This window comes from Lathyrus oleraceus, chromosome 1, assembly GCF_024323335.1.
Source record: "Lathyrus oleraceus cultivar Zhongwan6 chromosome 1, CAAS_Psat_ZW6_1.0, whole genome shotgun sequence".
Classification (NCBI taxonomy): Eukaryota; Viridiplantae; Streptophyta; class Magnoliopsida; order Fabales; family Fabaceae; genus Lathyrus; species Lathyrus oleraceus.
Window position 1 is genome coordinate 275140779 of NC_066579.1, and position 72089 is coordinate 275212867.

Below are 72089 nucleotides of genomic sequence, written 5' to 3' on the forward strand. Positions count from 1 at the left end.
TCTTCAGTTAGCTTGACCTTGTGTTCAAATTTCGAAAAGGAGAGCATCCCATTAAAGAATCAATCATATCATATCCCTCTCAAGAGGATTGAATCACAAATTCACAATAGTTATCCCTTACCAACAAAAGGAGTGAGACAGTCACGACCCTTACAATAAATCAAGTAAGCAAATGTCACAGGAATTGTTCAAACACAAAAAAAAATGAGAAATGAAAAAATCAAAAAGAAAAAGAAGAGACTGCTAAGTAAAAAGCTTGAAAACAAGTGACTTAAGCAAAAGTTAGGGCATCTTATTGGACTGCAAACCCAAAGGATCAGTCCAGGCAAAAATAAGGGAAAGCAAAAACAAAACAAAAGAAAAAAAGAGGATCAGTAGCAAAAAACCTCAACAAAGAGAAACTTTATGTGACTGCAGTAAAAAAACAAAAGAGAGGAACATCACGGAGAATGGGTGGGTTAAAATAGGTTCCGAGCTTTGTATCCTTTCTTTTTGAAAACATGAACCAGGCCACGTTACAACCCTCAAAAGACCTAATTGAAGCACGATTTATTTCGAAAGCATACAACGGTAAGAGCGCGTCAAAACTGACTCCTAAAAATTTGTGTATCATTTGTGTTGATATTGATATGGCATTCTAACTAGTGGTTCATTCACCATATGTCATAATCTTAGTGGACATACTTGAATTTCAAAACTCACCCGAGCATGACATTACAATTATCATTTTCAAAATGAGCATTTTTACTTGCAAACAACCACTTGACATCAACAAAGCTTACATTGAACTTTTCTTTTGATATCCCAAAGCACAAATCTCTTCAAGATTCAGTCAATCGGGGGCAATCACGTCGAGATTTGATAAATCTCTCTGAATCATCCGGACAGGGGCAAAGTTACTTCGAGGCTCATATTGGGGAAGTCCACCTCAAGAGCACGAGAAGTCAATCACTCCTAGTAATGGTTAATTAAGGGGATACGGTTTCAAGACATTGGGGCAAGCCAAATTGAGATCTTCCAATGACAAGTCTGCTTCATGCAAATACCCAATATATTAGGGCAGAGACAGGTTATGAAGGTACAAGTTCTCTCATTAAGTCAAGATGTGTGACAACAACTGAAGTAGGTGTTAGAGAATCACGTATTTATGACCCTTATCCTAGCCTTGATTTCCCACCGCCCGCAACATGAGCATTTGGTTTAACCATTACACAAATCATCATCATGTATTAATCATGTCGCTTCACTCATGCATATTATTCATCTAGCATATCATGAAGCCGTGTATGCAAATCAGAAAAATCAAAGCCCAATATTCTAAAGCCCAGTGTGTTTGGTATCCTTTTTTCAACCTTTATGGTTGATAATCTCTTTGTTTCCGACTTTCATGGTTGATGAGTCTTTTTCCAACCGTCATGATAGATAATCCTTTTGTTTCCAACCTTCATGGTTGACGAATCCTTTTTTTTTCGACCTTCATGGTCGATGATCCTTTTATTCCCAACCTTCAAAGTAGGTAAATCTTTTTCCAACCTTCATGGTTGATAATTCTTTTGTTTCCAACCTTCATGGTTGATGAATCTTTTTCCCACCGTCATCGTTGATGATCCTTTTGTTTCCAACCTTCATGGTTGATGAACCTTTTTTAAAATCTTCACGATTGATAATCCCTTGTTTCCAATATTCATGGTCGATCGTCCCTTTTTGTTCCCAACCTTCATGGTTGATAATCCTTTTTTAAACCTTTATGGTTGACTTTGTTTCCAATCTTTTGATTGATGGTTTATTTTTGACTTCCCTATCAGGGAAGATTCAGTTGAAACCTCTTGTCTGCAAGGGCGTTTTGGGACTTTCATGTTTAACTTATGGGCTCCTTGTCCCCATACCAGACCCAGAGCTTATATATGACGTTTTCTACAAAAGCATACATGGCTTCGTGCACCATAAAAAAATCATACATGTCGCACGCAAATCATGTTTCTCCTTTGCGATTGATTTATTTCGCCATATAATATTTCAATCAAACCCCCAACAGATGAATCTATAAAAGTCAACATGTCATTCCATATTCCATATACACTTACTTGTATCACATTAAAATCGTTATCCACTAGATTTGGTGTGGAGATTCTTGTATTTAATCCTCTTCTACCTCGAATACCCAAAAAGCTGTCACAATTCATGCATTCAGGTCCAAGATGATTAAATAGGGAAAATTGTCATACCCCAAAATTTACCCTACTTTTTTTATTCAATTCTCCTAGCTTATGGTTTTGTTCATTTGTATACTTTTTACTATTTGATCATGCATTTATCGACATTTGCATATGGTAACAAATTTAGGCCAAATGATCTGTGATAATGGATTTAATCGGTTTAAGTGGATTTTTGAGGTGGATATTATTTGATAACTATTCAGGTTTATTTCCGGTATTACTTGTGGTGCATATCAACTTTTTATTTGAGATTCATGGTTAGCTAGAGGATTAGAATGATTGTTACTGAATTCGGAAAAATTCCTTGAATTCAAAGAAAAGGAAAAAGTTGGAATAAAAAGTAGATTTCATTCACTTATTGGAAAATAATGGATTACAATAAAAAAGGATAAAAAAAACTACATCTTTTTGGAACTATTGACTTTTTGGTCAACTGTTGACTTTTTGGTCAATTGTTGACTTTTTGGTCAACTGTTGACTTTTGGTCGACTGTCGACCATTGACTCGATTTTGAATCCTGAATTTTCCTCGACCTATTCTACAAGCATTTGATCAAGGTATTCATCATCAATCATCACAAATTACTTGTGTCATGATTATGTCAAGTGCTAATTTCCAATAAATTCTACACTCGTTTTTCAACACTTTCCAACATTATTTCAAGTCCCAAAAATTCAGAATTTGATTCAAGAGTGCTCATTTTCAACACAAAATCATTTCTCAAAAGCACTAAAAGTCATGGATTAAGTCACTCAAAATTCAAGGGAAAAGTGGTGAAAAACCAAAGGCAAAGGCATTAAAATCCAAGTTATTTAATAGTGACCATTTGCCTTATATCATAACTTGGTACCTTTGCTAAACTCTAACACCAATGGTTTTTAACTACCTCATTCATCATAATTATTCAATTACCCAATTAACCCCTAACTACCATAACTTCCAAACAAACACAAAACTTTCAAACAAACACAAATCTCAACTTCCATTTTTTTTCATTCAGTCTTGGGCACTCTTAACAATTAATACTAAATTAACTTCCAACCATTTATAAAAATATTACATGGATCACAATGTAATGGTGTTCGTTCAGTTGCAAAGTCTATATAAACATGTTATTTCTCACAATTTGAGGGGTTAACTAAAATAACTAATTAAACCATATTTTTTCCCACTATTTTTTCTCAAATTCTCTCTCTCAATTCATCTTCTCCCCCACCATCACCAAATTTCATCTTCATCACCATTTAGAACTTACATTTAAGTTTTAAAATGGTGGAACCTAGCCACAATCCGATTTTCATAAATCATTAATCAACAATTTGTTCATTATCATCAACAATCATCATCTAAAGTTCATCAAGATTCAACCATAATTATCATGCAAAGTTCATCAATTCAAGTTTATTCATCAATATTATACATTCAAGATTCATATTCTACATTCATTTATCATACAAAATAATCATAAAGCTTGGAATTTAATTGAATTAAAGGAGCTTATTCTTGAAGTATTCCTGGTTTCTCTTTGATATTCCAATTTCCAACACTAACCGGAGCAAACCTCCGCTCAATCGGTAATCCTTCATCTTTTCCATAGTCTTGTCATGAATTATTGGATGTTTGTTTGTTTATTAATTTAAGCCACTTTTATGAAAAGCTTAATAGAATAATCACTTATTTGAAGCCAAAAAGAAAAGAAATATGGTTGAACTATTTTATCGAGCATCTTGCTTGAATAGCGAATTCCATATTTTTCTTCACCTTTATCGACAATCTTTCATCCAATATTCTTATTTGATGTGATGTTCTTATTTTATTTGTAATTTAAGTCAAAACATGTACCAAAACTGAGATATAATCAAACCATAACACAAACTGTAATTATGTGAAACTGCAAAAAATGTAGAAATAGAGTACTCTTTTTTCATAAACTTTATGGTTCTATTTATCATGGATTTTTTTTTCTATTTGTGTTTTTTCTTAATATCATCTTGTTGTACGCCATCATATATTTCCAACTCATATTTATTTGTCCATTTTCGTTAAGAAATGAACATTTTATGATGCTCTAAAGATGACTAGTTGGAAATGCAAAATGCAGAAAATGAAGAACACAATTTTTTTCGTAAACTTTATAACTCTGTTTAGCATGGATTTTGTTTTGTTTGAGTTTTTTCTTGATATCATCTTGTTGTATGCCATGATACCTTTCCAACTCATATTTATTTATCCATTTTTGTTATGAAATGAGCATTTTATGATGCTCTAAAGATGGCTAGTTCAAAATGTAAAATGCAGAAAATGAAGAACACCGTTTTTCCCGTAAATTTTATAGCTCTGTTTAGCATGGACTTTATTTCTATTTGAGTTTTTTTTATTGATATCATCTTGTTGTATTCCATGAGACCTTTCCAATACATATTTATTTGTCCATTTTCATTAAGAAATGTGCATTTTATGATACTTTGAACATGGTCGGTTGAGAATGTAAAATGAAGAAGATGAATACGCAGAATTTAATTAGACATATGTTGGTTTGTTTCTAATTTTCTTTTTTAATCTCTCTTTTTTCTAATATTAAAAATACACTTTTAAATATAAATTTTAAATGGATAAATTTCATTTTAATTGGATTTAGTTTTGGTAGAGTTTAATTAATTAGGATTAGCTTTTAATTAAGTTTAATTGCTAATTTGTTTTTAATTTTATTTCATGTTTACTTAGACATTAGAATTGACATGATTAAATTTCAATTTTTAATGCCATATTTCTTTTCCATAATTCCATGTTCACAATATGTTTTTAACATGATATTTGTCCATTAGTTAGTTGATCAAGTTCACCCTTATTATTTAATTACACTTAATATTGGACTTTGTTTTGACTTTGTCCTGGAAAATTTCCTGATCCTCTTAGGAATCATATTCAATTGATTGATCATGAGTCCCTTGATCACATGATTGAATTGAGACCTTTACACTTGCACCTGATTCTTGAAGTCATAGTCAAGTCAAGTTTCACATTCAAGACTATGAAGACTCTGGACATGGAGGCTGGAGCACTGTTCAAACACAACAAAGGTCAACACTTGTCAATCCTGATTCAAGTTGTGTGCAATGAGCCTTAAGAAATAGAGAAAGGGTGAGAGAGGAGAATTCGTATCCTCATTCTGAATATCTTTGGGTACGGGACGAATAACCCAATTGCTCATCGTATTCACCTTTATTCATAGACTTTAGCACAATTTGAATCAAATGATTGTCAAGTCGCCTCCCACAACGAGCAACACTGCACTATCTGAATCAATAATCAGAATCTTCTATCAACACTTGTCAATCACGATGAGAGTTACACGCCATGAGCCTTAGGCAACGAATAATGATGAGATGGATTTTCTGTTACCCTTGTCTACAATACCTTTGTGTATGGGGCGTAGGCCGTAACTATTCAAAGTATCCATCTTCGTTCATAGATTTTAGTGTAAGTCTAATCAAGTTATTAATAAGGTCTTCTTCAAGCGTATCAATCACTCTTTGAATCACTATTCATACTTTCATTGACATTCAGATATCCTTTGGATTAATTCCCTTGTGGTTAAATCTTTAAATCATAATCAATCAATCATTCATTGTTTGCCTTATAAGTCATCCTATGCTTTGGCAAATCCAATCATTGTTTGTCTTGTCAGACGTTGTACTTAGACAAACACCTATCTATCTTATTTGTCTTATTAGACCTTGTGCTTAGACAAACCTTTCTCTGTCTTGTTTGTTTTATCAGACCTTGTGCTTAGACAAAGCCATCTTTATCTTATTTGTGTTATCAGACCTTGTGCTTATACGGACCTTTCTCTACCTTGGTTGTCTTGTCAGACCTTGTGCTTAGACAAGCCTTTTCTTCTTGGTTGCCAAGTTAGACCTTACGCTTAGGCAAACCTCATTCTCATGCATTGTGTTCCTTGTCAGTCCTCATGCTTAGGAAAAAGCTTTCTTCTCGCATGGTTATCTTGTCAGACCTTGTGTAAAACCCCAATTTTGACCCTAAGATCGCTCATGTAATTTCATCATAAGCATTAGTATTGGGATCACACCTTGGCATACTGCTTACCCCTCTTTCATTGGGTTTGTTTTGGGAGGGATCACCAAGCACTTTGTGATTATATCATACTTGTATTTTATCATTTCACTAACCAAAATACCAAAAATATGTCTTTTCATTTGTCTAACTCTTTTGTAGGAAGAGCATGATTCCATTGATTCATCAATTTCACATCTAGGGTTTGAGACCCTCATGAACAAAGAGCGCAACCAAGAATTGATTCAAGATTGGTTATGAGCATCATATATGAGTCCCAATGTTCTCTACATGTTATATTCATCAAGTTTTCTTCAAGAGTTTGAGGGCGATTGGCCTTGGAAACCCTAGTTTGACTGGGTATCTTGAGTAACTTCTCCAACAAGCTATCTCACCAATTGATCAAATTTCTCAAGGGACACTTCAAAATTCATCATCTTATGCATATATGATCTACCATGAACCAAGAAAGTCAAGAGAATTGGAAGTTAGCAAGTTGGTTGATGGTGGTTTGCTAGATGGATTCATCTGATCAAAATTGGGTCTCCATACACCCTATGTCCTACAATTTTCACCATATGAAAATGATTCTAATATAAACTTACTCTAAATTACATTCCAAACAACTTTCATGTTGAGGCCTAGAGCTAGTTTATCTTTTAAAATCATTTTCTATGTTGAAACATTATAAATGACCAAATTTGGAAAGTGATTTCAAATGTGCAAATATCAATGATTTTAGCTATAAATAGAGCTCCATATGCTCAGAATTTCACACACATACACGCCAGCTTTGATCCCCCATCTCAAACCCTCACTTTGCAAAGCATAAACCTAAGAATTTCATTTGAATTTGAGGTTGAATTTCCACTGTTTTGAAATTCAAATCTCCAGGAATCCACAACCTTGTAAGCATCCAATCCTTCTTCTGCAATCATGTGGAGTGAGATCAAGCACAAGCAAGATCAAGATCAGTTGAATCCAGACCTCCATTGAAGGTATTTTCCAGAAATTTTGATCTCTTCGATTCTCTCAAATTCTTGCTCAGTTCTATTGATTCTTTGGTTGTCTGAAGTCCTACCAATGTAGGCAAGAAGATTAAGTTGCTTTGAAGCCAAATCGAAACAACTCAGTTCATGTACCTCAAATTTCAACTACGTGTATCTATCAATATACTCGGAGTTAGAGTGAATTGAGGCCATATTCGAGCTCAATGCCATTTTTACTTTGAAATCATGTCCTTGTTTTTAATTTTGGTGATGGTTGATGGTGGACCAGTCCGGTGAGGTCCACTGGAGAAGAAGACCGGAGCTACAGCTCCGGCCATGCGCTGGCATGTCTCCCAGCCATAGGATCCATCTCATTTGGTTTAATCTGGTTCGTTCCTTTTGAATATCATGCCTATTGCGCGTTGACTCATGTGCACGGTGGAACGTGTGTTTCTGGCCACTTGATCTGCCACCTCAATTAATGAGGGAGATCAAGTGGTCCATGTTTTTTCTGATATTTTAATTGCATTATTTTCAATAATTCATATTAAATTCAATATTGATCCAAAAAATATGGGACTTTCACCGAAAAATTTCAAATGTTTTTCTCTTTCATATACTGAATTAAAATTATTTTTTGGATCATTATTGATATTTTTCATGTATTAATTGATTTTGCATTTGTTTTTAATTGTTTAAAAACATTTTTAAATGTACAAAAATTATGAAATTTTTTCTCCAAGGTCCTTTGACCTTGTTTGACCTATGATAAATCTCATGGTCATTTCTTTGGTGTTTTGATGAGATTTTAGGAATTGGACAAACCATATTTAATTTTAAATGCACTATTTTAGTATTTTTAATTTAAATAAATGCCAAATAAATTGGTTGACCAATTGTGATGACTTGTTTATGTTTGACTCTTGTTGTTGGGCCTTGGTCAAGGTTGATTTGACTTTGTCAAATTAATATCATTGGATTTAGGGGATTGATGGAATATACATTCCATCTCCCAAAATGAATGGATGATATTAATTTGGTAAAAATCCTCCTTTGACTAATTTGTGTTTAGATCCATTCCCCTCCCACTTCATCTTATTCCCTTTCTTCATTCATTCATTCCATTTGGCTTATGACATCTCAAAGTCCTAATGCTAGTTGATTGAAAAATTGACATGAGTATGGATGAGATTAGGCCACACCTTTTGCATATTCCTTTTTTTGTGTGTGGTATGTTTCATGAGCATAGTCCATTATAATATGTCTCTAACATGCATTAACACCAAAATGCTATTGCCCGGCCTCAAGTAGTTGTGACTTCTACATAAGTCTAATTACGATTGCTTAACATAGCGCTAAATTTGTGACATAAAAGGCATAAGCATTCTAGTTAGTGAGATTGTAAGTCTCCCCTCTTTAATGGTATTATGTGGAAACTTGGCCTTCTTTCCTTCCTTTGGAAGATGTTTTGGTTCAATGATTCATGCTTGTGATAAGTGGGTTAAGTGTTCTCCAAGGAATGTCTTGAAATGAAAAAGCAAAAAGCAAAACAATACTAACTTCTAACCTATTAACTACTAACTTTTAATTTCAAGCTTTTACTTTAATGCAATTTATTTTTAGCACTCTATTTCATTTGTTATTGTTCATATCATTCTAATTATTTATGTTAATGCAATTTTCACTTTGTCCATTTGGACCATATTGTGTGATATATTTTGTTCGTGTATACTTTGCTTGTTTGTGTGGTCTTTTACCATCAATGTACATAATAACAACAAAAAACCCTAAAAAAATTTTGAGTGGATTGTTGGCTTTATCTTGGACAAATGGACTTAGAATCTAGGCAACCTTCCTAAGCTAAAGGACTTGGCCAATGCCAACTTGTTAAAGAACCAAGTTCTTGCAATTTGAACTTCATCTGATACATCTTTGAAGACCTCTCTAAGTTCATCTACAACATGATCATCGTGAAGCTGTTATTTTGAACCTGTGACTTGTGGAATTCATTTGTTACATGGGTTATTTTGGATAAGATCATGGAATGGATAAGCTTGGATGTGGCCATCTTTATTTGATGCCTTTCTCTTCAAGATAATATAATTGTGCATTTGTGTGTTGCTTGATTCTAAAAGTCCAAGGGAATTCTGGGTTTCTATTGACATTCTTGTCTATTGGATTGCTACCCATTTGGTCACATCTTTTCAACTCTAAACTTTTAATTTTGTACATAGAATAGTCTCTTCATCTTCTCCCCATTTCTTTAATTTCAAAATCTCTCCCTCCATTTTTCAAAATATTCTTTGTGTGAACTACTTTTATTCTAAACTTTGACCACTTTTTGCAAAAAGATAGAAACTTTGGCCTTATGCCATTGCATTTTCAAACTTCTTTTCTTAAATCAAACTTGTAAATAGACTTAACTATACTTGACTTAAACTTTCAAAAAGCCAAAAAGAACTAACTCATTCAAACCATTTTTAGGCCTTTGTGCCTTTCAAACTTAATTTTTATTAAAAGCAGTGCATCCACTTTGAAATTTGTATCATGAACTACGAGGTTTTGATCCCTCATTTTTATGTTGGTACGTAGGCACAAGACCGAAGGTCTTGTCAAACACAAAAATATAATTAATGAATTCTTTTCTCATCCCCCCATTCTATTTGTTTACATCACTTTATACCAAGTACATATGCATACAAAGAGGGCTCCCTAGGAGTACCTAGGGCACTTGGGGTGCTAACACCTTCCCTCTGTGTAACCAACCGCCTTACGTGTGATCTCTGACTTTTTATTAGTTTTGATTTGAAAACTTTATGCTTTTGGGTTTTGTTCGTACTTTTTCCCTTTTCCCTTGGAAACAATAAAAGCGCGGTGGCGACTCTTGTTATTTGGTCTCTAGCTTACCCATAACTTGATGATCATGAATTTACCGCTACAGAAATTAAGTGGCGACTCTGCTGGGGAGTAGTCTCTAGTGGGTTTAGCCTACTTTTTGTGTGTATATATTTGTATATATGTGATATTTGTATATATGTATGTGTGATATAATCTGTTTGTTGTGCATGGTGATCTTTGAGTGGTGAGATAAGTTCTAACCCAAACTTGAGTGCAATTAAGGTAGGAGGATGGTATAGTCATGTTCGACTTGTATGAAGTATTCCTTAACAAGTTGGTTTGAGATCCATCTGCTCAGTGGAGACTCCTTTGGATTTGGAAATGTCACACAAGTAGTTGTGGTTAGGCATTACTATTTCTAATTGGGTCTGAGAAGCTGAGGACCTTAGAACATTTAACCCATCTTGGCCTATTTAGGACGTAGTGCGGAAACTATTCAAGTGTAGACTTGATAACAGTTGTTACGCGATACTACACTCAGACGAGTTTCTCTTGAGAATATTATGGGTCGATGAGTCAGTCATCTTAACCTGTAATATCTGATAGATGGAATTAAGACTCTGGGGACTTTTTAGAACATGATCTACATGTTTTTATCCTTAGTTCACTCCTTTAGGATGGTTCTTACCCAGACTCCATGCTCGTGACTCACAACAAACCCTTGATTCTTGGTTGATCCAATCAAGTCTTGTCAATATTAATGGAACTTGGGTGTTGATACGGTGTAAACCATAATCCACCAAAATGGATGATTGATGGAACTTGTGATTGTTGCATTCATGCATTCATGCGCATCATAACATTCATTACACGAAAATTTCAAGGAACTAAGGTGTCATTTGCAAATATTTTCAGACCATGGATTATGGACGAAGGAACACTAAGAAGTACAGTTTCAGATGTCCCGACTTAAAAGAGTTAAGGAAGCTAGCATCTTTTGTATTAGATCCCTTGGACTTCAAACAACGCCATGAGAAGCTTCTGTCCATCTTGTTTGCTGATGTGGTTGAAGGAGTCTTGAGTGTGCTAGTGCAATTCTATGATCCTCTCTACCATTGTTTCACTTTCCCAGATTTTCAGCTTGTGCCTACATTGGAGGAGTATTCTCATCTTTTAGGGATACCTATTTCTAGTAGAGTGCCTTTTAGTGGATTGGAGGAGATTCCCCGATCTAGTATTATTGCTGAAGCTCTTCACTTGAAGAAGTCTGAGATAGAGGCTCATTGGGTGAAGAAAGGAGGGTTATTTGGGTTGCCATCTGTTTTCCTCATCAAGGAAGCTATTACTTTTGCTCATGCTGGTAGTGTGGACGCCTTTGAGGCTATCTTTGTGTTGCTCATCTATGGATTAGCTTTGTTCCCTAACATTGACGGTTTTGTTGATGTTAACGCCATTAGACTTTTCTTGATTGGGAATCTTGTGCCTACTTTGTTGGGTTATATGTATTTCTATTTGCATCTAAGGAATTCAAAGGGTGGTGGAATGATTGTCTGTTGCATTCCTCTTCTTTACAAGTGGTTTATTTCGCACTTGCCTCAGACACCTGCTTTTGTGGAGAACAAACAATGTCTAAGGTGGTCTCAGAGACTTATGTCTCTCACTAATGATGATATAGTTTGGTATGATCCTTCTTTTAGCAGTTTGGAGATTATTGATAGTTGCGGTGAATTCTCTAATGTGCCTCTCATTGGTACACAAGGAGGAATTAACTACAACCCTACTTTGGCTCATCGTCAACTTGGGTTCCCCTTGAGAGACAAACCTAATAACATGTTGTTAGAAGGTCTTTTCTATCTAGAGGGTAAAGATCCCCAACATTTGAAGCTGAAGATTATGCATGCTTGGCATGATGTGCATAGGAAAGGAAGATCCGAGCTTGGTCCGCGCAATTGTGTAGCTTTGGAAGCTTACACTCTTTGGGTGAAAAAGAGAGCTATGGAGTTGAAGATGCATTATCCTTGTGAAATACCTATGTCTATGGAGGTAGAGGAGTTGGAAGACGCACTCGCCAAGATGAAGCAAGAGAAGGATATGTGGGAAGAGCGTTTCCGTGCTTTGAGCAAGAAGCATGAAGAGTTGCAATTGGAGTCTAAGGACAAAGATGCACTGATTGAGCTACTTGAAGATCAAGTGACAAAGATACAGAGAGAGCCAAAGGTTTCATCTTCTAGCATGCCTTAGCCTTCCGTTGCTTGGAAGAAGATTATTGACCATCTTGTCCTCGAGAAGACTCAGATGAAGCCTTCTTTTGATACCGAGATCCGTCGCATTCGAAGGAAGTACGTGCCTTCAGCCAGATCTTCTGACATTGTTGTTAGGGATCCTTAGGATGACTAGTCTCCTTTTCTCTTGTATTTTTCATTTGGTTTCTGAAATTGTACTCAGTGTAATCCTTTCCAATTTTTCATTTGGTCATATCAAATTTTTGCAATTGCCATTTAAATATTATACATATTTGCAAATGATATATTAAGTTCCTTGAAAATAAAAATAATCAAGCATTGCATTTCATGCATCATTTGCATAAGCAGGTTTTCGCCAGATGTCTGATTTGTATTTCTTCCGTGCTTTAGTCAAGCTGACTCACCGGTATAATACCCGAGCCAATCATCAGAAAATCATGGAACATTTGGAGCAAGAGAACAGAAAGCTGAAGGACGAGATCGCCCGCCTGACTGCCATGATGGAGTCAGTTCTTGCTGCTCAGAATCAAGCTTCTTCAGCACATGCAACTCCTCCCGTGAGGACTGTTACTTTAGAAGTGGTTACCTCTACCGTGCATGCTGCTACCGCCCACTTTGAGCCGAATATGCCTGCCGGATTCCCGTGGGGAATGCCACCCAACTTTGTGCCAGAGAGCTTTGCGCCTACATTTGTTTCCAAGCCGGTATCTAGCCCGGTCATGTCCGTGCCACCTCCCATTGTGCATACTTTGCCACGCGTAGAGGATACCATTTATCATTCTGAGCCGTCTGAGGGTTCAGATGTGTATGAAAAGATGGACGAAATGAAATATCAGTTTCTTGAGCTGCACAAGGAATTGAAGACGCTGAGAGGTAAAGATCTGTTTGGGAAGAGTGTTGTCGAGTTGTGTTTGGTGCCCAATATCAAGATCCCGATGAAGTTCAAAGTGCATGACTTTGAAAAGTATAAGGGGGAATCTTGTCCGCTCAGTCATCTTGTGATGTATGCTCGCAAGATATCTACTCAGACCGACAATGATCAATTGCTTATTCACTACTTCCAAGATAGTTTAACTGGTGCTGGGCTCCGTTGGTACATAGGGTTGGATAGTGCAAGCATTCGTACTTTCAACGACTTGGGAGAGGCTTTTGTGAAGCAATACAAGTATAATATGGACATGTCGCCGGATAGACACCAGCTGAGGTCTATGTCTCAGAAGGACAAGGAGACATTTAAAGAATACGCGCAGAATGGAGGGAGTTGGCTGCCCAGATCACTCCTCCTTTAGAGGAGAAAGAGATGACAAAGATCTTCTTGAAAACTATGAGTTCATTTTATTATGATTGCATGATCGCTAGTGCCCCAAGTGATTTTACCGAAATGTTAAATATGGGGATGAGACTTCAGGAAGGAGTCCGTGAAGGACGGTTGTCAAGAGATGAGGCGTCAACAAGCAAGAGATATGGTATAAACTTTGGTAAGAAGAAGGATAGTGAGACCAACGCAGTCATCAGTGGGAGGCAGAGGAGGCCTCAGATCAGAAGAAATCCACTACCCCGTCAACATCATCATCATCAAGTTTCATCAATAATTCCGGTATTTTCTAATCAACAAACAACACCAATTAAACAACAACAACATCAACGTCAACAACAACAACCGCAACAAAGAACGAACACCTACAACAACAACAATACCAACAATAATCATCATCAGCAGAACTTTGAGAGGAAGAAGGCTTCTTTTGACCCGATTCCTATGTCGTATGCATAGTTGTATCCCTCGCTAGTTCTCAAGAACTTAATTCAACCGAGGAACCCACCGCAGATCCCAGAACCACTTCCCCGGTGGTATAAACCTGAGCTTCGTTGTGCTTTTCATTAAGGAGCACCCGAACATGATATTGAAAATTGCTATCCATTGAAGTATGAGGTTCAAAAGCTTATGAAGAGTGGTATGGTGTACTTTGAGGACCGCGCGCCAAATGTAAAAGCAAACCCTTTGCCCGCTCATGGGAACTCTTCAGTGAATATGGTGGACAGTTGTCCTGGAGAATTCAAAGTTTTTGATGTCCGGTTTATCCAAAGATCCTTGGTGCAGATGCATAAGGATATCTGTATGGTGAGTGACTGTGAACATGACCATGATGGTTGTGTTGTTTGTAGTGTGAACCCAAGAGGGTGTGATGTAGTGAAAAGGGACATCCAACGTCTGATGGATGAAGGCATGATCCAAATTGTCCAATCTCGTCATGCAGATGACGACGTCAATGTCATAGTGCCCATTTTCAAACAACAAGAGCGATGGTAATTCAATATGATAACAGTAACAATAAGAATGTCAGTCAAAGATCAGTATCATTGTTGGTAATACGGTTAGCGAGCCTAATCCCGTATTCATCTGATAAGGCTGTACCGTACCAGTGCAATTCTACAATGATAGAGAATGGTCAAGAGGTCCCGTTACCTACGACTAGTTCAGTAGTGAGCATTGCTGATCTGACGAAGGTGACCCGCAGTGGTGGAGTGTTTTGGCCGGTGTTCCCAAAAAACAAAGAGGAAACGATTGTTGGTATGAAAGTGGAGGTTCCTAATATAGATCCGACTGGTTGTTCAAAAGATAAGTCTGGTGAATCCAGCAACTTGAAATCCAATGATGATGATGAGGTACTCCGATTAATAAAGAGGAGCGAATTTAATGTGGTTGAGCAGTTGCTCCAAACCCCCTCAAGAATCTCAGTGTTGTCTCTGCTGATGAATTACGAAGCGTACAGAGAAGCATTACAAAGAGTTCTTGAAAAAGCATATGTAGAGCATGATGTTACTAGGGATCAGTTTGATCACATCGTGGCTAACATCACTTCATGCAATAATTTGAGCTTCTGCGATGAAGAACTCCCTGAGGAGGGAAAAAATCATAACCTGGCTTTACATATTTCAATGAACTGTAAGGAAGATGCTTTGTCAAATGTGCTTGTTGACACCGGTTCATCACTCCATGTTCTTCCGAAGTCAACTTTGTCAAAGCTATCGTACCAAGGAGTGCCTATGAGGTATAACGGTGTAATCGTCAAAGCCTTTGATGGTTCGCGCAAGATAGTTATTGATGAAGTGGACCTTCCAGTCAAGATAGGTCAGAGTGATTTTCAGATTACTTTTCAAGTAATGGATATCCACCCGGCCGACAACTATTTATTGGGAAGGCCATGGATTCATGAGGCAGGAGCTGTTACCTCCACTCTGCATCAGAAACTGAAATTTGTCAAGAATGGCAAGCTTGTGATTGTTGGAGGAGAGAAAGCGCTATTGGTTAGCCATCTGTCATCTTTCTGGTATGTTGAAGTTTAGGATGAGGTTGGAAATCCGTTCCAAGCCTTGTCTATTGCTGGTGAGAAGAGAGTTGGGGCACCTATGTCCTCGTTGAAAGATGCTCAGAAGATTGTAGAAGAAGGTACTGTTGACCTGTGGGGGCGCATGGTAGAGGTCTCCAACAACAAAGGCACATCAATTGCAATATCTGAAGATATGCAACTCAGCTTCCGTAGCGGCGGGTTCATTCATGGCGATGAACAACACTTAGCTGTTGTGCTAGAGGATAGCAAAGAGGAAGACTGCACCAACTTTGTGACGCATGGAAAGACATGCAACAATTGGACTGCTGTTGATATTCCTATTATTTTGCATCGATCTAAGTAATTTCTTTTATATTTCAAAATCCTTCTCCTATGCCTAAGGGAGAAGTGAACATTGTTTGGGCATTTCCAAATTGATCATCAATAAAATTAATTCTATTCATCCACATCTATGATGTTTTATTTTTACTTTTTGCTTTATTCTGAAAATGGAAATCCCAAAAAACATAAAAAAATAATATAATTGTCCATCTACATTATATTTGATCACAAGTTCACTTCTCTAAAATCAAAATATCAAATCATTATGCAGGTTGGGTCCTAACCCCATTGAATACAATGATCCTTCTCCTTATCCAAATTTTGAATTCCCTGTGTTTGAGGCCGAGGAGGAAAGTGATATATAAGTGAGTGATGAATTATCTCGTCTTCTTGAGCAAGATGAGAAGATTATTCAGTCGTTTGAAGAGCAGATTGAGCTTGTCAACTTGGGTTCCGAAGATGATGTAAAGGAAGTCAAGATTGGGTCTCGACTGTGTCCAGACGCTTAGAAGGGGTTGATCGATCTTCTTCGAGAGTATTCAGATGTGTTTTCTTGTTCCTATCAAGATATTTCTGGTTTGGATTCTGAGATTGTGGAGCATAGATTGTCGTTGCAGCCAGAATGCCCGCCAATCAAGAAAAAGTTGAGAAGAACGCATCCTGATATGGCTGTGAAGATCAAAGAGGAAGTGCAGAAGCAAATTGATGTCGAATTCCTTGTAACTGCTGAGTATCCGCAATGGGTGGCCAATATTATTCATGTGCCGAAGAAAGATGGAAAAGTCCACATGTTTGTTGACTATAGAGATTTGAATAAAGCCAGTCTGAAAGATGATTTCTGTTGGTTCTAAGTGTTGGCAGCAATTTTGGTAAAACAAAGAGTGTTCACAAGATGTTGCATGTGATGTCTTAACATAAGATATTAATGTACCTGCTGGAGTTTAAAGAACATAATTATGCAGGATTGTTTCAGGATGTCATACACAATGTCATGGCATCTGATATTATGTACCTGCTGGAAATTATAAATGAAATTATGCAGGATTGTTCCAGGATGTCAGACCCGATGTCATGACATCCTGTACACAAAACATTCAGGGAGAATGTTATGTGTTTTGTGATTGCGCATTTAATGGCAATCTATGTATGATTGAAGATCTAATTTGCAGGCGCATTCAATCATTGATTACAACCTGATTTCCTGATTTTCCAAGGAGATCTAACCAACTATCATGAGAAGATTTAATTGGAAAATAGTTTTAGGGTTTTCAAGATGTCCAAGCCTAGCTGAATGCTTCTATAAATAGGACATGGAAAACCTGATTTGACACACAACCAATACAGAGCGAAATATTGAGAGAGAGAAAGGGTTTGTGTCTTGTTTAGTCATGAGACTTGTAAGCCATTCAATTCATCCATAGATGATTGAATTAGTCTGATTTGTGGGTTCTAAATTGTCACTCTAAGCTTGTAAGCAAGAGTGTCTGTCTACTTGATCAAAGTTGTGAAGAAAGATCAAGTGTGTGTCTACTTAATCAAAGCTGTTAAGCAAGATCAAGTGTGTGTTTGCTTGATTAAAGCTGCTAAGCAAAATCAAGTGTGTGTTATTGAAAAGTGTCTTCTTTTCACAAGGAATTATTGTTTAAAATCACAGGTGTGATTGAAGAGGAGTGAGTGGGTTCTGATATCTAAGAATGCTTAGGTAGAAGTCGCACGGGTAGAGATTTGGTGAGAAAGACTGTAACTTATTGAAGTGTACGGAGAGTCTTTGAACTGATTCTATTTAGTGGATTTCCTTCCTGGCTTGGTAGCCCCCAGATGTAGGTGAGTTGGACCGAACTGGGTTAATAATTGCTTGTGTCTCTTGCATTACTATTCTTTATCTTTATCCTGTTTGTTTTACTTAGATATTAGTGTCGTGACATTACCTTCGACATCTCATTTCTGATTCCAGAATTTCAATTGGTATCAGAGCAGGCATCCTGCTCTAGTTCTGGGTGAGATCTAGGGACAATACTTTCTGGTACAATGGAGAGAGATGGAGGATTTGTTCACAGGCCACCAATTTTGAATGGATCTAACTATGACTATTGGAAACCTCGAATGATAGCTTTCTTAAAATCTCTGGATAATAAGGCTTGGAAGGCTGTGTTAACAGGCTGGGTACATCCAGTAATTACTAAGGAAGGAGAAGCCACAACTGACAAGAAGCCTGAAGAACAATGGTCCAAGGAGGAGGATGATCTAGCCCTTGGAAATTCTAAAGCATTGAATGCCATATTCAATGGAGTAGACAAGAACATCTTCATGTTTGTAAACAACTGTGAGGTGGATAAAGATGCTTGGGACATTCTCAAAACCACTCATGAAGGCACCTCTAGAGTTAAAATGTCTAGACTACAGCTGCTCACCTCCAAGTTTGAAAATTTAAGGATGAAAGAAGATGAAAATATACATGAATTTCATATGAGCATTCTTGAAATTGCTAATGCCTCAGGAGCCCTGGGAGAGAAGATGTCAGATGAAAATCTAGTAAGGAAAATACTCAGGTCACTTCCTAAGAGATTTGCTATGAAGGTGACAGCCATAGAAGAGTCTCAAGACATCTCCAACATGAGAGTTGATGAGCTAATTGGTTCCCTCCAAACATTTGAGATGGGAATGAATGATGGATCTAAAAAGAAAACCAAAAGCATAACCTTCATATCAAACACAGAGGAGGAAAATAGTCAGGATGTTGATGAGGATCTGGCAAATGATGTAGCAATGTTGGGAAGACAGTTCAACAGACTGTTGAAAAAGATGGATGTAAGATCTAAGGCAAATGTCAAGAACATCTCATCTGACAATAAATCCAACAATGCAGGAAGAAGAACAAGGTTAGATGATAAGCCCAAAGAAGGAAAAGAAGTACAGTGCTATGAATGTGATGGGTATGGACACATCAGAACTGAATGTAGAACCTACCTCAAGAAGAAGAAGAAGAGTCTTGCTGCCACATGGTCTGATGAGAGTGAAACAGAAGAGTCTGCAAATTTGGTGACTGCCTTGACTGGAAGATGGGGTTCTGATGAAGACTCAAGTGATGATGAAGTAACCTTTGAAGAGTTGTCCACTACCTACTGAAAGTTGTGTCACAAAAGTGCAGAGGTATGTAAACAAGTTGAAAGCAAGAAGAAGGTAATAACTCAACTTGAGAATGAGAAGGTAGAACACTTGGAAACCATCTCCAAATTAAAAACAGAAGAAGTGGTTCTGAATTCCAAGCTAGATGAAAGTCAAAGCTAGAAGAAAGTGATAGTACAGCTGGAGAATGAGAAGGCAGAGCATGTGGAAACCATCTCCAAGTTTAAAACTGAAGCTATGTTCTTGAATTCTAAACTAGAAGAGATGACAGAGTATGTAAGAATGTTAAATAATGGATCTGACTCCTTAGACAAGATTCTCCAAACTAGACAAATAACAGGGGACAAATCTGGTATTAGGTATAATGGATCTAAGCCTAAGTGCAGTTACACTGGTTGCAAACCTAAATCGAAACCTAAGTGCAGCCATATTAAAAGAAAACCTGAGATGTCACAACATCAGAAGGAAAGAGAGCAGAAAGGGAAACATCAAAGATGGAGATGCCATTACTGTGGAAAATTTGGCCACCTGAAGCCCTTCTGCTATAAGCTGTATGGTTATCCTAGCCCTGTTCATCATCAGACTCACTATCAACCAAGACCCAAACAGCACATGCCTGTCAACAAGAAGCAATGGGTCCCTAAGATAAATGTTACAAGTCTAATAGCTCACACTCCCTTCAGAGTTTCAGCCAAAGAAGATTGGTACTTTGACAGTGGGTGCTCCAGACACATGACTGGAAACAAAGACCTGTTAACTGGTCTTCATCCTCATGCCATGAGTTATGTAACCTTTGGTGAATGAGCAAAAGGTGGAATCAAGGGGATTGGTAAGCTTGATTGCCCTGGAGTTCCTGAACTTGACAAAGTCCAACTTGTTAAAGGCTTGACTGCAAATCTAATCAGTATCAGTCAACTATGTTACCAAGGTCTAAATGTTAACTTCACTAAAATTGATTGTCTGATTACCAACAAAGAAAGTGAAGTGATCATGAAAGGAGTCAGGACCAAAGACAACTGTTACATGTGGAGCTCTCAAATTGGTTATTCCTCAAAGTGTACCTTAGTCAAAGAAAAAGGGATGAAGATGATTATATCTGCTAGAGGAACTCCCAAGATTGATGAAAGACAAGTCTGTGGGAAATGTCAGACAAGGATGTCACACCAGAAACTCATACTTGACATCACTTCCAAAGGAGAAAAGCTCATGATGGCTCAAATAGATAGGAGGATGGATAAGATGGTTGAACATGTTGCTAGTCACATGCAGTCTGAAGTTGGAAAGAGCTTTGTTGGACTTGGGCTACAGGTAGAGCAGATAGAAGGGCCTATGTGTCTATCTCAAAGCAAAAGTGCCAAGAAGAATGTTGAGAAGATTGGGATGGAGAGTGAAAGGACACCTGCTCCTACACATTTGAAAGATGAAAATGGTGTTTATGTTGAATATATAGTAGCTGGAAGTAGCTGTTCTCAACAAGGTTGGTTGAAACTACTGATAATTGCATACAATGTCACACACGACGTCATGACATTATACTATGACAACCTGAATGCTACAACTATGTCCAAAAATCCTACTCAGCACAGTTGGACCAAGCACATTGATTTTTGTCATCACTCCATTAGAGAATTTGTGGAAGAAAAATTCATAGCTCTAAAGCATGAAATGCAATTAGCTGACAATTTTGCAAGAGTTTTGGCTAATAATCAGTTTGAATATTTGAGAGGGAAATTAAGGATTTGGATTCTTGTGAAGTTATGGCAATTAAAGTGGAGTGGAAGAGGTAATAAAAATAGTGTCTGCCCACTTAAAAGAAAGAGCCACATTAATGGTAAATCATCACCTAGTATTGAAACTAGTATCTATGCCATTTCCACACGCTACCTCAACACTACCATTTCCATCTTCATCCAACTTCTCAGAAAACCTCTGCTAGGGCAAAGAGTTTTTTTTCAAAAGTTTAAAAAAATGTCTCAACATCCCTCATCCTCTGGTTCAAAACTCACTAATCACGCAAGGACTCCCTCCATGGAGTTTCTAGATGAAGACGTGTTGGACGTTACTCCTCTTTGTGTGATTCCAGGCAACGCCCCTGGCCCTTCTTCCATGGCTGGAAGTAAGCAAGGTAACATTCCTGAAAAATCTCCTCATAAGGATGACATTCACTTTACTAATCGTACCATTAGGAACCTAGTTACTAGGATTCTGAATGAAGGGCATGCAGTCAATGGTGTTTGTACCCCTCTGTCTAGAAGGGACCCCTCTCTTGAGGTGGAACCACAAGCTGAGAAAGATGATGATTCATCTAGATCAGAGAAGGAAGTGGCTGCTGAGGGATTATGTTCTCTATGTAAAACCTTACCTAGTAAGAAACCAGCAGATGTGTCTCATGAAACTGCTGAGGATGTTATTGATCTGGAGGAAGAAAGTTCTAAGGAAGAAGATGACACCTTGGTCCATCTTGTGAAACCAAGTGTAGCAAAGAAACTGAGGATCAGAAAAGGGAAGACCATGGCTGAAATGAGGACAGCAAGAAGAGTGAAAAAGGTTTCTGGTGTAGGACCCTCCAAATCATGGAGTAAAGTTGAGGTTAAGAAGAGGAAGGTTAGAGAGAGTTCTGACTCTGATGATGATGTCGAAGACGATGTGCCAGACATCTCTCCTGCTAAAAGACAGACTGTCAAGAAGTCTCTAGGCAAAGTTGTAGTTGTGCACTTAGATAACATCTCTTTCCATCAAGAAGATGGTGCTGCCAAGTGGAAGTTTGTCATTCAAAGGAGGGTTGCTGTTGAAAGGGAGCTGGGAAAGGAGGCTGTAGAGGTGAAGGAAGTCATGGATTTGATTAAGAATGTTGGTCTGATGAGAACTGTTGTTGCCTTGCCCCAATGTTTTGAGGGTTTAGTGAAAGAATTTGTTGTGAATATCCTAGAGGATATTTCTGAAAAGAGTCGGAAGGAATTTTGCAAGGTTTTTATAAGAGGTAGATGTGTGAGATTCTCCCCAACCATAATCAACAAGTTCCTAGGGAAAGGAACTGAAGGAGGTGTGGATTTAGAGGCTACAGATAATGAAGTCTGTAGGACTATTACTGCTGGCCAAGTTAAGGAGTGGCCTAGTAAGAATCACCTATCAGCTGGCAAGCTAACTGTCAAATATGCCATCTTACATAAGATTAATTCAGCAAACTGGGTGCCTACTAATCATATCTCAACCATCTCTATTGGTCTTGGAAGAATCATTTATGCTATTGGAACCAGGATAAACTTTAACTTTGGAAGGTTTATGTTTGATCAAATTGTGAGACATGCCTCCACTAATGCAGTGAAGCTTCCCATTGCCTTTCCTTCCATCATTTGTGAAATTATCTTGAGCCAGCAACCAGACATTCTCAACACAAGTCACATTCCAAGCAGAAGAAAGCCCCCACTATTCATTCACTACAAGTTATTTGAAGGAAGCCATGTCAATGATGTTGTCATGACATTTACGAGGAAGGAGCTTGCCTCTAAAGGTAGCTTGATTGATCAATTAAAGGAAACTTGTAAGGAGCTGGATAATGGTATTAGGGTTGCCAAGGAAAGGAAAGAGGCTTTGGAGGTTCTTATTGGTAACTTAGAGAAGGAAGAGATGGAGAAGGCTCGTAAGACCAAGGATTCAGATGCCAATACCTCAAGTGAGAGGTCCAATGCTCAATCTAGTGGCAGCTCTGATTCTTAAGGTGAAGATGATGCCTCTTCCTCAGACTGAGTGGTAATGGTTCCCCCTAAAAGTTGGTCCCCCTACTGTTTTGTTGCTGAAGAATTTGTTTTTTTGTTATTATGTGTGTAATTTGTGGCAGTCGTTACTGATGCCTTTATGTAATATTTGGGCTCTTAATGAGTTCCATGGATTTCTAATTATCTCAGCTATTACAGCTGTGTATAACTATGCTTTGTATCTCCTAACAATTATGTTTTAACATTTTAAATGTTATAACATCTGCTGTGATATTCTCTGCTAGGCTAATTGACATTTATTTTGTTGGTTCTAAGTGTTGGCAGTAATTTTGGTAAAACAAAGAGTGTTCACACGATGTTGCATGTGATGTCTTAACATAAGATAGTAATTATGCAGGATTGTTTCAGGATGTCATACACAATGTCATGGCATCTGATATTATGTACCTGCTGGAAATTATAAATGAAATTATGCAGGATTGTTCCAGGATGTCAAACCCGATGTCATGACATCCTGTACACAGAACATTCAGGGAGAATGTTATGTGTTTTGTGATTGCACATTTAATTACAATCTATGTATGATTAAAGATCTGATTTGCAGGCGCATTCAATCATTGATTACAACCTGATTTCCTTATTTTCCAAGGAGATCTAACCAGCTATCATGAGAAGATTAAATTGGAAAATAGTTTTAGGGTTTTCATGATGTCCAAGCCCAGCTGAATGCTTCTATAAATAGGACATGGAAAACCTGATTTGACACACAACCAATACAGAGCGGAATATTGAGAGAGAGCAAGGGTTTGTGTCTTGTTTAGTCGTGAGACTTGTAAGCCATTCAATTCATCCATAGATGATTGAATTGGTCTGATTTGTGGGTTCTAAATTGTCACTCTAAGCTTGTAAGCAAGAGTGTGTGTCTACTTGATCAAAGTTGTGAAGAAAGATCAAGTGTGTGTCTACTTGATCAAAGCTGTTAAGCAAGATCAAGTGTGTGTCTGCTTGATTAAAGTTGCTAAGCAAAATCAAGTTTGTGTTATTGAAAAGTGTCTTCTTTTCACAATGAATTGTTTTTAAAAATCACAGGTGTGATTGAAGGGGAGTGAGTGGGTTCTCATATCTAAGAGTGCTTAGGTAGAAGTCGCACGGGTAGAGATTAGGTGAGAAAGACTGTAACTTATTGAAGTGTATGGAGAGTCTTTGAACTGATTCTATTTAGTGGATTTCCTTCCTGGCTTGGTAGCCCCTAGATGTAGGTGAGTTGGACCGAATTGGGTTAACAATTGCTTGTGTCTCTTAAATTACTATTCTTTGTCTTTATCCTGTTTGTTTTACTCAGATATTAGTGTCGTGACATTACCTTCGACATCTCATATCTGATACCAGAATTTCAATTTCCCTCTGCCACACATTGATATGTTGGTAGACAATACTGCTAAATTCAAAGTCTTTTCGTTTATGGAAGGATTTTCCGGATATAATCAGATCAAAATGGCACCTGAAGATATGGAGAAGACCACATTCATTACACCCTGGGGAACATTCTGTTATAGAGTGATGCCTTTTGGTTTAAAGAATGTTGGTGCAACTTACCAAAGAGCAATGACTGCTCTTTTTCATGATATGATGCATAAAGAGATTGAAGTTTATGTCGATGACATGATTGCTAAATCAATTGATAAAGAGGAACATGTTGAGCATTTGTTGAAGTTATTTCAGCGCTTGAGGAAGTATAAACTCCGCTTGAATCCAAATAAGTGTAGTTTTCATGTTCGTTCTAGTAAGTTGTTGGGCTTTATTGTCAGCGAGAAGGGTATTAAAGTTGATCCTGCCAAGGTCAAAGCAATACAAGAGATGCCTGCGCCCAAAATTGAGAAGCAAGTCAGAGGTTTTCTCGGTCACTTGAATTATATTTCCAGATTCATTTCCCACATGACTGCCACATGTGCGCCTATATTCAAGCTTTTTCAGAAAGATCAGTCTTGTGATTGGACCAAAGATTGCCAGAAATCTTTTGACAGTATCAAAGAATATTTGCTTCAACCTCCAATTTTGTCTCCAGTGATCATGTATTTGACTGTGCTCGAAGATAGTATGGGTTGTGTTCTTGGTCAGCAAGATGAGACTGGAAAGAAAGAATTTTCATATTACTACCTCAGTAAGAAGTTCATCGACTATGAGACTCGGTATTCTATGCTTGAGAAGACTTTTTGCGCATTGGCTTGGGTTGCTAAGCGTCTGCGTCAGTATATGTTAAATCATACCACTTGGTTGATATCCAAAATGGATCCAATCAAGTATATATTTGAGAAGCCTGCTTTAACTGGGAGAGTTGCCCGTTGGCAGATGTTGTTATCAGAGTATGATATCGAATACTGATCTCAGAAAGCGATCAAAGGTAGTATCTTGGCTGACCATTTAGCTCACCAACCAATTGAAGATTACCAGTCAGTGCAATATGATTTTCCCGACGAAGAGATTTTGTACTTGAAAATGAAGGATTGTGATGAACCATTGCTTGAAGAAGGGTCGGAACCTGGTTCCCGTTGGGGCATGGTGTTTGATGGAGTTGTTAATCAATATGGAAATGGCATTGGGGCAGTGATTATTACTCCTCAAGGCACGCATCTACCATTTACAGCTAGATTGACTTTCAAGTGTACAAACAACATGGCAGAATATGAAGCTTGCATTATGGGGCATGAAGAGGCCATGAATCACAAAATCAAGTATTTGGATGTCTTCCGTGATTCCGCCTTGGTGGTGAATCAAATCAAAGGAGAATGGGAGACAAATCAACCCGGTTTAGTACCATATAGACATTATGCGAGGAGGATTTCAACTTTCTTTACAAAGGTTGAGTTTCATCATATCCCTCGAGATGAGAACCGGATGGCAGATGCTCTTGCAAAATTGGCGTCAATGATTGTAGTGAAGTATTGGAATGAAGTTCCAAATTTATCTGTGATGCGCCTTGATAGACCAGCTCATGTGTTTGCTGTTGAAGAGATCAAAGACGAGAAGCAGTGGTATTATGACATCAAGTGTTTTCTCCAAAGTCATATTTACCCGCCTGGGGCATCTTTGAAAGATAAGAAGACTTTGAGAAGATTAGCCGGTAATTTCTACTTGAATGGTGATATATTGTACAAGAGAAATGCACGAAGCAGACTTGTTGACACGAAGCAGACTTGTTGATGACCGAAATGCACGAAGGTTCCTTTGGTACTCATTCCAATGGACATGCAATGGCGAAAAAGATGTTGCGAGTAGGTTACTATTGGCTGAAAATGGAATCTGACTGTTGCAAATTTATGAAGAAGTGCCATAAGTGTCAAATTTATGCTGATAAGATTCATGTTCCTCCGACACTATTGAATGTTATGTCTTCCCCATGGCCATTCTCCATGTGGGGAACTGATATGATTGGGATGATTGAGCCCAAAGCTTCAAATGGACATCATTTCATTTTAGTGGCAATTGATTACTTCACAAAATGGGTTGAAGCGACATCGTCTGCAAATGTGACCAAGCAAGTTGTTGTAAGGTTTATCAAAAATCAGATCATATGTCGTTATGGTGTGCCAAGTAAGATCATTACCGATAATGGATCGAACTTGAATAACAATATAGTGGAAGCTCTTTGCAAAGACTTCAAGATTGCACATCATAATTCTTCTCCCTACAGATCCAAGATGAATGGTGTTGTTGAAGCCGTGAATAAGAACATCAAGAAGATTATTCAGAAGATGGTTGTCACATACAAGGATTGGCATGAGATGCTCCCTTTTGCATTGCATGGGTATCGTACATCCATCCGCACTTCAACAGGGGCAACCCCTTTCTCTCTTGTATATGGTATGGAAGTAGTGCTCCTCGTAGAGGTTGAGATTCCTTCATTACGTGTGCTCATGGAAGCCAAGTTGGCTGAAGCTGAATGGTGTCAGACCAGGTTTGATCAGCTGAACTTAATCGAAGAGAAGAGATTAACTTCCATGTGTCATGGTCAATTATATCAGCAGAGAATGAAGAAAGCTTTTGATAAGTAGGTCAGACCTCGAGCGTTCATAGAAGGTGACCTTGTACTCAAGAAGATTTTGACGTTCAAGCCAGATTCCAGAGGAAAATGGACTCCTAATTTTGAAGGCCCATATGTTGTTAAGAGAGCCTTTTCAGGCGGCGCATTGATTCTTACAACTATGGATGGTGAAGAGTTCACTCGTCCTGTGAACGCAGATGCAGTCAAGAAATACTTCGCCTAAAAAAAAGAACAACTCGCTAAGTTGAAAACCCGAAAGCGCGACTTAGGCAAAAATGAGGGTCTCGATGGATTGAAAACCCGAAAGGGAGATCCAGGAAAAAATTAGAGACATAAAACAGAAAGAATTTCCCGATAAGTTTAGTACCCCACCTTTGGGAAACTTATGCAAAAATTAGGGAGTATGGCAAGTAACTGCATTCTGCTGATCTTCAGTGTTTTGAAGACTTGTTTGAGCACAAGGGTTGACATCAGTTCATCACCCCAGTAGAGGTCAAGAGCACAGTGGATATCAAGAGTTGGTAGAAGGATTAAGGATCATTTGTATTCAATGTAACCCTTTACCATGTAAATTACCATTTTCAACATTGTAAAATCTATGGAGTCTTGTCATTTATAGACTACCATTCTATTAAATAAAGTTGAGCTTTTATCCAAATTGTTTCTACTCTTATTTACTTCAGCCAATAGTTTTAAATTTTATTATGATCATTTTGAAATTAAATTTTTAAATCAAAATCAAGTTTTCTTTAATATATAAAAGCAAGAATTTTTCCAAAGCAAGTAAAAGGAATATTAACAACATTTCAATAAGTAGCAAGTCCTTAAGTGTGAAGCATCAGAGGTTCCCCAAGCAGTTAACCCTTCGGGTATCCCTAGATGTTTGTGTTGATTCAATTCCTCGGCGGAGTGTTTGATCCCAGTGGAATTTCTTTCCTTGTCCCCAGTTGATTTGGTTGATTCTGATACCCTGCGGTGTGTTGTTTTCCCCGACAGAGTTTCTGCCTTCCCCAACGAAGTTCGTATTTCCTCAGCAGGGTTGATCTTCAGAGATGGTTGATCTTCCCCAGTAGATCGCGTGGGTTTTCCCACCAATCTCTATTCAACTTGCTCCCAATCAGAGTTTCCAACTGGTTTATGAGCAACTTTTGTTATTGATTATTTCTTTGTAGGGTTATCTCCCATTTTTATGGTGTTGACCTAAAATTCCCCACAGATTGGATGTTCTATCCTCAGTAGATCTACTCCTTCCCTAGTTAGGTTTGAACCTTTGGGATGTTGATCTCTCTGTTCTCTAGCAGTTGTCTCCATATTTTGTGGATTGACCGAGGATTGTACTGGTGGTTCAAATTCTTTGCGACACCTTTGTATCCTTTGTAATTCTTATTCTCTGTTATGGCGGTATTTTATCCCCATACCAAATCTGGTGTCTGTCCTCCTTCAATGGTAGAGTATCAGCCCCTTAAGCAGAAAGATTTTAACCTTTCTCCATTTCCCCACTGAGTTTGTTTCCTCGTGGATGGTTGTTATTTCAGTTTCCTCCCCAGTGGATTTTCTGGATGGAATTACTCCCCTTGAGTTATATCCTCATTGGGTTGAGTCTTGATTGGCCGTTTTATTTCTAGCTCTCACCTAGATGAATACTTTGGTCCCCTAAGAGTCTATTACCCAGTAACTGGTAATATTCTTCTTAGTTTGCAGTTTGTTACTTCTTGCCCAATACCCGGCAAAAGTACCCTTATTTTTCTCCTCAGTAGAGTCTCCAGTGTATCTATTCCCCAGGAAGTATATCCTTGATATGTTCATCCTAACCGGTGACGAATATCTTTCTTTTCCCAGCCTGAGTCTATCCTTGACATGTTCACTTTAACTAGTGACGAATATTCTCATCCTTGTGGTATTCTACCTAGTAAAAGGTAGTTGTAATCCCTATTTTGTTCCCTAGAGAGTTAATCCTTGATATATTCATCTTACCCGATGACGGGTTTTCTTCTCTTTGTGGTTTTCTACCCAGTAACCGGTAGCTGTAAATACCACTTTATCCCCTTTTAGAGTCTATCATTGATATGTGGATCTTAACAGGTGACGGATTTTCTCTTTGATTGGTCTTCTACCCAGTAACCGGTAGTTGTAAATCCTACTTTGTCCCCTCGTGGAGTCTATCCTTGATATGGTCATCCTAACCGGTGACGGATTTTCTCTCCGACGATTTTCTATCCAGCTTTTGATTGATTTGATTCCTACCCTTTTTGTTCAGTTGGTATATCCTTGATTTGTTCATCCTAACCGATGACGGGTATCCTCCTTGGCATTTCCGAGCAAGTCTATCCTTGATATGTTCATCTTAACCGGTGGCGGATTTTCTTCCCTGTTGAGTTTATCCTTGATATGTTCATCCTAACCGATGACAGATACTCTCACCCTTGGTTGTCTGCCCAGTAACCGGTAGTTGTAAATCCTATTTTCTACATTTTTTCCCAAGAAGGATATTCTTACCCAGTAACCGGTAATGAATTTCCTCCCCTAGAATCCTCAGTGGGTCATCCTTGAAATGTTCATCCTAACCGGTGACGGATGTCCTCTCTGTCAGATCTTTATTATCTCCTTACCCAGTAACAGGTAGTAGATATTAAATTTCTGCTCCTCCTGTGTTAAAGTTTATCTTCCCCGGTTGAGTTGAGTGCGCATTTCCTTAGTGAAATCGCTTTTCCCCTGCATAAGTCGAGTACCTCAATTTTATCCCGACTTACTCATGTCCCCTGCAGATGTTGTTATTTCCTCGGCTAAGTCTTTTCCATGTTTGTGTGGAATCCCTCGAGCCCCCCGGTAGTTTTAAGTCATGGTTTGGCCTACGCGTAACTCTTTTTTCCCCAAAGTCTTTGTCTCCCCAGTGAGTTTTCCTTACGGAATGCATTGTGCTCTTGCGGATTTTCGGTCTCTCTGATTTCTTTTTCCTTTGTGGAAATATTTCCCCATAGAGCATTAACTTTTACATTCATATCATATGCATCATGAGGTCTATTAGGGACCAAAATTTGTTTCTATATGTTGTTCTTTAAGCCCATTCTACTAAGTCGACATGAAGATTTTAACCTTCGCCTCCTCAATTAGAATGTCCTTAAATAGGGGCAGCTGTAAGACCCCAATTTTGACCCTAAGATCTCTCATGTAATTTCATCATAAGGATTAGCATTGGGATCACACCTTGGCATACTGCTTACCCCTCTTTCATTTGGTTTGTTTTGGGAGGGATCACCAAGCACTTTATGATTATATCATACTTTTATTTTATCATTACACTAACCAAAATACCAAAAATATGTCTTTGCATTTGTCTAACTCTTTTGTAGGAAGGGCATGATTCCATTGATTCATCAAGTTCACATCTAGGGTTTGAGACCCTCATGAACAAAGCGTACAACCAAGAATTTATTCAAGATTGGTTATAAGAATAATATATGAGTCCAATATTCTCTACATGTTATATTCATCAAGTTTTCTTCAAGAGTTTGAGGGTGATTGGCCTTGGAAACCCTAGTTTGACTAGGTATCTTGAGTAACTTCTCCAACAAGCTATCTCACCAATTGATCAAATTTCTCAAGGGAAACTTCAGAATGCATCATCTTATGCATATATGATCTACCAGGAACCAAGAAAGTCAAGAGAATTGGAATTTAGCAAGTTGGTTGATGGTGGTTGGCCAGATGGATTCATCTGATCAAAACTGGGTCTCCCTAGACCATATCTCCTGCAATTTTCACCATATGAAAGTGATTCAAAGCTAAAACTTACTCTAAATGACATACCAAACAACTTTCATGTTGAGACCTAGAGCTATTTTTGCTTGGAAAATCATTTTCTATGTTGAAACATTATAGGTCATTTTGTTTAAACCCTAATTTGAAAGTCAACTTCCCAAGGCCATAACTTGCTCAATTTTTATGAGATGAAAGATTTCCAAGTTTCACAATCAAATTCAATGTGTCTACTTCAGCCTTTATGTTTGGAGTGGGAGCTAATTCAACTTTTTTGAGCATGTGATATGAGGTTAAATTATAGGTCACTTTTGACCTATACCATTGACCAAGTGATTTTTCCAAACTTCAAAAATGCTCAACTCTATCATTTCAAATCCAAATGACATGAAATTGGTGACCATTTTGAAGGTCTTTGAGAGAGCTACAACTTTGATAAAGATACTTTTCTCATTTGAAGCTCATATTAAAAGTTAAGAAAGGTGGAATATTGGAATATTGAGACATATGGCTTGACACTTAGAAAAATTTTGATATGTCAAAAATTTCCAAACTTCCACCTCAAATTTCTACAATTTCCAAGCTCCAAATGAAGAAGTGTTGAACATCAAAGTTGTTCCTCTTGATCTCACCTTTCCAAAGAGCTCAAATTCATTCATTTTGGACAAGGAATGCATAGGCTGCACATGGCATGAACATGGTAACATCACTTGGCAAAGATCAAACTTCAAATCCAAATGCACACTTGCCTTACAATCCAAGCTGAATTCAGACTATCCAACATTCATTTGTGGACTTATGCCAATGATTTTATGGGCCTATGCGCGCCCATGCACCCATGCATAATCAATGACCAAATTTGGAAAGTGATTTCAAGTGTGCAAATATCAATGATTTAAGCTATAAATAGAGCTCCATATGCTCAGAATTTCACACACATTCGCGCCAACTTTGATCCCCCATCTCAAACCCTCACTTTGAAAAGGATAAACCTGAGAAATTCATTTGAATTTGAGGTTGAATTTCCACTGTTATAAAATTCAAATCTCCAGGAATCCACAACCTTGTAAGCATCCAATCCTTCTTCTGCAAGCAAGTGGAGTGAGATCAAGCACAAGCAAGATCAAGATCAGTTGAATCCAGACCTCCATTGAAGGTATTTTCCATAAATTTTGATCTCTTCGATTCTCTCAAATTCTTGCTCAATTCTATTGATTATATGATTGTCTGAAGTCCTACCAATGTAGGCAAGAAGATTGAGTTGCTTTGAAGCCAAATCGAAGCAACTCAGTTCATGTACCTCAAATTTCAACTTCATGTATCTCTCAATATACTTGGAGTTAGAGTGAATTGAGGCCAGATTCGAGCTCAGTGCCATTTTTACTTTGAAATCATGTCCTTGTTTTTAATTTTGGTGATGATTGATGGTGGACCAGTCCGGTAAGGTCCACCAGAGAAGAAGACCGGAGCTACAGCTCCGGCCATGCGTTGACATGTCTCCCAGCCATAGGATCCATCTCATTTGTGTTAATCTGGTTCATTCCTTTTGAATACCATGCTTAATGCGTGCTGACTCATGTACATGGTGGAACACGTATTTCTGGCCACTTGATCTGCCACCTCAATTAATGAGGGAGATCAAGTGGTCCACGTTTTTTCTGATATTTTAATATTCATTTTAATTGCATTATTTTCAATAATTCATATTAAATTTAATATTGATCCAAAAAATATGGGACTTTCACCAAAAAATTTCAAATATTTTTCTCTTTCATATTCGTAATTAAAATTATTTTTTGGATCATTATTGATATTTTTCATGAATTAATTGATTTTTCATTTGTTTTTAATTATTTAAAAATATTTTTAAATGTCCAAAAATTATGAAATTTTTTCTCCAAGGTATTTTGACCTTATTTGACCTATGATAAATCTCATGGCCATTTCGTTGGTATTTTGATGAGATTTTAGGAATTGGACAAACCATACTTAATTTAAATGCACTATTTTAGTATTTTTAATTTGAATAAATGCCAAATAAATTTTTTGACCAATTGTGATGACTTTTTTATGTTTGACTCTTGTTGTTGGGCCTTGGTCAAGGTTGATTTGAATTTGTCAAATTAATATCATTGGATTTAGGGGATTGATGGAATGTACATTCCATCTTCCAAAATGAATAGATGATATTAATTTGGTAAAAGTCCTCCTTTGACCAATTTGTGTTTTGATCCATTCCCCTCCCACTTCATCTTTTTCCCTTTCTTCATTCATTCATTCCATTTGGCCTATGACATCTCAAAGTCTTAATGCTAGTTGATTGAAAAATTGACATGAGTATCGATGAGATTAGGTCACACCTTTTACATATTCCTTTTTTTGTGTGTGGTATGTTTCATGAACATAGTCCATTATAATATGTCTCTAACATGCATTAACACCAAAATTCTATTGCCCGACCTCCAATAGTTGTGACTTCTACATAAGTCCAATTACGATTGCTTAACATAGCACTAAATTTGTGACATAAAAGGCATAAGCATTCTAGTTAGTGAGATTGTAAGTCTCCCCTCTTTCATGGTATTGTGTGGAAACTTGGCCTTCTTCCCTTCCTTTGGAAGATGTTTTGGTTCAAGGATTCATGCTTGTGATAAGTGGGTTGAGTGTTCTCCAAAGAATGTCTTGAAATGAAAAAGCAAAAAGCAAAACAATACTAACTTCTAACCTATTAACTACTAACTTTTAATTTCAAGCTTTTACTTTAATGCAATTAATTTTTAGCACTCTATTTCATTTGTCATTGTTCATATCACTCTAATTGTTTATGTTAATGCAATTTTCACTTTGTCCATTTGGACCATATTGTGTGATATATTTTGTTTGTGTATACTTTGCTTGTTTGTGTGGTATTTGACCATCAATGTACATAATAACAACAAAAAACCCTAAAAAAAGTTTGAGTGGACTGTTGGCTTGATCTTGGACAAATGGACTTAGAATCTAGGCAACCTTCCTAAGCTAAAGGACTTGGCCAATGCCAACTTGTTAAAGAACCAAGTGCTTGCAATTTGAACTTAATCTAATACATCTTTGAAGACCACTCTAAGTTCATCTACAACATGATCATTGTGAAGCTGTTATTTTGAACCTGTGACTTGTGGAATTCATCTGTTACATGGGCTATTTTGGAGAAGATCATGGAATGGATAAGCTTGGATGTGGCCATGTTTATTTCATGTATTGTTCTTCAAGATAATATAATTGTGCATTTGTGTGTTGCTTGATTCTAAAAGTCCAAGGGAATTCTGGGTTTCTATTGACATTCTTGTCTATTGGATTACTACCCATTTGGTCACATCTTTTCAACTCTAAACTTTTAATTTTGTACATAGAATAGTCTCTTCATCTTCTCCCCATTTCTTTAATTTCAAAATCTCTCCCTCCATTTTTCAAAATATTCTTTGTGTGAACTACTTTTATTCTAAACTTTGACCACTTTTTGCAAAAAGATAGAAACTTTGGCCTTATGCCATTGCATTTTCAAACTTCTTTTCTTAAATCAAACTTGTAAATAGACTTAACTATACTTGACTTAAACTTTCAAAAAGCCAAAAAGAACTAACTCATTCAAACCATTTTTAGGTTTTTGTGCCTTTCAAACTTAATTTTTATTAAAAGCAATGCATTCACTTTGAAATTTGTATCACCAACTCCGAGGTTTTGATCCCTCATTTTTATGTTGGTACGTAGGCACAAGACCGAAGGTCTTGTCAAACACAAAAATATAATTAATGAATTCTTTTCTCATCCCCCCATTCTATTTGTTTACATCAGTTTATACCAAGTATATATGCATACAAAAAGGGCTCCCTAGGAGTACCTAGGACACTTGGGGTGCTAACACCTTCCCTCTGTGTAACCAACCCCCTTACGTGTGATCTCTGACTTTTTATTAGTTTTGATTTGAAAACTTTATGCTTTTGGGTTTTGTTCGTACTTTTTCCCTTTTCCCTTGGAAACAATAAAAGCGTGGTGGCGACTCTTATTATTTGATCTCTAGCTTATCCATAGCTTTATGATCATAATTTACCGCTACACCTTGTGCTAAGACAAACCCTTTTCTTCTTGGTTTCCTTGTCAGACCACGGGCTAGGAAAACCTCCTTCTCATGCATTTTTTTCCTTGTCAGACCTTGTGCTTAGGAAAAAGCTTTCTTCTTGCATGGTTGTCTTGTCAGACCTTGTGCTTAAAAAACCCTTTTGTTCTTGGTTGCCTTGTCAGACCTCGCGCTTAGGTAAACCTCCCTCTCATGCATTATTTTCTTTATCAAAACTCGTCCTTAAGCAAACGCTTTCTTCTTGCATGGTTGTCTTGTCAGACCTTATGCTTAGACAAACCCTTTTCTCCTTAATTGCCTTGTCAGACCTCGTACTTAGGAAAACCTCCTTCCTATGCATTATTTGCCTTGTCAGACCTCGTGCTTAGGCAAATGCTTTCTTCTCACATGGTTGTCTTGTTAGACCTTATGCTTAGACAAACCCTTTTCTTCATGGTTGCCTTGTCATACATCAGGCTTAAGGAAACCTCCTTCTCATGCCTTGTTTTCGTTGTCAGACCTCGTGCTTAGTCAAACGCTTTCTTCTTGCATGGTTGTCTTGTCAGACCTTGTACTTAGACAAACCTATTTCTTCTTGGTTGCCTTGTCAGACCCCGCGCTTAGGCAAATCTCCTTTTCATGCATTGTTTACCTTATTAGACCTTGTCCTTAGGCAAACTCTTTCTTCTCGCATGGTTGTGTTGTTAGACCTTGTGCTTAGCCAAATCCTTTTTTCTTGGTTACTTTGTCAGACCTCGCGCTTGGGAAATCCTCCTTCTCATGCATTTTTTTACTTGTAATACATCATTCTTAGGAAAACAGTTTCTTCTCGCATGGTAATCTTATTAGACATTGTGCTTAGACAATCCTTTTTCTTCTTAGTTGCCTTGTAAAACCTCACGCTTAGGAAAACCTCCTTCTCATGCATTATTTTCCTTGTCAGACCTCGTGCTTACGCAAACACTCTCTTGTTGCATGGTTGTCTTGTCAAGCCTTGTGCTTAGACAAACCCTTTTCTTCTTGGCTGCCTTGTCAGACCTCGCGCTTAGGCAAACCTCATTCTCATGCATTGTTTGCCTTGTCAGACCTTATTCTTAGGAAAATGCTTTCTTCTCGCATTGTTGTCTTGTCAGACCTTGTGCTTAGACAAACCCTTTTCTTCTTGGTTTCCTTTTCAGACCTCGCGCTTAGGGAAACCTATTTCTCATGCATTATTGGCCTTGTCAGACCTCATGCTTCAGCAAACATTTTGTTCTCGCATGGTTTTCTTGTTTAATCGCGACTTAGTAAGTCTATGGGAATCGTGACTGCAAGTGCACAGTCTTATCGTGTAGTTTTAAAGATTATCGAACCCACAAGGACTAACAATCGAACGTATCGTCATCTAATGTAGCTATGTAAATCTAAGGCTGATGATCGTTCTAAGATTGGAGGGATGAAGAGAAATAACTATAACATAAATAGAATATTAATAAAGATATATGATAAAGGGATATCGGTATGTAATGTATCAACCTTCGGGGATTCGATAGATAGTTGGTGTAATCTTATTGGACAAAATATCCTTCAGTAAAAATTATTTATAGAAAGGACTTAGTCTCACACTCTCGTTTTTATTGACTCTAACCAGAATGCTTGGTTCTCGCTGTCTCATTTTGAATTTAAAAGTAATTTTTGAATATGAATAAAGTCTAATTAATCCTAAAGTGCTCTCACTGTGTTTAGGATTAATGCATAGTTTCAGCTATCTGGTTAAAATCTCAAACTCTCGTTCTTATTGATTGTAACCTTAGTTTGTTTTGTACTCTCGTACGAAAAATAGTTGGGTTAAAATAAGAAACTAAAAACCGGAAAAATAAGTTTTATAAAAACTAACATCAATTATTTACGAATCCCGTCGTTTCGACGGTCTTTACATACTAATACCTAAGGGTTTAGCCGTACATGGATCCAGTTACATACATGGTATTTGGAAAATCAAACATGTAATAATACATAAATAAATAAAATAGAAATCAAAATAAAACATGGATTACGAATGGAGAACTGGAACTGAATCTTCATTCTTCAATTAAAATAATATCGACAGACTTTGGCAATGAGTAACTGTTACAATTGAATTCAAATGCGTAAAATAATATGCAATAGTACCTGATGATGAGAAACTATCACTGCTACAAAGTAGGAAAACTGCCTAGGAAACTAAAAGAAAAATAAATCTGACAAAAAAATTAATCATCGATTGAAAGCTGGAAGAAGAGAGAAAGTCCGTTGAAAAACTAAACTCCTTTATATATTTTCCACTCCCCTAATTTATAGCCGAAGGTGATTGGAATCATGGCTACAATCATGGAGAAATAGTAGGGAAGACTAGGTTGTGGTGGTTGCCACAACCCTAGTCCTTGATTCTATGGCGAGCGCCACAATTTTAGGGTTGGGCACCACAAAGTCTTCATGCTTGGTGGTGGGCGCCACCACCCTCTTTGGTTCTTGTGGCGGGCGCCACACACCTAGGGTATGGGCGCCACAAGCCCATTAGGTGTGGTGGCCCATTATCTCTATTTTTCTCCATTTTCTTATCTTTTTCTTTCCTTTTTTTTATTTTCTATTTTGCTTGCTCGTAAACCTTTTATTCGATAAATACCTGCAATAAACATAAAATACTGCGTAATAATAAATGTTAATCAAGTAAAAAGCAATGCATATGAAGCCAAAAAATGTGATACGTTTTCGCGTTATCAAACTCCCCCATACTTAAACCTTTGCTTGTCCTCAAGCAAATGTCGCGGTCATGAATAAAAAGTTTTGTAAAATTTTTGCAGCATACAGTATCAAGACTCGTAAAAGACTCAATTGGATTCGGATATTCATTTTAGTCTATAAACTTTACTTTGGTTCAAAATTGTATTAACAGGTACTCACTTCCACACTAAGGGTATCGTCATGCCTAAGCTTACCTTACTAAACCTTCTTTTTATCCTTTTTCATTCTGCCGCAATCACATTAAGCCCATTATCCTTTCACGTTAATAGCAAGATAATCTGTTAGTGACTATGATCTCATCATTTTTTATTTATTTCTTTTTCGCACTTTGGCTCAAATAATAGCTAAAGATGGTTATACCGTTGGGCTAAGTGACCGGGTGAGGGTCACCTAACTTAGAAGGAACAACATTTTTCATGCATTTCATAATCTTTCCTTCTTTTAAACCTGAGATCATACACTTATTTTCATCGACTTCTTGCGTAGTGTGTGCTTAGGATGGTGTTGACTGCTAGATAAACTACTTAAGGAATATTAAAGGATAGAATTTAAGGCTATGGCATGACAAGTACTCAAATCGATCTTATACCTGGGAGATTTAAGGTGTTAAAACGATACCGATCTTATAAAGTTTTTCCAAATCTCTACAATTCAACCATAGTTTGATTTATAGGTTAGAATTTTTCAAAAGATGCACTGTATCTCTAAGTCTAGATTTTTTCAAAAAATTTGTATGGCTTGAGCAAATGGAAGAATTAGTAAATAACAGAAACCACACATAAAGACTCGACAAAACATTGATATTTGACTCAACTAAGACTTAACAAAAATAAAATAAAATAAAAAAAGGAAATAACAATAATTTAAATCTACCTAGAAAGTGATAAATAAAAGCGATAAAGCTTCCTCCCCTATACTTAAATCTTGCATTGTCCCCAATGCAACAACATAAGATAGGAAAGAAAGGTAGAACCTAGGTATCCTGCTACTGGCGCCTTCTGCCACGTGTACGTGCACGTCCACCATTTCCTGGTTGTTGAGGTAGCGTACAGTTTTGCAGGTCCTCCACACGCATTGTCAATGTTGCCATGTCATCTATCAAGTCAGACATGTTTTGTTCGGTTATGAAAGTGTAGTCGTCTTGATCATGCTGCATTTAGAGAAGGATTTGCATCATTTCAGTTTGCTGAGCTTCCATGTTTTGGATTTGTAGGTCGCGTTGAGCGTCTAATTTGCTACGCCGCAGCAATTCAGCATAAATCTCATCAAGAGTGGCTGGTGCCACATTTCTTCTTCTAGGTCTTTGGCTGGAGTATGTACCTGCAACATTTTCCGATGACATGTGTGTGGTGTGTGGATCAGTAGCGGGAGCAGTATGCTCCGAAATGTGATCCTCATCGGTGTCCCCGCCAACAACTACATTCTTAGGAATATGCGCAGGGACTTGGTTGGGCACCGGATCATTAATATAACAATAATTATCCGGGTTATGCACATTTGTGCGATTTGGATTTGGGAGGATGAAATCTTGTAAGACATTATTTGCAATTATTAAATTAAAATTTCCATCGCCCCTTCTTTTTACTAATTTCATGCTTCTTGCAATGTCTATTTCAATGGCATGATGCGGGAGCGGGGTTAGCCTGGAGAATTTTTCTTTGAGTCCTAGGACTTTGGCTATGGAGGTTATTAAACCTCCAAAAATAATCGGCCCTCTCTTTGCATTGACAATGGCTTGCATGTGAGATAGCATAAAAGGGACGATACTCACCTTTTGTGGCAAAAATGTGGCGAACAAATAAAAGAGTTCTTTTTCGTTCACCTTGTTAGAATTTTCTCGTCCAAAAATGGTGGATGCCAATATTTGGCAGAAATATCGAATAGTCGGGTTGTGAATTAAAGTGGCTCTATTTCCCTCAAAATTATGGGTTACTGTACCGGTTATTGCCCTCCAAAATGGTTGGAAGTCGCGTTGTCAACCCTTAGTATCTGGGACCTCACTTACTACGCCATCCCCATGGGGGAATGTAGCAGGTCCTCTAGTTGGGAAAATGTAAGGGCATATTCGACGTTGAATAAACGAAACTGGACAGTCCCACTGTAGCGGGGTATTCGTTACCTTATGATTTATTGACTAAATCAAAAGTAAGCATACAATTCGAGTCGCCATCGCACTTTTATTTGTCCAAAGGAAAGGCTAAAAAGCGAACAAAAGCCAAGTAAGAAGTTTTATCAAATCAAAAACTAATAAAAATGTCAGAGATCTGGGTAAGGGGGTTGGTTATGAAATGGGAAGGTTTTAAGCACCCAAAACATCCTTAGTACTCTAAGGGAGCCCTTTTTGCAAGTGTGTATTATAGGTTGGTATTTGTGAAAAATATGTGCAAACAAGATTGGAGAGATGAGAAAAGAATATACATATTTACAATTTTGTTGTTTGAATGGATGAACCCATTGCCTACGTACCATCACAAAGGTAGGATCAAAACCTCGTAGTTCGGGGTAAAAATATCAAAGATTGGTGAATTGATTTGATCAAAAGCCTTAAGGTCTTTTGTTATCAAAGGGAGAACACTCAACCTAAACCAACAATCCACCATGTGAGGATAGCTTCAACATACTAGTGAGGGATCCACCCTATAATAAGTATGGAAGACTTATATTCCAATCACTAAGGATAAGGTGAGGTTTACATCAACCACTATGATAACTCAAACCTATGACTAATGTTTATGAAAAAAAGTTTTAACTAAGGTGGCCATTGGAACCACAAAAATCACTTGAAGTGAGTTGTATTAACAAGTTAGGAGTATTCACAAAATGAGGTCAAAGTTGACTTAAGGTTCATTCACAATGAGTATTAATGAAAAGAGTTTGAAAAATCAAAGGCATAAGGCCTAGGTTTCTAGTTTGAAAAAATGTCAAAGTTCGAACATAAATGAGTTTGGCTTGGGTTAGAGTGGAGAGAAGAAGAGAAGGGCTAGTCCTAAACATGCCAAGATAAGAGAAGAGATAAAACCCTTGGAGTTCCTTTTCTTGATATCATAAAGATGATTCAAGATGCTTCTTTCCTTTGGACTTAGCAAATAACTCAAGCAATCAATCAAATATTATATTCAAGCTCCTAGGATCTCCATTTGGCTTGTCTCTCTTAACTTGGCTATCCATGACAATGGTCCTTCTTACTATCTCAAGGTGGAATCCCTATCACACAAGAACAAACATCAAAAAGTTCACAACACAATAAGAGGAATGAACAAAGAATGAGTTTAGATTAGGGGTCCTTTGAAGTCCACTTAAGATTTAGCATTCTAAAGGCATGAGGCCTAGTTGCTCTTCAACAAATTTAGCATTCTAAAGGCATGAGCCTAGTTGCTCTTGAACTCCTTTAAGCATAGGTGAGGTCCTAATTCTAAGTCCTTTCTCATTTTTGCATTGGGTTCACACAAACAAAGACAAACAATCACAAAGAAACAATATATTTATACACAATAATGAGCTCAAATGAGCAAAAGGAAAATAACATAAACATAAAATATGTGCTCAAGTGAGCAAAGGGAAAAGTAATATGAATTAATGAGCAAGAAATTAGATTGCATTAAAGTAAATTGCAAGAAATTAAATGCTTGAATTAAAGTTAGTAGTTAGTAGTTAATGTTAGTGTGTCATAAGACAATTTAGGGCTATGTTAAGCAATCATAAGTGGACTAATGTAGTAGTCACACCTATCTGAGGCCGGTCAATAAAACTATAGGCAAATAAACATAAGTTAGAGATCATGACTAGTAAGCCAAGCTCCTACAACTTTCTATTCAAAAAGAAAATAGGGAAGGCCTTGTACGGATTTTAAGTTTTTTGCTTGACCAAGAAACAACTTATCTTGGACACAAAGCAACTCACTTGATCTTTGATCAAGTTGAGTTTGATTTGGATCAAAGAAGGTTAAGCCCCTCATATGTCAAGACCAACCACAAATCATTAACTTATTGGCCAAAATAAAAAGAAGAAGATGAGGATGGAAATGAAATAGATAAAAGGAGAATTCAAATGACATAATCAAAACACAATGATCAAATGTGAATCAAATCATCATCAACTAATGTAAAACAGAAGAGAAATGAAGATTAGAAGTCAACAAGGTCAAACATATTTTTTTGGTATTTTTGGAATTAAAATAAATGCAAAATTAAAATGGTTAAAATATGGTCAAACCTCAAATTCAATTCAAATCAACTTCAACAAGTCCAATTGAATCATCATAGGTCTAACATGGTCAAACAAGGTTTGACAAATTTTCTCAACATTTTTTGAAAACACAAACTATTTTAAAACAATTAAAAGCAAAGAAAAATAACACAAATGAACTAAAATCTCAAATCAATTAAGAAATTGATGAGACCTTTTTTCATTGACATATCATGATCCATATGTGTTAAGAAAATATTTTTGGAATTTTTGGATATCAAAAAGTTTTTAAAATGAATTAAAAACTATTAAAAACAAAATAATTCACAAAAAATATTAAATGAAGTCACAAAAATAATTCAAAATCAGATTATGAAACTAGATTTTTCAAGAAAATTTTTGCCATTGGTCTCATATTTTTATGACTTCAAATAAAATAGTTATGAATTTTTGAAATTAAAAGGAATTAAAAGAAAATAAAACAGAAAATAGAAAATAAGGAAAATCAATAGCGCTTGGATATGATTCATTATATGACGTGGACACATCTAATGGCTCAGAGGCGCTAGTGTACCATGATCCTTAGTCAAACGCGTCATAAATGGAATTAAAACAAGTCAATGGAACGCATGGCCAAGATTAGATCGTTTCAAACAGATCTAAAGGCACAGACTCATCCACATGGGGATGGTGGTGGAAACCACCATCTTCTCCGGCCAGAGAACGAACTCCGGCCACCACGCGCAGGGTTTTGAACCTTAACCAAAATAAGCAAACGTGGTACCAAAATGAAGCTAGGGTGATGTACATCAGCCTTGTAACCTTGGATTGTGCTCAATGTTTCTATCAAGTGAGAAATTTGAGCTTGAAAATCCAGGTATGCAAACTGAAATGCTTCAAAACATGAAATCAAGACCACCACTGGCCTGCCTCTTGCTCGAGGACTTTAGAAAACTGTTTGAACACAAGCAATTCACATTGTATGATGAGATTCAGGTCAAAACAGTTTGATGAAATACCTTTGAAGAGCATCTTTGTCCAGCACGATCTACTCAAACTCTTGCTTCCAATTTGATCAGGAGATGATGAGGATGCAAGGCTTAGGAATTGAAACTTGAAGATCAACTGATTATGTTGAAATTCAAGTTTGAAATTGAGAAATAAAAATCAGAATTCCTTTGAGGATGGTTAGGTTCTGATTTGAGTAGAGCTTCAGATCACCATAGGGTTCAGATTTGAATGAGGGAGAGCATGCATTTATAGCTGAGCTGCAAGCAAAGTGAGGAAATACTCGTGTACATGTTCATTGGGTCCTCCATGCATGGGCCTGTACAGGCGCATGTGAGGCCCAAACTTGGATGGAAATGAATGCTGATATCGTTTGAAGCTGAAATGGGCGTGCAATTGGCATGGTACTTGCATGTGCATGAAGATACAAAGTGAATTGCATATTTGGACCTGCACATTCATCTCTTCGAAAGTTCCATATAGAAAATCCAAACATGGTCATGTGAGTAATAGTTGGAAAGGTCTTGACATAAGGAACAAAAGCTATGTTGGGAAAAAATCCATTTCGAGTTTGGAAATTTATGAAATCTTGCCTTGAAGTTTAAGGTACAAAACATGTATAAGTTTCCTTTGAAATTTTTTCCCAAAAGTGACCAACTTCAAGCCCTTCTGTTTCAATTATGCATGCCTCAAATGGAAACACTTCCAACAACAAAGTTGTAGATCTTTTCAAGATGATAAATGTGGACTTACATTTTGCATTATTTGGATTTTTTATGAGAAAGTTATTGGCACTTGAAGTTGGACTTTTTCAAGATTCAATGGTTTTGGTCCAAAGTGACCTATAATGTTTTGTATTATCACATGTGTTTATTTTAGGATTATGAAATTTTGTCCAACATAAAATTTGAAGTAGACATCTTAAGCTTTCCAATGCAATTGGGATCACCTCAAAATCATAAAAAATGAATAAGTTTGGTCCTTGGGAAGTTGACCCAAAATTAGGGTTTCAGTCAAAATAACCTATACTGTTTTGAAATTAATGATGACCCTCCAAGTTTCAAATGGATTTTTGTTGAACATGAAATTTGTTCATATGTTTCTTAAGAACATTGTTTCTCTTGGGGTCATCTTCATTTGAAAAACACATTAAAAGTTCGGTCTTAGTGATCCTTAGTTTGGTCAGATGACTTGACTGGTCAACTTCTCAAGGCCAAACTTCAAATCTTGATGAATGAATGATTGAGGATACTCAAATAAGCTCATATATGCATAAAATGATGAATGAAAGAACTTCCCTTGATTTTATTTGATCATAGGTTGAGGTTGCTTCATGAGCAAGGCACAATCAATGCATAGTTGAATTAGGCTTTCCCGGGGAAACAATCCTCAATGAGCTTAGGAGAATTGGAAAATTGAGATGCTTGGGAGACATATATGATGATTGAGAGCTTTGTGGACCATTTTCGTGCTTGTTTTCATCTTCATCTGGCCATTTCAATGAGCTTAGGAGCCTCCTAGGAGCAAGGGCACACATGATCACTTGAGCTTCAAAATAAAAGATGTTAGTGACATATTTTTGTGTTTTTGGTTAGTAAAAAAATAAGAAAAGAAATAATATACAATTCAAGCATGCTTGGTGGTCTCAAACCAACTCACACAAGTCCCAACCCTAGGGTTAAGGAGCCACACATGCTATGATCCTTGAGGCAATGCAATGAGCAATGATATGATGCCATGAGGGATCTTAGGGTCAAAATTAGGGTCTTACAGATGCCCCTATTTAAGGTCATTCTAGCCGGAGATTTGAAGGTTAAAATCTTCGTCTCGACGAGGTAGAATGGGCTTAAATAATAATAAAGAGACGAATTTTGGTCCCTAAGAGACCTCATGATGCAGATGTATGCATGCAAAAGTTCATACTCTGTGGGGAAATATGGCCACACAGAAAAATATATTAGGAGAAACTGAAAAATCCATAGGAGTAACACAGTCACTAGGGAGACAGAGACCCTTGGGAAAATAGGGTAAAAATGCGTGAGCAGGTCACGACTTGAAAACTTGCTGGGAGACACGAAGGGATTCCACGAAAATAAATCGATGGAAAGACTCGAGCTTACGCAAAGATGCATGTATTGGGGAATATGCCAATACAGCAAAACTATCCACAAAGGATACCTCGGATACAAATCCGGACTCAGATGGAGAAATCCATAAAGGACTCAGTTGAGGAAGAAAACAACGAGATATTACCGGTTACTGGGTAATAAACTCAAAGAGAGACATGTCATCAAAACACTGGTATAAGGGTGAGAGAACGACCCGCTCAGGGAGAAAGAATATCTAAGACTGATATAAGGGTGAGAGATATCAATCATCTGAAACATCTGAGGAGGACCCAAAAGGCATATCTAAACTCAGGAAAATCTGACTCCACAGGAGACAAAAAGTCACAATAGGGAGCAGAAGGAAGGAACACCAGGGATACCGGTTACTGGGCATATAATAGGTGACCAACTAGGCGTGAATTAGGAATATATCCAAGACACTCATAATCCAAAGAGAGGGCTGAAAAAGCAAACTCAACTTACAGGATGGGCATTCGATTCCACAAGGAAATACGAATCTTACTCGACTAGGGAAGAAAAAGACTTCGACTGAAGAGTGCATGAGATATATTATCTATTACCGTCAGAACATAGATAACATAATCGCATGGAAGATATCCACAACCGGTTACTGGGTTAATAAAGGATAAATCGACCTAAAAGAAAGGACATCGGGATATCGGTTACTGGGTATAAAATGACGACATATCAGAAGGAGAGACAATCATTACCGAACAAGGGTAAATGAAAGATAACTCGCGGGGGATAAATTTCTTAACAAAAGCAATTATCCTGAGATATATCACCGATTATAGGGTGAAATACTCAAAAAATGAAGGAATATCCATACCGAATATTGGATAAGGATAACCAACAAAGAGGGGATTACATGTACCAGTTGTTGGGTAGAAAACCATAGAAATAGGACTTACGACTATCGGTTACTGGGTAGAAAGCCACAAAATCCATTGGGGAAAAGATGAACAATTACTAGTTACTGAGCAATTGAACAACTAAACCACAGGGATCAACAGGGGAATAACAAAAGGAGTCAATCTAGGAACAAACTAGAGAGACACAATTAAATAAGACTCAACCCAATGAGGATATAACTCAGGGGTGTGATTCCATCCCAATACATAATTAGGGGAAGGAAACTGAAACAATAATCATCCACGAGGATATAATTCAGTGGGGAATAAAGAAGGAAAGATAGACACTTTCTGCCTTTGGGGCTGACTCTATATGGAGAGATCAAACACAAACATCTGCTTGGGGAAACATTTCACCAATTAGCAGGAGATAACAAGCAAATATATATGGCAAAGAATGCAACATGAATATTTGAATGCTAAAATTATGCATGTATATGCGTGGTTTATGTATGATTAATGCTGACAAACAGACATCTAACACAAACAAGTCCAAGAATCAATGGACAGACATCCGGTATAACATCTCAAAGAGAAAAGCCAGGCCCACAGGAGAAATCCAATCTGGTGGGGAGCATCAAATACCAGGAGACACCAATCACCGCCGGGGACAAAGACCACAGCCGGGGACAAAGACCACTGTTGGGAATAAGACAAGGTCACAACTATCAATCGCCGGGGATAGGCAAAGTCTCAGCTGGGGAACATGCAGAGATATTGATAAGATTCGCCATAGAAGAACTCTAACGGGGATTTTAACACGGATAAGATCCGTCCTAGAAGAAACTCTACTGGGGAACTTATCAGGGATGATATGAAATTCTGTGGGGAACAACCACCAAACAGACTCACATCAATCAAACCTTCCATTCTAACTGCTGGAGAAATATCTCTGCTGAGGGGAGAGAGAACCATTGCTCCGCTTGGGAAGGAAATAACACATCTTCCTCATCACCGTCTAATACTGGAAGAAATCTTCAACCACGGAGGGGATACAAATGTCAAGCTAGGATCAAGCAACTCCACCGGGAATGGACTATAGGCGATCCAACTGGGGATAGTCTGCTGCAAGCAACCCTACTGGGGATGAGCTGTAAGCTAACCTACTACGGATACCCACAAGTACCTCTGGAGGAACTGTCCTGGCTGAGGGAATCGAAAACGAATCCTACGTCAACACGTGCCATGTTGGGGATGAAAAAGGGGAACAAACCCTTCACCAACTGCTCTAGGCAACTACTACTGAGGAGATAAATATCTGAAAGATAGCTTTGCAGGGAACTCATGCTCACTCCGCCAAGGATTTCTACTCACGCTGGGCATTTCTGCTTACTATGGGAAGACAAACTTCCTCACTGAAAAGATAGCATATCAACTTTTATCAATCTATAAGGGATTTTAGGTCGGTTCACACAAGGGATGACAACCATATAATTGATAAAACACAAATGCTAGGGCCTGATATAGAGGTATACACAAGATCGAGTCCAAAACTCCAGATTCTTTGGGGAGTTGAAGATGTATCACTCTCTCCGCGCTCGCTGGGGAGACAACCTGAAAGCTAATGAAGAGGATACAAACATGCCAGAAATATGAAGAAATGTCTTACCTTTTGTAGATCGTACTATCCTTGGAGAGCACTGAAGACATTCCAACTATCCTTTTAGTCATTGTGAATGTTCACTTTGTTTAAAAACAGTTTGTAAAAATTTCATTTGTTTAAAACAATGATATTTATCAATTAAAACATGCAAAGAATTCTTAAGCAAAGACAAATAAGAGTGCAAAGAATTGGCGAGACTCCATGGATCTTTACAAATTTGAAAATCGTGATATATATTGGAAAAAGGGCTACATTGAATATAACGACCATTTCTCCACCAACTATGAATCCAATGTATTTGAAGCTTTAGTTGACGATGACTGAGCGAAAATCTTTGACAGATGACAGTTGTAGAACAAAGTCTTGTCAGGATGCAGTTACTTGCCAAATCCCTAATTTTTTGGCTAGATTTCCCCTGGGTGAGGTACTCAATCTAGCGGGATATATATATATATATATATATATATATATATATATATATATATATATATATATATATATATATATATATATATATATATATATATATATATATATATATATATATATATATATATATATATATATATATATATATATATATATATATATATATATATATATATATATATTCATTTTTTCATGTCTCTAACTTTTGCCTAGATCGCCCTTTCGGGTTTTCAATCCACCGAGACGCTCATTTTCTCCTAAGTCGCCCTTTCGGGTTTTCAACTTAACAAGCTATTCTGTTTTTATTTTTAGGCGAAGTATTTCTTGACTGCACCTGAATTCACAGGACGAGTGAAATCCTCCCCATCCATAGTTGTAAGTATTAAAGCACCGCCTTAAAAGGCTCTATTAACAACATATGGACCTTCATAGTTTGGAGTCCACTTGCCCCTGGAATCGGGCGCGAAAGACAAAACTTTCTTGAGCACGAGGTCACCTTCTCGGAATACACAAGGCTTAACCTTCTTATCAAAGGCTTTCTTCATCCTTTGATGATATAACTAACCATGGCACATGGCAGTTAATCTCTTCTCTTCTATCAAGTTCAACTGGTCATAACGACTCTGAACCCATTCAGCCTCAGCCAACTTGGCTTCCATCAAGATTCTCATTGATGGGATCTCGACCTCCATGGGGAGCACAACCTCCATGCCATACACAAGAGAGAAAGAGGTTGCCAATGTTGAAGTGCGGACAGATGTACGATAACCATGCAAAGCAAATGGCAACATCTCGTGCCAATCTTTGTACGTAACAACCATCTTCTGGATAATCTTCTTGATGTTCTTGTTAGCAGCTTCAACAACCCCATTCATCTTGGGTCTATAGGGAGAAGAATTATGAGGTACAATCTTGAACTCGCTACACAGCTCTTTCATCATCTTGTTGTTCAAGTTAGATCCATTATCGGTAATGATCTTATCTGGCACACCATAACGGCATATGAGTTGATTCTTGATACACTTCATAACCACCTGCCTGGTCACATTCGCATATGATGTCGCTTCAACCCACTTGGTGAAGTAATCAATTGCTACGAGAATAAAACGGTGACCGTTCAACGCTTTTGGCTCTATCATGCCAATCATGTCAATTCCCCACATGGAGAAAGGCCATGGGGAGGAAATGACATTCAGAAGTGTCGGGGGAATACGAATCTTATCCGCATAAATATGACACTTGTGGCACTTCTTCACGTATTTGCAGCAGTCAGACTCTATTGTCAGCCAATAATAGCCTTCTCCCAACAACTTCTTTGCCATGGCATGTCCATTGGAATGAATACCAAATGAACCTTCATGGACTTCAGTCATCAATAGGTCTGCTTCGTGTCTATCCACGCATCTGAGCAGAACCATGTCAAAATTCCTCTTATAAAGCACATCACCATTGAGGTAGAAACTGCCAGATAGTCTCCTCAAAGTCTTCTTATCTTTAACTGAAATTCTAGTTATCAGACTTTGGATGTCACACTGGTTGTTATGACATCCAATTCTGCACAGACAGGGATTATGCAGAACTTAACAGTAAGTGCAGTAAATAACACAAGTAATTGTTCACCCAGTTCAGTCCAACATGACCTACATCTGGGGGCTACCAAGCCAGGGAGGAAATCCACTATTAGTAGTATCAATTCAAAGCTAAACTCACCCGTTTACAACTTATCACTTAATCCCTACCCAATGCAATTTCAATCTTAACCTAAGATCAGAGTTCCTACTCACTCCCCCTCAATCACCTCAGTGATATTAAAGACACTTTGAAGTCACATTTCAAAAACAACTCTTGATTATGCTTCACAGCTTAAATCAAGATACACAGCACTCACGCTTAAAAGCTTTGAGTGACACAACACTTACAACTCAATGAACACCCTATGCCAAAGCAATCATCTACTTGATAATGGCTTGGCTTACAAGATACGTCTAATACTAGACTCACAAAAATACAGCAGTGAAGTATGATGGACACACTAAATCTTCACGCCTCAAAATCCCTGAAACTGAATGAAGGAACGCCTTCCTTTTTATATTGCAGCACCTGGGCTTTTGCACCTGTATTCTCCTGAATTTAAGGTCACTCAAGTTCCCATAAATTCAACATTTAGGTTACTAACAAATAGGCTATTTGTTAGGTTCATTGAATGTAGCTTGGTTGTTGATTTCCTGGATTTTCCCTAAGCTGTTGACTTCCTGAAGAATAGCCTGAGAAAAAGCTGAAACAGAAAACTGAACAACCTACAATTTAGCATATGCTGTCAGGAATGAATGTCACGACATTCAGCTTGACATCAATGTCCATATGCTGAGTCTGTTTTTCCAGAAAACAGACTGTACAATATTGCTGACCTGTACATGATCAAAATGATCATACTACAGTAACAGCTTACATTAATAAATGTCAAAGTGTCCAACTTAACATTTACACATTTGGCCTTAAGTTAGTTCTGTTATTCTCTTGAAGAACAAACTAAGTTACATGCTGAAGTATAACAGAACACCACTCTGTCTAATCTTCAGCAGCTGCTTTCAATGATGAATGTCATAACATCCAGTTTGACATTTAGTCAGTAGGCCTTATGTCAGGTCTGGTTCTTCCTTGATAACCAGACTGCAAATAAATACTAAGTTCTAACAGAACTCCTGCTGTTCTATTCCTTAGTATCTGTTAACAGGTATGAGTGTCACAACATCCAGTTTGACATTCAATAAATCCTGTGTTAGCTAGTCCTGCAGTAACTACAATGTAGTCACACATACATGTTATGACATCAGTCAAGACATTAGTGTTTTACCATATAATGCAGCCAATTAAACACCTACAAACTCCCCCTTTGTCAAATTTTTGGCTAAAACACTTTGATCCCCACAACAGAGTTCATAGCAGCGGAATCACACACCTAGCAGGAAAAGATACTAGCTAATACACTCAGAGTGGCAGCACACTCACACACATGGAAGTTAAATAACAACTTCACACAGCAGCACACACACAGTTGCTGCAGGGGAGGGAATCTTCAGATCTGTCATGAGAGTCTGTTGTAGAGACCCACTCTGTTTGTCAGGGGTAGTGGTGGTGGTTATTACTCCCCATTTTTGTCAAAAATGTTGCCAAAGCCAACAACATAGCCAGAGCACAATGACAGAGTTCCAGACTTGGTTTTACTTCACAGTTTCAACCAAGTTAACATCCCCTTGATCTTGCTTCACAGCTTCGATCAAGTACTCACCCACTTCTGCTTTACAGTAGGTACCACCATATCAGATGCCCTGATTTTGTTTCTGACATCCAGAACCACTCCTGCATGAATAGCATCCTTGAACTCCTGCAGGTACATTGACCTTCTCACAGTAGGGTGTCTCCTTACCCTCTTGTATCCACCCTTGTTACAAGTAGCATAGCTATGATCTGGTGCCCAATCATAACTTAGTACAAATTGTTTAATAGACAGAGATATTAAACAATTTATTCCCAACATCAGTGGTTGCTATAAGGTCTCAGAGAGACATATTCCCAGTTTGCTCCTTAAGTTTTCAAACTGAGTAGCATCCAGAGCCTTTGTAAATATGTCAGCCAGTTGAAGATCCGTGGCTACATGTTCCAAAGTGATCACCTTGTCTTCCACCAGATCTCTGATGAAGTGGTGCCTAATGTCAATATGTTTGGTCCTGCTGTGTTGGATGGGATTCTTGGAGATATTGATGGCACTGAGATTATCACAGAACAATGTCATGACATTTTGAAAGACATTGTACTCAGTGAGCATCTGTTTCATCCAAACCAGTTGGGAGCAACTGCTTCCAGCAGCTATGTATTCAGCCTCTGCAGTGGACAGAGAGACACAATTCTGCTTCTTGCTGAACCACGATATGAGGTTTTCTCCTAAGAAGAAACATCCACCTGATGTTCTTTTTCTGTCATCAGCACTTCCAGCCCAATCAGCATCACAGTACCCAGATAGGACAGGCTCAGACCCATGTGAATACAGCATCCCATAGTCACACGTCCCATTGATGTACTTGAGAATCCTTTTGACTTGATTCAAGTGGCTCACCTTGGGCTCTGCTTGGTATCTGGCACACACTCCAACTGCATAAGAAATGTCAGGTCTACTTGCAGTTAGATACAGCAGACTACCTATCATGCTTCTGTACAGGCATTGATCAACACTAGGCCCTCCATCATCTTTGGTTAACTTCAGATGAGTAGGAGCAGGAGTCCTCTTGTACCTGGCATTATCCATACCAAACTTCTTAACTATGTTCTTGGCATACTTGCTTTGGGAGAGAAACATAGAGTCCTCCATTTGGTTTACTTGCATTCCAAGGAAATAGGTCAGTTCTCCCACTAGACTCATTTCAAACTCCGACTGCATCTGGTGAACAAATTTTTTAACCATTTGTTCTGACATTCCACCAAAGACTATATCATCAACATAGATTTGAGCTATCATGATTTTGCCTTCTTCATCCTTCACAAACAAGGTTTTATCTATGCCACCCTTTCTGTATCCATTTGAGGTCAGAAATTCGGTTAACCTTTCATACCAAGCTCTGGGTGCTTGCTTCAACCCATACAAGGCTTTCTTCAACTTGTATACATGCTCAGGTTGGTTAGGATCACAGAACCCTTTGGGTTGTTCCACATAGACTTCTTCATTCAGGTAGCCATTCAAGAATGCACTCTTCACATCCATTTGGAATAGCTTAAACTTCAGGATGCAAGCTACCCCCAACAGCAATCTGATGGACTCAAGTCTAGCCACAGGAGCAAATGTCTCATCAAAGTCTACCCCTTCAACTTTAGTGTATCCTTGAGCTACTAGTCTTGCTTTATTTCTAGTAATTACTCCTTTCTCATCAGATTTGTTTTTGTAGATCCACTTGGTACCAATGATGTTGGACCCTTCAGGTCTTGGAACTAGCTCCCATACTTCATGCCTTGTGAACTGCTCGAGTTCCTCTTGCATGGCAATGATCCAGTATTCATCAGTCAGGGCTTCTTTCACATTCTTTGGTTCAACCTTGGAAACAAAGCAGGAATTTGAGTTTATTCCTCTTGACCTGGTAGTTACACCACTGGTGGGATCCCCTATGATAAGATCCTTAGGGTGGTCTTTCTGAATTCTGATAGATGGCACTTTGGTGATTGCATCTACTTCACATTCAGGAGGAGGTCCCTGTACTTCTTCAGACTTGACTGGACTGTTAGTTGGACTGTCAATGAATGTTTCAACATCCTCCATGACATCGGTTCCTTCCTCTTTATCATCCACAATGACATTTATGGATTCCATAAGGACATTGGTCCTGTAGTTGAACACTCAGTAGGCTCTGCTGTTAGTGGAGTATCCCAGAAATACGCCTTCATCACTTTTGGGATCTAGCTTCCTTCTCTGTTCACGATCAGTGAGATTGTAGCATTTACTTCCAAAAATATGAAAGTACTTCACAGTGGGTTTTCTGCCCTTCCATATTTCATACAGAGTGGAGGAGGTTCCTTTTCTCAAGGTGACTCTGTTGTGAACATAGCACGCGGTGTTCATTGCTTCAGCCCAAAAGTGCATATGGAGCTTCTTTGCATGAATCATTGCTCTGGCAGATTCTTGAATAGTTCTATTTTTTCTTTCAACTATTCCATTCTGCTGAGGAGTTATAGGAGAGGAGAACTCATGGCTTATTCCTTCAGACGAGCAAAACTCATCAAACTTGGAATTCTTGAACTCCGTACCATGATCACTTCTAATCCGGACCACACAACTGTCCTTTTCCCTTTGAAGTCTTATACACAGATCTTTGAAGACATCAAATGTATCTGACTTCTCTCTGATGAAGTTTATCCACGTGTATCTGGAATGGTCATCAACCACCACGTAAGCATACTTCTTTCCACCAAGACTTTCAACCTGCATAGGTCCCATTAGGTCCATGTGCAACAGTTCCAGAACTCTGGAGGTTGTGGAATGTCCCAGCTTCGGGTGTGACATCTTGGTTTGCTTGCCCACCTGGCATTCTCCACAGACTCTTCCTTCATCAATCAGAAGCTTTGGAATTCCTCTGACTGCTTCCTTGGATATGATCTTCTTCATTCCCCGTAAGTGGAGATGTCCAAGTCTTCTATGCCACAGCTTCACCTCCTGTTCTTCCTTGGGTGAGGAGCATGTTGTGGAAAAGTTATAGAGTTCAGGTTCCCACAGGTAGCAGTTGTCTTTGGACCTGGTTCCTCTCATAACTTCCTGATTGTCACCATTTGTCACAATGCACAGCTCCTTAGTAAACTGAACATGAAAACCTTGATCACACAGCTGACTTATGCTGATGAGGTTTGCAGTTAGTCCTCTTACTAACAGCACATTATTCAGTTTTGGCACTCCAGAACAGTCCAGTTTGCCCACACCTCTTATTTTTCCTTTGGCACCATCACCAAAGGTCACAAAGCTGGTAGTGTGAGGTTGAATATCTACCAGTAGATTTTCCATACCAATCATATGTCTTGAGCATCCACTGTCAAAGTACCAGTTTTCTCTGGAAGAAGCCCTTAGAGCAGTGTGTGCTATCCTAGCATTCCATTGTTGCTTCTTAATGGGAACACATCGCTTATGTGTTTTGTACTTAGGTCTGACATGCGAGGCTCTGTTAGGGAAACCATGAATCCAGTAGCAGAAGGCTTTTATATGTCCAAGCCTACCACAATGGTGACACCTCCAATCCTGGTATTTCCTCTTTTGATGATCATTCATCCTAGATCCTCGATGTTGAGACATTGGCTTTGACTTCTGCTTGTACTTATGAACTTTAGCCTTTGGGCGTTTGTGTTCGGTTGAGGATCTTTTCCCAAATCCTAGGCCAGATTTGGTTCCAGATTGCTGTCCCACCTTGAGAATCTCTTCCAAGGTGTCAGTTCCCTTATTCATCATTCTGATGGATTTAGTCATCTGGTTCAGCTTGGAGGTCAGCAGGGCTATTTCACCATTTAGACCCTCTATGACAAACAGTTGCTTTTGTCTCTCATCTTCCAGTTCCTTGATGAGTTTCTTTTGCTTTTCTCCTTGTGCACGCATCTCTGCACTGGTGGAACACAGCTTCTTATAGGCTGCAGCAAGTTCATCAAAAGACAGTTCATCTGCACTTGGCAGATTCTCCTTCAGATTCACTTTCAGAATCTCCTTCAGACCATGTGATAGCTAGCCCCTTATTTTGCAATTTGAGGTAAGTAGGGCATTCAGCTCTGACGTGTCCATACCCTTCACAACCATGACACTGGATCCCCTTGCCATGGTTGAACTTCTCATCAGAAGTTGATCTTTTCTTAATGTCAGACGGGATGTTCTTGACATTAGATCTACCTCTTTGATCAATCTTCCTCACGAACTTGTTGAACTGCCTCCCAAGCATGGCCAAGGCTTCTGATATACTTTCATCACCTCCAGTATATCCTGCTTCTGACTCCTCTTCAGCATTAGATACAAAAGCTATGCTTTTGTTCTTCTTCTCAGCATACTCACCCAAGCCCATTTCAAAGGTTTGGAGGGAACCAATGAGCTCATCCACCTTCATGTTGCATATGTCCTGCGCCTCCTCTATGGCTGTGACCTTCATAGCAAATCTCTTAGGCAAGGACCTGAGAATCTTTCTTACAAGTTTCTCTTCAGCCATTTTCTCACCTAGTCCACCAGAGGTGTTTGCAATTTCAAGAATATTCATGTGAAAGTCATGAATAGTCTCATCCTCTTTCATCCTCAGATTTTCAAACTTGGTGGTCAGCATCTGAAGTTTGGACATCTTTACCTTGGAAGTACCTTCATGAGTTACCTTGAGGGTATCCCAAACTTCCTTAGCTAGTTCACAGTGGTGTACCAGCTTGAAGATGTTCTTGCTGATTCCATTGAACAATGCATTCAAGGCCTTGGAATTTCCAAGAGCTAACGCCTCTTGCTCCTTGTCCCACTCTTCTTCAGGAATCTGCACCTTGGCTCCATCTTCACCTGTCCTCATTGGATGTTCCCATCCTTTGTTGACAGCTCTCCAGACTTTGCTGTCTAGAGACCTTAAGAAGGCTATCATACGAGGCTTCCAGTCATCATAATTAGATCCATCCAACATGGGTGGTCTGTTTGAGTGTCCTAAATCCTTGTCCATGGTACTAGAAAGTAACTTCCCTAGATCTCACCCAGAAATTCACAGGCAGGGTGCCTGCTCTGATACCAATTGAAATTCTAGTTATCAGACTTTGGATGTCACACTGGTTGTTATGACATCCAATTTTGCACAGACAGGGATTATGCAGAACTTAACAGTAAGTGCAGTAAATAACACAAGTAATTGTTCACCCAGTTCAGTCCAACATGACCTACATCTGGGGGCTACCAAGCCAGGGAGGAAATCCACTATTAGTAGTATCAATTCAAAGCTAAACTCACCCGTTTACAACTTATCACTTAATCCCTACCCAATGCAATTTCAATCTTAACCTAAGATCAGAGTTCCTACTCACTCCCCCTCAATCACCTCAGTGATATTAAAGACACTTTGAAGTCACACTTCAAAAACAACTCTTGATTATGCTTCACAGCTTAAATCAAGATACACAGCACTCACGCTTAAAAGCTTTGAGTGACACAACACTTACAACTCAATGAACACCCTATGCCAAAGCAATCATCTACTTGTTAATGTCTTGGCTTACAAGATACGTCTAATACTAGACTCACAAAAATACAGCAGTGAAGTATGATGGACACACTAAATCTTCACGCCTCAAAATCCCTGAAACTGGATGAAGGAACGCCTTCCTTTTTATATTGCAGCACCTGGGCTTTTGCACCTGTATTCTCCTGAATTTAAGGTCACTCAAGTTCCCATAAATTCAACATTTAGGTTACTAACAAATAGGCTATTTGTTAGGTTCATTGAATGTAGCTTGGGTGTTGATTTCCTGGATTTTCTCTAAGCTATTGACTTCCTGAAGAATAGCCTGAGAAAAAGCTGAAACAGAAAACTGAACAACCTACAATTTAGCATATGCTGTCAGGAATGAATGTCACGACATTTAGCTTGACATCAAGGTCCATATGCTGAGTCTGTTTTTCCAGAAAATAGACTGTACAATATTGCTGACCTGTACATGATCAAAATGATCATACTACAGTAACAACTTACATTAATAAATGTCAAAGTGTCCAACTTAACATTTACACATTTGGCCTTAAGTTAGTTCTGTTATTCTCTTGAAGAACAAACTAAGTTACATGCTGAAGTATAACAGAACACCACTCTGTCTAATCTTCAGCAGCTGCTTTCAATGATGAATGTCATAACATCCAGTTTGACATTCAGTCAGTAGGCCTTATGCCAGGTCTGGTTCTTCCTTGATAACCAGACTGCAAATAAATACTAAGTTCTAACAGAACTCCTGCTGTTCTATTCCTTAGTATCTGTTAACAGATATGAGTGTCACAACATCCAGTTTGACATTCAATAAATCCTGTGTTAGCTAGTCCTGCAGTAACTACAATGTAGTCACACATACATGTTATGACATCAGTCAAGACATTAGTGTTTTACCATATAATGCAGCCAATTAAACACCTACATTAACAGATGCCCCAGGTGGGTAAGTTTGACTTTGGAGAAAGCATTTGATATGATAATACCATGGCTTATCATCTTTCACTTCTTCAACTGCAAACACGTGAGCTGGTCTATCCAAACGCATCACAGTGATGTTGGGGACTTCATTCCAATATTTTACCACAATCATTGAAGCAAGCGTAGCCAGAGCATCTGTCATCTGATTCTCATCTCGAGGAATATGATGGAAATCAACCTCAGTAAAGAAAGTTGAAATCCTCCTCGCATAATCTCTATAAGGGATGAGGCCAGGCTGATTCGTCTCCGATTCACCCGTAATCTGATTAACAACAAGGAAAGAATCACCATAAACATCAAGATGCTTGATCCTAAGATCAATACACTCTTCCAAACCAATAATACAGGCCTCATACTCCGCCATATTATTCGTGCATTTGAAAGTTAGCCTTGTTGTAAAAGGAAAATGTGTGCCTTGAGGAGTAATAATCACTGCCCCAATACCATTTCCATATTGATTAACAGCACCATCGAAAACCATACCCCATCGGGAACCAGGCTCTGGCCCTTCATCGAGCGTAGGCTCATCACAATCTTTCATCTTCAAATACAAAATCTCCTCATCAGGGAAGTCGTACTGAACAGACTGATAATCCTCAATTGGTTGATGTGCCAAGTGGTCAGCCAAGATACTACCTTTAATAGCTTTCTAAGCTCAATACTCAATGTCATACTCAAATAACAACATCTGCCAACGGGCAATCCTCCCAGTTAAAGCAGGCTTCTCAAAGATATACTTGATTGGATCCATTTTGGATATCAACCAAGTCGTATGATTCAACATATACTGGCGTAAGCGCTTAGCAGCCCAAGCCAAACGACAACATGTCTTCTCAAGCGTTGAGTACCGAGACTCACAATCAGTAAACTTCTTACTCAAGTAGTATATTGCATGTTCTTTCTTCCCTGATTCATCTTGCTGACCCAATACACAACCCATAAAGTCAACAAGCACAGTCAAGTACATAATCAATGGTTTCCCTTCAACACGCGGAGACAGAATTGGAGGCTCGGACAGATACTCTTTGATACTGTCAAAATCTTTTTGGAAATCCTCGGTCCAATCATGGCGTTGATCTTTCTGGAGGAGCTTGAATATTGGCGCACATGTGGCAGTCATGTGGGATATAAATCTGGAAATATAATTCAAGCGGCCAAGAAAACCTCGGACTTGCTTCTTAGTTTTTGGCGCAGGCACCTCCTGTATTGCTTTGACCTTGGCAGGATCAACTTCAATACCTCTTTCACTAACAATAAAGCCCAATAACTTGCCGGAACGGACTCCAAATGTACACTTGTTCGGATTCAGGCGGAGTTTATACTTCCTCAAATGCTGAAAAAGCTTCAACAAGTGTTCTACATGTTCAACTTCCATTCTCGACTTCGCAATCATATCATCAACATATACCTCGATCTCCTTGTGCATCATATCATGAAACAAGGTAGTCATATCACGTTGATACGTGGCTCCGGCGTTCTTCAAACCGAAGGGCATCACTCGATAACAAAATGTTTCCCAAGGTGTGCTGAATGTTGTCTTCTCCATATCCTCGGGTGCCATTTTAATCTGGTTATAACCGGAAAATCTGTCCATAAATGAGAAGACATTGAATTTAGCTGTATTATCTACCAACATATCAATATGTGGCAGAGGGAAATCATCTTTCGGACTAGCTTTATTCAAGTCTCGATAGTCTACACACATTCGGACTTTTCCATCTTTCTTAGGCACCCATTAAGGATATGTAGAAGTCACCAGAAACCCCACATCAATTTGCTTATGAACTTCTTCTTTAATCTTCACTGCCATATCAGGATGAGTTCTTCTGAGCTTCTGCTTCACAGGCACACACTCAGGCTTCAAAGGCAGGAAATGTTGCACAATATCAGTATCTAGACCAGGCATGTCTTCATACGACCAGGCGAAGACGTCGACATATTCTCGTAGCAACTCAATCAACCCCTTATTCAACGACTCTTCCAGGAGTGCGCCAATCTTCACCTCACGAATGCAGTCTTCAGACCCCAAGTTGAATCTTTCCAGTTTCTCAAGATGCGGCTGATTGATCTTCTCCTCGTGCTCAAGCAAACGGGTAATCTCATCAGGAATCTCTTCAACATCATCTTCTTCGGCCTCAAATACAGGGAACTCAAAGTTGGGAGATGGTGTTGGATTATTATGTTCAATGGGTTTGATCAACCTGCATATCGATTTTGAGTATAAAAGAGATTTCAGAATTCAAACAAGGCAAATCATTATCCAGATGAAAAAGATTGATTTTATTCTCTTTTTAGGGTTTTATGGTGATCACCAATTTCATGCAAAAAAGCAAAAAGGAAAAATAATTTGGAAAAACAAACATTTAACATGTGATTATTGAATGAATATCATTGTATTAATATAAAATGTGCCAACAATGTCATCACTTTTCCTTTTGGCATGAGAGAAGGGTTTTTTAAACAAAATGAACATATTACGTGGACTTGTGGATAACTGTTGGAACATCAACAACGACCCAATTATTGAAGATTCCTCCAGGTATGACGAAGTTGCCCAGATCTTCCTCTTCATCAACTTCAACAATGGCAGCAGCCTCTTGATCTTCAACAGTGTGGATAAAACCACCACTCTGGAACAGCCCACGCTCATTAGAAATACCTGAAGAATACCCTATGCCAACTCAGGATTTATTATCTTCCAGCTTGATCATTTGTCCCAAACCAGTAGTTGCACCATGCTCAATGGCCAACTTAGCATCGTTATAGGAAGCAAATGAAGAAGGTTCTTTCCTTGAAGGCTTAGCAATAGACAAGGCTTGGAACGGAGTCCCAACCTCATCCTCAGCATTTATGTAGGAAAAGGAAGATAAATGGCTAACTCAGAGAGCCTTCTCTCCCCCTATCACAACCAACTTTTTTTTCTTAACGAATTTCAACTTCTAGTGTAGGGTGGATGTCACGGCGTCTGCCTCCTGAATCCATGGTTTGCCAACCAAACAGCTATAAGATGGATGGATGTCCATGACCAGGAAAGTGATCTGGAAATCACTAGGTCCAATCTTGATCGGGAGTTCTACTTCGCCGATCACAGTTTTCCGCGATCCATCAAAAGCTTTCACAACCACTCCATTCTGCCTCATGGGAGACCCCTGGTAAGAAAGTTTGGCAAGAGTGGATTTTGGCAACACATTGAGCGATGATCATGTGTCCACCAACACATTGGACAAGGCATCATCCTTGCAATTCATTGAAATGTGTAGAGCCAAACTGTGGTCTTTTCCCTCCTCGGGAAGATCAGCATCGCAAAAGCTCAAATTGTTACAAGCAGTTATGTTTTCAACAATGCTATCAAACTGCTCGATTGTGATATCGTGGTCCACGTATGCCACGTCCAACACCCTCTGCAAAGCTTCGCGGTGTGGCTCAGAATTCATCAACAAAGATAACACATATATCTTTGATTGTAGTAGCTGATCAACGACATTGTATTCACTCCTTTTCATGAGCCTCAGCATCTCATCACAATCCTCTTTCAAAATGCCATGCTGGGCAACCAGGACAGGAGTTTTCACAAATTTATCAACAACAGTAGGGTAAACACCTTTCACAACAAGTGTCGGATTTGAAGAAGAAGAAGTCCCCACAGGACCGGCAAAACTAACAACAGCAATTCTTCTCACAACATCTTCATGGGGTTTCGGCGGCGCCGAGAAAACACGACCACTACGGGTCACACAACTGACGTCAGAGATACTCACAACAGAGGTGGAGGGCAACGACACCTCCTTCCCATCTTATGGCATAACTGCATTGTATCTGTAAGGAACAGCTTTATCAAATGACTACGGGACAGAGCCCGCTGGCTTGATCACAAATGTGGGAGAAACCTTCTTTTTGCTGCCATCATATTTGACAACAACAGGCTCTGGTATTCTGAAAACAGGGGAAATAACATCCACTTTGTCCTCATTGCGATTCTGAAGTATCTCAATCATACCCTGATCCAGCATCTCTTTGGTGTCCTTCCTTACTTGTCGGCATCCTCTTTCGTTTACAGTGCACACCTGGCATCTGTCATGGTCATGCTCATAGTGATTGTATCCATACAACAGTCTGTGCATCTCGACCAAAGATTTCCTGATATCATTGACATACATGACTTTATATTTGCCAGGGCAACCCTGGACCATGTTCACAGCAGCTTTCATATGCTCGGGCAATGGGTTCTTCTTCACATTGGTACCTACGTCCTCGAAAAACAAAATCCCACTTCTCACAAGGTCTTGCACCTTGGTCTTCAGGGGATAGCAATTCTCCACATCATGTCCGGGAGCGCTGGAATGATATACACAGTGTAGTTCTGGCTTGTACCACCACTGAAGGTTGGTCGGTACAGTAAGAGGGTCACGTGCAGTAATTAACTTTCTATCAATCAGAGATGGATAGAGTTCAACATATGTCATTGGAATTGGATCAAAAGTGACCCTCTTTCTCTCGTAGCTGGTGCTGGTGTTATTGTTGTTTCGAGGCTGGTAGGCCTGTTGTTGTGGACGATGTTGTTGCAGATATTGTTGTTGTTGTTGTTGTTGATGATGCACTTCTCTAAAAGGAGGTGTTATATAAGCCACCTGGTGTTGGCTGACGGCAAGACGCACGTTCTTCCTCTTCACAGAGGGTCTTTTCTTAATATGGGAGGACACAGCATGTGCCTCTCCCTCCTTCTTCTTCGCAAAGTCCCCATATCTATTTGCGGAAGAGCCTTCATCCCTAGACAGACGTCCTTCACGGACTCCTTCCTCTAGCCTCATTCCCATATTCACCATTTCGGGGAAGTCCGAGGGAGCACTAGCTATCATCCTTTCATAATAGAAAGAACTCAAAGTCTTCAAAAAGATCTTTGTCGTTTCTTTCTCTTCAAGGGGTGGAACAATCTGAGCGGCCAACTCACGCCATCTCTGGGCGTACTCTTTGAAAGTCTCCCTCTCTTTCTAGGACATCGCCCTCAGCTGGTCCCTATTGGGATCCATATCCACATTGTATTTATATTTCTTGATGAAGGCCTCGCCAAGATCATTGAAAGAGCGAATGTTCGCACTATCCAGACCCATGTACCATCTGAGTGCAGCACCGGATAAGCTATCCTGGAAATAATGGATAAGAAGTTGATCATTCTCTGTTTGCGTTGACATCTTGCGAGCATACTGTAACACCCTAATTTTGACCCTAAGATCCCTCATGGTATCATATCATTACTCATTACATTGTCTCAAGGATCATAGCATGTGTGGCTCCTTACCCTAGGGTTTGGACTTGTGTGAGTTGGTTTGAGACCACCAAGCATGCTTGAATTGTATATTATAGCTTTTCTTATGTTGTTTACTAACCAAAAGCATAAAAATATGTCACTAACTTCTTTTGTTTTGAAGCTCAAGCAAGCATGTGTGCCCTTGATCTTAGGAGGCTCCTATGCTCAATGAAATGGCCAGATGAAGATGAAAGCAAGCATGACAATGGTTCACAAAGCTCTCAATCATCATATATGCCTCCCAAGTATTTCAATTTGTCAATTTGATCAAGATAAACCAAAGGGATTGAGGCTTGTTTCCCAAGGAAACCCTAATTCAACTATGCCTTGCTCATGAAGCAACCTCAACCTATGATCAAATCCAATCAAGTTAATTCTTTCATTCACCATTTTATGCATATATGAGCCTATGTGAGTATCCTCAATCATTCATTCATCAAGATTTGAAGTTTGGACTTCAGAAGTTGACCAGTCAGGTCATCTGACTATTTTGAAATCCACTGACACCTAATTTTTTATGTGTTTGTCAAATGAAGATAGCCCCAAGATCACAAATGTTCTTAAGAACCATATGAACAACTTTCATGTTCATCAAAAATCCATTTGAAACTTGGAAGGTCATCATTCATTTCAAAACATTATAGGTCATTTTGACTCAAACCCTAATTTTGGGTCAACTTCCCAAGGACCTAACTCATTCATTTTTATGATTTTGAGGTGAGACCAATTTCATTGGAAAGCTTAAGATGTATACTTCAAATGTTATGTTGGACAAAATTTCATAATCCTAAAAGAAGCACATGTGATAATACAAAACATTATAGGTCACTTTGGACCAAAACCATTGAATCTTGAAAAAGTCCAACTTCAAGTGCCCATGACGTTTTCATCAAAATTCCAAATGATGCAAAATTTAAGTCCAAATTGATCATCTTGAAAAGATATACAACTTTGATGTTGGAGGTTTTTAATTTTAGGCTTTCATCATTGAAATAGAAGGGCTTGAAGTTGGCCATTTTTGGCAAATTTTTCAAAGGCATGTTTTGTACATCAAACTTCAAGGTCAGTTTTCATAAATTTCCAAACTCCAAATGGATTTTTGTCCAACATAGATTTTGTTCCTCATGTTAAGACCTTTCCAACCATAAGTCACATGCCTATAATTGGATTTTCCATGAGTGACTTTCGAAGAGGGGAACATTTGTGACCAAATATGCAATTCAATTGGAATCTTCATGCACAAGCAAACACCATTCAAATTGCACGTCCAAATCAACTTGGCATCAGCTCAGCTTGCATTTCCAATGGATTTTGGGCCTCATATGCGCCTGTACAGGCCCATGCATAGAGGACCCAATGATCATGCACATGAGTATTTTCCCTCCTTGCCTTGCAGCTCAGCTATAAATACCATGCTTGCTTCATTCATTTTCAACCCTGAATTCAACCTGAAGCTCTGCAGAATTCGAAACCCAACCATACCAAAAGAATTCTCATTTTTAATTTCTCATTTCAAGTTTGAATTTCAACAAAATTAGTTGATCTTCAATACTTATTCCTTAACCTTGCATTCATATCACACCTCAAGATCAATTTGGAAGCAAGAGATTGAGTGGATTGTGTTGTTTAAAGCTGCACTTCAAAGGTAGATACTCAAATTGTTTTTATCTACATCTCCTTATATAATGTGATTTTCTTGTGTTTATTTTGTTTTCTGAAGTCCTCGTGTGAGAGGCAAGTCAATGGTGGCTTTGATTTTGTGAATTGGAGCATTTCAGATTGAACACCTAGATTTTCCATCTCAAATTTCTCATTCCATAGAGATCCTGAGAGAAATCCAAGGTTACAGGGGTGATGTACATCACCCCAGCTTCATTTTTGTATAAGGATCATGCATTTTGGTTGAGGTTTAAAAACCTGCAACTGGTGGCCAGAAACAGTTAGTTCACCGGAGAAGACGGTGCTTTCCACCACCGTCCCCACGTGCAATCATCTGGCCCCTTGGATCTCCTTCCAACGTTTTAATCTCAACATTTGTTTCTTTTGACATTTTTAAATCCAATGTGTTTCGCGCTTGACTCATGAACATGGTACGCGCGCGCTTCTGGACCATTAGATGTTGCCACGTCAATTAATGAGTTCCATCCAGCGCTCCCTGATTTTCCATATTTTATAATTTCTGTTTTATTTTTCTTTAATTCCATTTATTTTCAAAAATTCATAACTCTTTTATTTGGAATCACAAAAATATGAGACCAATTGCAAAAAAATTCTTTAAAAACCTAGTTTCATAATCTGATTTTTAATTATTTTTGTGATTCCATTAAATATTTTTTGTGAATTATTTTGTTTTTGATAGTTTTTAATTCATTTTAAATACTTTTTAAAATCCAAAAATTCCAAAAATATTTTCTTAACACATTTGGATCATGATAAGTCTATGAAAACATTCTCATCAATTTCTTAATTGATTTGAGATTTATTTGAGATTTTAATTCATTTGTGTTATATTTTAATGCTTTTAATTGATTTTAAAATAGTTTCTATTTTCAAAAACTGTTGAGAATATTTGTCAAACCTTGTTTGACCATGTTAGACTTATGATAGTTCAATTGGACTTATCTTAGTTTGTTCATTTTTTTATGCACTTATTTTAATTTCAAAAATACCAAAAAATATGTTTGACCTTTATTGACTTCTAATCTTCATTTATCTTTTGTTTACCATTGGTTGATGTTGATTTCATTCATATTTGATCATTGTGTTTTGATTATGTCATTTGGATTTTCATTTTGTCCATTTCATTTCATCTTCAATGTCTTTTTTTTTTTTGGGCAATGAGTTAATGATTTGTGGTTAGCCTTGACATATGAGAGGCTTAACCTTCTTTGATCCAAATCAAATTCAACTTGATCAAAGATCAAGTGAATTGCTTTGTGTCCAAGATAGGTTGCTTCTTGGTCAAGCAAAAAACCTAAAATCCATACAAGGCCTTCCTTCTTTTCTTTTGGCATGGCAAGTTGTAGGAGTTTGGCTTACTAGTCATGATCTCTAACTTGTGTTTATTTGCCTATAGTTTTATTGACCGGCCTCAGATAGGTGTGACTACTACATTAGTCCACTTACGTTTGCTTAACATAGCGCTAAATTGCCTTATGGCACACTAACACTAACTACTAATTACTAACTCTTAATTCAAGCATTTAATTTCTTGCAATTTATTTTAATGCAATTTAACTTCTTGCTCACTTGTTCATATAGCCTTTTCCCTTTGCTCACTTGAGCTCATATTTTATGTTTATGTTATTTTCGTTTTGCTCACTTGAGCTCATTATTATGAATAAATATATTGTTGCTTGTTTTGTGATTGTTTGTGTGAACCCAATGCAAAAAGGAGAAAGGACTTAGAATTAGGACCTCACCTATGCTTAATGGAGTTCAAGAGCAACTAGGCCTCATGCCTTTAGAATGCTAAACTTGTTGAAGAGCAACTAGGCCTCATGCCTTTAGAATGCTAAATCTTGAAAGTTGACTTGAAAGGACCTATAATCTAAACTCTTTCTTTGTCCATTTCTCTTATTACATTGTGAACCTTTTGATTGTTTGTTCTTGTGTGATAGGGATTCCAAAATTGAGATAGTAAGAAGGACCATTGTCATGAATAGCCAAGTCATGAGAGACAAGCCAAATGGAGATCTTAGGAGCTTGATTGAATATTTGTTTGATTGCTTGATTGAATTGCTAAGTCCAAAGGAAAGGAGCATCTTGAATCATCTTTATGATCTCAAGAAGGGAACTCCAAGGGTTTTATCTCTTCTCTTATCTTTGCATGTTTAGGACTAGCCCTTCTCTTCTTCTCTCCACTCTAACCCAAGCAAAACTCATTTTGTGCAAACTTTGACATTATTTTCAAATTAGAAACCCAGGCCATATGCGTTTGATTTTTCAAACTCTTTTCATTAATACTAATATTAAACGAACCTTAAGTCAACATTGACTTTATTATGTGAATACTTCTAACTTGTAAATACAACTCACTCAAGTTTGTTTTTGTGGTTCCAATGGCCACCTTTGTTAAAACTTTTTTCATAAACATTAGTCATAGGTTTGAGTTATCATAGTGGTTGATGTAAACCTCACCTCATCCTTAGTGATTGGACTATAAGTCTTCCATACTTATTATAGGGTGGATCCCTCACTAGTATGTTGAAGCTCTCCTCACATGGTAGGTTGAGTTTTAGCCCTTTGATAACAAAAGACCTTAAGGCTTTTGATCAAATCAATTCACCAATATTTTGAGATTTTTGCCCCAAACTACGAGGTTTTGATCCTACCTTTGTGATGGTACGTAGGCAATGGGTTTATCCATTCAAACAACAAAATTGTAAATATGTATATTCTTTTCTCATCTCCCCAATCTTGTTTGCACAAATCTTTTCACAAATACCAACCTACAATACACTTTGCAAAAAGGGCTCCCTTAGAGTACTAAGGATGTTTTGGGTGCTTAAATCCTTCCCATTGCATAACCAACCCCCTTACCCAGATCTCTGACATTTTATTAGTTTTTGATTTGATAAAACTACTTGGTTTTTTTTCGCTTTCTAACCTTTCCTTTGGATAAATAGAAGTGCGGTGGCGACTCAAATTATATGATTTACTTTTAATTTAGTCAATAAATCTAAAGGTAACGAATACCCCGCTACAGAAAAATGGCGACTCTGCTGGGGAGTATTCTACATTTCCTAGTGGGTTTAGCCTACTTTTTGCTTGTGTATGTTGTATGTTTATATTTATTTGTGGCATATTTTTGTGCAAATTTGGGATGACTGTATTGTTTGTAATGTATGAATTACTTGATATATCAATTGCTTGTGTGCTTGGTGGTCTCTTGTGAGATGAGTTCTATACCCAAACTCGAGTGCACTTATGATAGTAGAATGGCATAGTCTTGTTGACTTGTGTGGAGTTATTCCTTAGCAAGTTGACTTGCAAGCCAATTCACTTGGTGGAGGTCTTGCTGGGATCAATCATGTCACACGAGTAGTCGACGTTTCGCATTACTCTTTCCAATATAAACCTTAGAAGCCAAGGACCTTAGATTACCTAGCCCATCTTGGCCTATTTTAGGATGTAGTGCGAAGGTCGTTGAAGTGTAAGATTTGATACTATTGATTCTAAGTGTTGGCAGCAATTTTGGTAAAACAAAGAGTGTTCACAAGATGTCTTGTGTGATGTCTTAACATGAGATATCCTATGTACCTGCTGGAGTTAAAGAACATATGCAAGCAGGATTGTTTCAGAATGCCACATACAATGACAAGGCTTCTGATATTGGTTGTACCTGCTGGAGCTTATATGGAAGACATGTTCATGCAGGATTGTTTCAGATGACATACACAATGTCATGGTATCTGATATGGTTGTACCTGCTATAAAAGGAAATTGGATTATGTAGGATTTTTCCAGGATGTCAGACCCGATGTCATGACATCTTGTACACAGAACATTCAGTATGAATGTCTGGTGTTTTGTGATTGCACAATTAATGGCAATCATTGGATGATTGAAGATATGGCTAGCTGGCGCATTCAATCATGGATTACAACCAGATTTGCTTATTTTCCAAGGAGATCTCTACAGTTGTTATAAAAAGATTTGATTGGAAAATATATTTAGGGTTTTCATGATGTCCAATGCTTCTATAAAAAGGGACTTAGAAAACCTGTTTGAACACACAACCAAGACTGAGTGAAATAGAGAGAGAGAGAGATAGGGTTTGTGTCTGTTTTAGTCGTAAGACTTGTAGGTCATTCAAGTCATCCATTGATGATTGAATTGGACTGATTTGTGGATGTAATTTGTCACTCTAAAGCTGTTAAGCAAGAGTGTGTGTCTACTTGATCAAAACTGTGAAGCAAGATCAAGTGTGTGTCTTATTGATCAAAGTTGTGAAGCAAGATCAAGAGTGTGTCTTCTTGATTGAAACTGTGAAGTAAAATCAAGAGTTTGTAATTGAAAAGTATTTTCTTTTCACAAGGGATTGTTGTTTAATATCACTGGTGTGTGATTGTAAGGGAAGTGAGTGGGTTCTCATATTTAAGAGTGCTTAGGTAGAAGTTGCACGGGTAGAGATTAGGTGAGAAAGACTGTAACTTGTTGAAGTGTACGGATAGTCTTTGAACTTATTCTATTTTAGTGAATTTCCTTCCTGGCTTGGTAGTCCCCAGACGTAGGAGAGTTGCACTGAATTGGGTTAACAATTGCTTATGTTATTCGCTTTACCATTCTGTTTATTTTATCCATTGTGTGTTAGCAGATATCAGTGTCGTAACATTACCTTCGACATCTTATATCTGATACCAGAATTTCAATTTGTATCAGAGCAGGCATCCTACTCTGGTTCTGGGTGAGATTTAGGGGCAATACTTTCTGGTACAATGGAGAGAGATGGAGGATCTGTTCATAGGCCACCAATTTTGGATGGTTCTAACTATGACTATTGGAAACCTAGAATGGTAGCGTTTCTGAAATCCCTTGATAACAAGGCTTGGAAAGCTGTGCTAACAGGTTGGGTGCATCCTGTCGTTACTAAAGAAGGAGAAGCCACCACTGAGAAGAAGCCTGAAGAACAATGGTCCAAGGAGGAGGATGATCTTGCTCTTGGAAACTCTAAAGCCTTGAATGCAATCTTCAATTGGGTAGACAAGAATATTTTTAGGCTGGTAAATAACTGTGAAGTGGCCAAAGCTGCTTGGGACATTCTCAAGGTCACTCATGAAGGCACCTCTAGGGTAAAGATGTCTAGACTTCAGCTGCTCACCTCCAAGTTTGAAAACTTAAGGATGAAAGAAGATGAAAACATTCATGAATTTCACATGAGTATCCTTGAGATTGCTAATGCTTCAGGAGCCCTGGGAGAGAAAATGACAGATGAAAAGTTGGTAAGAAAAATACTCAGGTCACTCCCTAAGTGATTTCCAATGAAGGTGACTTCCATAGAAGAGTCTCAAGACATCTCCAACATGAGGGTAGATAAGCTAATTGGCTCCCTCCAAACCTTTGAGATGGGATTGATTGAGGGAACTGAAAAGAAAACCAAGAGCATTGCCTTTGTATCCAACACAGAAGAGGAAAACAGTGAAGATGTGGATAAAGAGTGGGCCAATGAAGTTGCAATGTTGGGGAGACAGTTTAACAGACTGTTAAAGAAAATGGATGTCAGATCCAAGGCAAATGTCAAAAACATCTCATCTGACATCAGCAATGGAAGAAGAGTAAGGTCAGAAGAAAAGCCCAAAGAAGGAAAAGAAGTAAAGTGCTATGAACGTGATGGGTATGGACACATTAGAACAGAATATGGTACCTACCTCAAGAAGCAGAAGATGAGTCTTGCTGCCACCTGGTCAGATGAGAGTGATACAGATGAGGCTGCAAATCTTGTGACTGCTTTGACAGGAAGATGGGGATCTGATGAAGACTCAAGTGATGGTGAAGTAACCTTTGAGGAATTGGCCTCTACCTATAGAGTGTTGTGTCAGAAAAGTGTAGAGCTAAACAAGCAGTCTTTAAACCAGGAGAAAGACATAACTCAACTTGAGAATGAGAAGGTAGAATACATGGAAACCATCTCCAAATTGAAAACAGAAGTTGTGGCTCTAAAGGTCAAGCTAGATGAAGATCAACAAGTTGAGAGCCAGAAGATAGTTCAACTGGAGAAAGAAAAAGCAGAACATGTGGAAACCATCTTCAAGCTAAAAACTGAAGTTGTGCTCTTAAACTCAAAACTAGAAGAGACAACCAAGTATGTAAGGATGTTGAACAATGGATTTGACTCCTTAGACAAGATTCTTCAAACTGGACAAATCACAAGAGTCAAATCTGGAATAGGGTACCATAAAACTAAGGCTGAAAGTAGTTACACTGGCTACAAACCTCAAGCTAAACCTAAATGCAGCAATAGTAAGAGCAGTTCCAAGATGTCACATCATATGTCACACCATCAGTAGAAAGAACAGCAGAAAGACAAACACCAAAGATGGAGATGTCATTACTGTGGGAAATTTGGACACTCAAGGCCCTTCTGCTATAAGCTGTATGGTTACCCTACCTCCTTTCATCAACATCATCAGAATAGAAAACAATAGGATGGCAAACACCAAAGATGGAGATGTCAATACTGTGGGAAATCTGGACACTCTAGGTCTTCCTGTTATAAGTTGTATGGTTATCCTAGCCATGTTCATCAACAGACTCACTATCAACCCAGACCCAAACATCACAGGCCTATCAACAAGAAGCAATGGGTTCCTAAGACTAATGTTACAAGTCTAATGGCTCACAAAGAAGAGTGGTATTTTGATAGTGGATGCTCTAGACACATGACTGGGAACTCAAACTTGATAACTGATCTTCACCCTCATGACTTAAGCTATGTAACCTTTGGTGATGGAGCTAAAGGTGAAATAAAGGGGATAGGCAAGCTTGAGTGTCCTGGAGCTCCTAAACTTGACAATATTCTACTGGTGAAGGGCTTGACTTCAAATCTAATAAGCATCAGTCAGCTAGGGGATCAAGGTCTGAATATCATCTTCACTAAAACTGACTGTCTGATTGTGAACAAAGACAGTGAAGTAATTATGAAAGGAATCAGGACCAACAACAACAGCTACATGTGGAGTTCTCAAATGGATAACCCCTCTAAGATGAGTACAGTTGCAAGAAGAATCATCAAGGGAAAGGAAAAGTGTCAGATAAGGATGCTAAGACCTAACCTCAAGGAAGAAAAGGTCATGATGGCCCAAACACCTGAACATATGACTAGTGGTATGAAGTCTGAAGGTAGTAAGAGCTTTGTTGAGACACAAGGGACTATGAGTTCAAAGGAAATTGAGAAAATATCAGATGGAAGCAACAATGCTCAACCAAGTTGGATGAAATTACTGATAATTATATACAATGTCACACTCGATGTTATGACATTATATTATGACAACCTGGATGGTACACCTTTGTCCAAAGAACATATTCAGCACAACTGGAACAAGTACATCACTTGCTTTCATCACTCATGTAGAAAATATGTTGAAAACAAACTCATAGTTCTACAGCATGAAATGCAACTAACCAACAGGACTGCAAGGGATTGGTATGTTGTTCAACTGAAATATGAAAAGGGAAAATTAGGGGATTGGTTTCTTGAGAAAATATGGCAATTAATGAGAAGTGGAAAAGGTAAAAAAAATAATGTCTGCCCAATGAAAAGAAAAAGCCACATTA